The following is a 72,089-nucleotide window of genomic DNA, read 5'->3' as shown; positions in this document are numbered from 1 at the left end:
AATGTATAATTTAGCCTATGTTTGATTTTACATGTATGTTTGTTTGTATGTGCTTGCATATAGATTTGATCTTAAGTCACAAATGCAATTTTATTACATATATACTATGTATGTCAAAAGCTTTAACACATCCACCCGCCACCAATGCATATGTTGAAATATGCAAAAGCTTTTTGACGCAGAATACGTCCACGCGAAGTACAGAAGATAGTTCAGTTAAAAGAGAGAGGAATACTATAGGATACAAATTAAGAGAGAGTGAAAGAAATAGTAAAAAAGATTGAAAAATAAAGTTAAAAATTGAAGAAACACCGTTTTGGGAAAGGAGTGCGCATATTACTTGCAAAATAGCAAGTTGTAGCATTGGTGGGCCTGGCTTTACAACAAAAATTTAAAATCGTTATATCTCCGTACAACCAGTTGGTCATTTGTCTGCCTGGATAACGAACTATGTTTGGTGTTCACACGTACACAATTGTCCGACCACTGCTCCCAAGCGTTGAACAGCCAGAGAACTCTCTTACACGCACTACTCCGTACCCTTTCCCTACTTTACTACTTTGCTTATACCTGCTGTTCCTTAAGAGAAGTCTTTAACTCTCCACTTCTTTCGCTACTCGTATATGACACATGGCTTGTGGCAATTTTGTCTTTCATGGATCTCAACTCCATTTCCGGTGTATTGTCTTTATTTTTAAAAAAAGATTTTGAGTTTTTCGTATTGGCAGTACGATCAACTTCCCGAAAGGCAGGCTCTGCGGTCTTATATTAAATATGGTGGGGAAAACCATACAGCAGTGACCCCTGCTGCCGTAATGCTATCGTTACTTCTCTAGAAGACCCGGTATAGGGAGGCTCCCTTGAAAAATAGCCGAATATATGTCCTGGCTGCAAATCATCCAATTAGCCCGAACCATCTTGCTACTCACATCGATACTAAAGAGCAGCGAATAGAAATGAAACTCGAAATTGATGGTATACGATCCCAAGATCCACCATTTATTTATGTTAACCATCGTTGAAGTAGGCTCGGAGCAGAAAAGAAGGGTTTGGTGTAAAAATACAAAGCGGCAGAGGTTTTACAGCAATGATGCTTTAACAAATCAGAGCTTATAGATTTAGCTAATGGCAAGAAAAAATTGGCTTATCAGAACTTTATTTCAAACAGCTCTAGCTATCTCTGGAAACATTAAGACAAACATGAAATACTACCAGCCGTATGATCAAACCAGAGAAACACTGTTCTGAATTTCTCTATCTATCCACCTGCCTCTCATATGTCTAACCACTCTCCTCTCCTTTCCCCTCTGCATTTTCCATTTAATCTAACTCGGCTCATTAAATTTCCCTATGCCTTCCATTCCTCCGTAAATCTTCCCGCTTTTCCTCTTACTCATCCACCTCTTGCTCCTTTCCAATTCTATCTCTCACCATTACCCGAAAAGTTATCCTTATTCTTTATTTTACTACTTATTCTTACATTTTACTATCATTTTTACTTTTACTCTCACTCTCCATCTTTCTCTTGTTCTTGTTACTTTTCCGACTTCCCGACTTAGAGGAAGAAGCCTCTACCTTTTCTTCCCATTTCCTCTGTTTTTGTACCCAGCTATACTTGTACACAAGTTATTATAACTTCCATTGGATAACGGTTGGTTGTACAGGTATAAAGGAATCGAGATAAATATAGACTTCCATATACCAAAATCATCAGTATCGAAAAAAAATTTTATTGTGCCATGTCCGTCCGTCTATCCGTCCGTCCGTCTGACAGTTAACACGATAACTTGAGTAAATATTGAGATATCTTCACCAAATTTGGCACACGAGCTTACCTGAACCCAGAATAGCTTGGTATTGAAAATGAGGGAAATTGGATGACAACCACGCCCACTTTTTATATATATAACATTTTGGAAACCACTAACAACCTGATTATTTAGTAAATAATACACCTAGAATGTTGAAATTTGACGTATTGAGGCTCTCGATAAAAATTAAAAAAAAAAAATTTTTAATGGGCGTGGCACCGCCCACTTGTGATAAAATATTATTAATCATAAATCAAAAATAGTTAAACCTATCGTAACGAAATTCGGCAGAGAGGTTGCCTTTACTATAAGGAATGCTTTGAAGAAAAATTAACGAATTCGGTTAAGAACCACACCCACTTTTGTATAAGCCATTTTTAAAAGGGTCATGGGCGAATATAAGCTATATCTTTGCAAAAAAGAGCTTTATATCAATGGTATTTCATTTCCCATGTGGACTTATAACTCGAAGAAAAATTAGTTCAGAATAGAACCATATGTATATGTATTATTGCGCAGCCTTGTAACACTATTAAGCACACAAAACAAACAACAACAGCATTTCAAGCGTACAGCTGGGTATGTAATGTTCGGTTTCACCCGAACTAAGGCTTCCTTACTTGTGTCTTCGCTTTCCTTTTATGTTCCCGTTTCCAATCTCTCTCTTTTCTGCACATTACATTCATGACCGTATTATGAGGGCTGTCAAGTTGTAATTCCTATATTACAGAGATCACTTGTCTGGTAGGTTGTTTTCTATGTTTACTTCGTTATCTATACTGAGAGAATTGCTCTATTAATTTATAATGAGTGGTACCATACCCTTTTTCAAAATTACTCTAAATTTGTATATTATTTACGCCATAAAAGCAATGCACTTATCGCGACATATCCTTTTATTCGTTTATGAAATATCCTCATTTTCCATTTTTCGACATTTTCGATATCAGTAAGCAGAATAGATATAAACAAAACTTGTAAGTATAAACCAAAAGTTATGGCAGCGGCGCAGTCCGTAAACGTAACCAAGACCGCTGAACTGATCATTTTTGTTCTTTTTTAACAGCTTTCCCATATTGCAGTCAGTCTAGACCTTTGCTTGCATTAGCACTAAAGGACTACATGGAAATTTGCCAAAATGTATGCTACACGTTTTTCAATACTTAAGCACTTAACTCCTACACTCTCCCACAATCACATTCACTTATTCACAAACATTGCAAAAGAATTTATTGTGTTTGGCTCCTATCTGTGTGTATATGGGTGCAATATATTTGTAAGTATGTAAGTAAGTATGCCACTATATTCATTTGCATAAGGTTTTAAGTCTAAAGCAAATGCAGTAAAACTGTGTAGCCAACCAAAAACAAACAACAAGAAAGTAAGGACGGGAATGTCTTCGGCTTTGCCGAAGACTTCATACCTTTCATGAATGGGGCTGAACAATAATCTTACCCCGTTCGTAATCTCCAAATAATTGGATGTATAAGACAAGAAATATATAGTGAACAGATGTACATACCTAAACGATTTTTAAGATACATATAAAATAAAAAATGGCCAAAGACCCCCTTATCTGAACGATCGGTTTTATTGGATATATATTATACCTCCGACTGAAATGATTTTTACAGGAAATCTTCTATGATATATTAGAATATATATCATCAAGTTTCACGTTTTTATTTTGGAAACTAAGGGAGAAATGGCTAAAAATCTTTCTATCTGAACGATCGGTTGTATGGGATATATACTATATATAGCTCCGATCAAAGTTATTTTGTCAGGATATCTTCTATGATATATTAGAATATATATCACCGAGTTTCATGTTTATACTTTCTAAATTGCGGCAGGAATGACCAAAATCGTCGTATCTTAACGATCGGTTGTATGGGAGATTTTTGGCCAATCTCTCAATTCTATCTGAACGATTGGTTGTATGGGATAGGTATATACTATATACATGTAGCTCCAATCAAAATAATTTTTTCAGGAAATCTTGTAAGATATATTAGAATAAATATCACCAAATTTAATGTTTTTATATTGGAAATTAAGGGAGAAATGGCTAAAAATCTTTCTATCTGAACGATCGGTTGTATGGGATAGGTATATACTATATACATATAGCTCCGATCAAAGTGATTTTTTCATAAAATCTTCGATGATATATTAAAATATATATCACCAAGTTTCATGTTTATACTTTCTAAATTAAGGGAGAAATGGCCAAAAATCTTTCTATCTGAACGATCGGTTGTATGGGATAGGTATATACTATATACATATAGCTCCGATCAAAGTGATTTTTACAGTAAATCTTCTATTATACATTAGAATATATATCATCAAGTTTAACGTTTTTATATTGGAGATTAAGGGAGAAATTGCTAAAAATCTTTCTATCTGAACGATCGGTTGTATGGGATAGGTATATACTATATACATATAGCTCCGATCAAAGTGATTTTTCAGGAAATCTTCTAAGATACATTAGAATAAATACCACCAAGTTTAACGTTTTTATATTGGAGATTAAGGGAGAAATTGCTAAAAATCTTTCTATCTGAACGATCGGTTGTATGGGATAGGTATATACTATATACATATAGCTCCGATCAAAGTGATTTTTTCAGGAAATCTTTTCAGATATATTAGATTAAATATCACCAAGTTTAACGTTTTTATATTGGAGATTAAGGGAGAAATTGCTAAAAATCTTTCTATCTGAACGATCGGTTATATGGGATAGGTATATACTATATACATATAGCTCCGATCAAAGTGATTTTTTCCGAAAATCTTCTATGATATATTAAAATATATATCACCGAGCTTCACATTTATACTTTCTAAATTAAGGGCGAAATGGCCAAAAATCTTTCTATCTGAACGATCGGTTGTATGGGATATATACTATATATAGCTCCGATCAAAGTGATTTTGTCATGATATCTTCTATGATATATTAGAATATATATCACCGAGTTTCACGTTTATACTTTCTAAATTGCCGCAGGAATGACCAAAATCGTCTTATCTAAACGATCGGTTGTATGGGAGATATATGTTATAGTGGTCCGATCCTACCGGATACGACAAATGTCTAATATAATATAAAAATACATCCTTGTGCCAAATTTCATTGAGATATATGAGAGGGACTAGTTTGCGTTCAAACAGGCAGACGGACCGACCGACGGACATTGCTATATCAACTCAGTTCGTCGCCCTGATCAATTCGGTATACTTAATGGTGAGTCTATCTCTATATTTCTCAACGTTACAAACATCGGACCAAAGTTAATATACCATTTCATGTTCATGAAAGGTATAAATATCATTCAAGTAGTTGCGTCTGTGTGTAATTTATGTTAAGCTAAGCACATATTTAATCCCGAAAATTTTTAATAAAAACCTGCTTCACATTTCCTGCCCACTTGAAATTCCTTAACAAATGACTTTTGGCACTAATTAAGAGTAGCAAATAATTTTTGGCATACTCTGCTGGGGAATCAACTTTATGAAGGTACTAATCAGTGCTTATTCATTTATATTTGGCTAGTTTGGTATGGAGGTAAAGGAATGCTGAGATACCTATTGGCTACATGGCCGTTTTGGCTCTTCATGGCAACACCTTCAGTGATATTTCGCACAAAGTGATTGTCATATAATTTATTTATTACATTTAGTTGGATACAGGTACTTTGGTGTAAGTCGTTAGGTATTTTTGCAAATGGTCTCTTTCTAATTAAAGTTCCTTGTATTTGATAACAATAATAAATTCTAAGGTAAAAGTGTGTGTTTTTTGAAGCATAATGAATATAATTGTTTGATTACAACAATTGTATGTGCGAACATTTTTGAGTAAGGGTATTTCGAAGTATACCGACTCCCTTAAAAAAATTTAATTAATGTACGTACAGAAGTTGTGAGTATTTTTACCTTACAATGGGTATTAATTTGCAATTTTTAATAACATTTATTTAAACAATTGCAATTTTAATCCAAAAATAAAAAGATTTTCCTTACTCCCTGTCTTTCAGTTTGTATTGAAAGGAAAGTAAGGGATGGAAAGGGAAAGAAAGTAAAACGAAAAGAAAGTGAAAGAAAAGAAAGGGAAGGAGATGGGAAATAAAAGCAAGGAAGCGAAGGGCATGTAAATAATAAAGGATCGAAAAGTAAAAAAAAGGAAAGGAAAGGAGCGCAAAGGAAATAAAGGGAAAGGAAAGAAAATAAACACAAGGCGCGATATACCTCCCAAGAAACTTCGGCGAAACGGGATGCACATTAGACAGGGCGATTTATGGGGAGGCAAAAAAATCGCCCATTGCTCTGTGAAAATCATATTCTAGGGATCAAAATAAGAAACTTTGCCGAAGGAACCATACCTCTAAAACGGATTCTGATGTCCCCCCCCCCCCCTTTGGGTCGTAGGGGCAAATTTTGAAAAATCCCACTTTGAAATGCCTATGTTTTTTCTTTTTGGAGTTTATTTTTCTCTTTAGAAATTTATTTAGTCAGAACATATGTAAATGAAAAAATAAATTTAACTTAGTAATAGAAAAGAAATTAAAAAACATCATTAGAAATTAGCGTTTTTACAACCCCCTTTTAAAACCAAGGCATCATTGTGACACAATTGCAGATCGTAAAATTGCTTGTGCTGTTTTTTTTAAGCCACCACAAGACACATCAGGTAGAATTGAAATTGCCCCTACCCAAAAGTTCGACCCAAGGGGGGGGGGGGGGGGGGGGGACATCAGAATTCGTTTTAGAGGTATGGTTCCGTCGGCAAAGTTTCTTATGTTGATCCCTAGAATAAGATTTTCACAGAGCAATGAGCGATTTTTAAATCGACCCGCCCTAATGCACATGTTTTACGTCGCCGCCGAACGGCATTCGTAAGACAGATGAGTTCTCACTGGCAAGCTTTTTCGTGGAAAAAATACACTCGGAGTGCTTGCCAAATCACCCTCGAAGGCAGCCCCGCTTAGAAACACTCTTTTCTAATTGAAAAACCTGTTTATAAATTTTTGGTGTTGCTTTGAGCGGGACTTGAACCCACGATCTTTGGTGTGGTAGACGGGGCACGCTACCATCACACCATGGCATGCGAAAGAAGGTTTCGTTAGGTTTAACCGGCCTGTGAATAAAGACCTCACATAGACTGATAAGCAATGTCCAGTCAGTATGCCCATCGTAATGTAGTAGAATTTGCACATGATCTTAGAATGTTGCAGCCCCGCGCTTCTGTCCACGCCTTTCCAGTTTGATGGATCATATGCAACTCCTCTCTTCTTTTGATTTTTCCCGGGCGAAAGCACTTTGTAAATCAATTAAAGGCAATGAAAGAAACCGTACAATTTGGTCTCAGTAGTTCTTTTCCCTTTGCAGTGTTTTCAACTACCAGTTTTAACATTGCAGTTTCCTTCAAAGTGGTAATTCGCAGACCTTTTTAACGTATTCTAAACTGGTTCGATTCTGAAATAGTCGCAGACTTTGATGAATTGATTTGAAAACAGAAAGGCCACACTTCAGCGATGTTGGTACAAGTGAGTTTATCAATTGTCCCTCTTTGCAGCCGATCAGCACCAGTTTTTGGAGGTAGTTAGCAAACTTGTAGTTTGAAGCTGTCACTGTGCATAATCGTCTCCTATTTTCTCTGGTGGGAAGAAAAGGAGGGGAGGGGAAAGATAATAAGTCAAAGCCGAAACCGAACGGCGTGCTATAAATTTGTTATCGAAGTTTTTACGGATTGTTATCGAAGATTTATCAATTTGTAATAGTTGCGCGACGATGCACCGACAAGTTATCAATTTGTTATCGAAATGTTATAAGGTCGATGTACTATCGATTATTTTCCGCCGAGTTATTGGTTTGTTTTCAAACAGACATCGATATATGGATTATTACATGAAATATTATAGATTATTTAGAGAAAGATTTTGGGAAAGCTATGGTTATCCGAGTTTATCCAATATGTTATCTGCGAGCTATCGATTTGATACTCGATTAGTTATCGAAATTGCTATCGGCATTTTTCAAAAATTCTCGATTGTTATGGAGGTGTTATCGGTTTGTTATCGAAAAAGTGTCGACTTTCTATCGGAAAGTTATCGGAGTGTTGCTAGTTTGTCATCGGCGTATCAACGATGAATCATCGGTTTATTGGAAAACTGATACCGATAAAACTTCGATATAAAATCGATGAGCAACAGTTAAGCCGTTGATAACAAGCCAATAAGAAGCCGATGGCTCGGCGATAGTTCGACGACAATAATTCCGTAACGATGATAAGCCGATGTGGTAAAACACTAACACCTCGTACATGACGCGTACTTGGTACCCACGCCTTTTTTGCATTTATAAACCAATATGAAAGCAGATTTGTTAGATTTTGTAACCTCAGTTTGCGTAATATTATACTTTATCAAACAATTTTTTTGTTCTTGAATCTTTTTGAAGCAAGCAATGTTAAACATCGTCGACGATGCGGTAAAAGCTGCCTGCACAACTTTTCACGCAAAACGAGTTTTTGATACTGAGGAAATGGGATACGATTTGTGCACTTGGCTTGGTCTCCGAAATCGTTTGAAATTATTAGCGCCTAAAAATTACGAAAAGCTGCTAACTCCACATATTTTCAATATATTTTAAGATTTCAACGTTTTCATTCGAGTTCGTTTTGTTCGTTCAACTGTAAAATTTTTTGTAATGCAGTAAGCAACTTTTGTCGCGTATGCCATGCACAGTTAAGTTTAAAAATTTGCTTTTACTGCTTAAGGTAAAATTTAAGGTCCAAATTTGAATTTGATTCACTAAGCCAAACTTATACTTTCGATCTACCTTCTGGAATGAAATTTCAAAATTATGGTATATTTTAAATTTGCTCCCTCATCTAAATTAAAATATTTACCAGATGGAAGCAAATTTTAGAAACGAGCAAATGCAAGTAAGTTGGCGGCCACCGTGGTGTGATGGTAGCGTGCTCCGCCTATCACACCGTATGCCCTGGGTTCAACTCCCGGGCAAAGCAACATCAAAATTTTAGAAATAAGGTTTTTCAATTAGAAGAAAATTTTTCTAAGCGGGGTCGCCCCTCGGCAGTGTTTGGCAAGCGCTCCGGGTGTATTTCTGACATGAAAAGCTCTCAGTGAAAACTCATCTGCCTTGCAGATGCCGTTCGGAGTCGGCATAAAACATGTAGGTCCCCTCCGGCCAATTTGTAGGGAAAATCAAGAGGAGCACGACGCAAATTGGAAGAGAAGCTCGGCCTTAGATCTCTTCGGAGATTAACGCGCCTTACATTTTTTTTTTTAAGTGCAAGTAAAGTAGTAGCAGCTCGAAGTAATTTGCAAAATATATATTTTTTTTTCTATTTTTACTTTCAATCCACTCAAATCCATAGTCCAACATACATAAATAACGCGGCTCACGGCAAAAGGAAGCTTACGCATAACTTTCATTTTAATGTTTTAGAAGTTATACTTCCTTAGGCGATTTATGAAAAAATGATGAGAGCGAAATTTTAGAGGTAACATAAAATTAACAGATAGTAACAAAAAATTAACAGGTTGAAAATGCAGCTCGTGTGGGTATTTGCTATGAATTGTACGAGCATACTTACTTTGAGTGGGACTTTCACCACAGCACATTAAGTGTCATATATATATGTCCATGTTGAATTAGTTCGAATGGTGAAAAATCCAGCATTCGCTAGCTTTATTTAAATCCGGGCTCCGGGAGTAGATTTATGGGTATGTATGTATGTATTCCTTATTTCATATCAGCTTGGCATATATACACATTTGTGCATGTTAATGTTGTTAATGTGTAAGAATGCATATATCTCTTGAAAAATGCTCTTTTGTTATAAATTTTAAACGTTTCGTTAAAATACTGAAACAAAATTTCTGTTTTTTTGTATGTTTGTATGTATGTATATATATTAGATTGGTCCTTATACGAGTGCATTTTTCTTTTTTTTTTATTTTTTTTGCAGTCCGCCATCTCAATTGTTTCCCTATCCTGAGAAACTATTTCATTATATTTCAAACTTTTTTTTGAAGAATATTTAGAGGACGCTACCGAGTATTGGCGCATAGCTCTTTTACTGTACTACTACTTTTCTTTATACTTTTCTAGTCAATTTCAACGATTTTTTTGTCGTTTTATCCTGTTTTTTCCTGTTTTATCATTTTATTATAACAATTATTTTTCTAAAAGTTTGACCTTCAATAGCGACTTTATTTTAAGTAAATATACATGTATGCTAATATTTGTATGCAGCTTATGGACTGTGAAACCACTCTGCCGATTTTATTAAAATTTGCAGGATAGCTTCGCAGCAGTCAGGAGAGTGTTCCTTTTAAGTTTCTTTATGGGAAGTGTACCCGGAAGCGATCGATTCGAACCAATTCAATTCACGATTCGATTTGCCTTAAATTAGGTATATAGCTATCTCCTTTGCCTAGATTATTATATACAAAACCTTTTTTCAGTGAAGTGTACCGACCTATTCAAAAAAATTCTATTCATGGTTTGATTAGCCTGAAATTTGGCACATAAAGGGCTACCTTTATATCAAAAGCCACTGATAACTGAAGTTCCGATTCAGTCATTACCGGAAGATGCTATGGCAGTTGCCATAATTGAAAAATAATAATATTCGATTTGTTCGAAAATTTATGTTACTCTTAACGTAAGAAAATAAATATTTTTGTTTATTTAATTTCTCAAATTTAAGCTCTACTTTATTGACCTTTTCGACTATCTTTTCCAGCCCTTTTATTATTTTATTGTAAATAATTATTTGCATGCAATTGAAAAATATTTTTTAATGATGACAAAGAAGTATAACTTCACACGCGTGAATAATAAGTACACCGACCTGTTTTTATTTTTTATTAAACTGCTTTTGTTTCTATTATTTTTTATAATAAAACATTCACTAAACAGCTTGAAAGAAACTTGCAAAAGAGCAACAAATACAAAAAAGGGGTTGGCGTGCCGGGACTTTTGTGCCTGAATTATAAAATTCACTTTGCAAGAAAGCGTCACCAAGCGGCAATGTAATAGTGTATTAAGTGCATAAAGGAATTGGTATCAACGCATTCAGCTCGCTGTTAATATTGTAAGGAATTCTGGGGATTTTTGATATTTATGCACCTTCTGCTATCGTTCGAATCGCTAAACTGTTGAATACATCACTTCAATATTCAGTATTGCAAACTGGTCTTTACTTAGATTACTTTGGTAGTAGTACGTCACAATTATACTTCACAACCAATAACGTGTCTAAATCAAAACTGATTGATTATTACTCAGCTTGCGCTGCTTTTATGCTCTATGTTGCCTCGTCCGCATATTTCTCCAAAGGTCTAGACGTTTCACCTTCTAGAACTGTTGTATCTCCTGCTTGGTAATTTAGTTATAAACATGTGTATGTATGAGTAAGAACTTCGGCTGATGACTACGTTTGTGTGTGTGAGATATCTCTTAACTTCGAGCTGCTGGTTATATGTGTGCATGTACTTTTCGTCGCCTTCCATGTATATGTGTAAATGATGATTGATGTGTTAAAGTATATAAGCGTAGCTTGTTTTAATGTTTTTTGTTGATCATTTACTAACATCACTACTGATGTATTGATTGTAATGAAGTATATAATACAAATTTTCATAGTAGTTTCTTATCACTCATTTTTACTAGAACGTAAAAAACAAGAAAAATTAAAAATTAGTAAAAATCCATTTTGTGATAAGAAACTACTATGTAGATTTGTATTATATACTTCATTACAGTCAATACAAAAAAAAGTTCCCCCTCCCCCTGGAACCACGCATGTATTAGGTCTATCAATATTGAATTACTACTATAGCTAAAGCATTAAAAACGATAACATGTTGACAAAGTTCGATAATTCATCGATAACTTTTGCTCTCAATATCAAATTCATAACACTTTGAAAACACATGTATAATGCGTCTATAATCCTTCGTAGCAAAGCATATACACCTCGATAAAAAATTCACAGCTTAGTTCCAATCCTTCCTTTCCTATCCCTCCTTTTGTTTTTTCCTTAGATAAAAATGAAATGACTGAATGATTCCAACTCACCATCGTACAAAAAAAAATTTTTCACAAATTTGTTTATCAGGTATATTGGAGCGTTATGTTATACCAACAATCTTCCCACCACAGTGAGTTCGATATACCGAGGTGTCACATTTTACTCACAGAAGATCCATGAGACCATTAAATTTGAGACCTTGATAAAAACCATTTTTCAGGAGTATATTAAGAACTGCAACCTCTCTAATGATGTTGGGCATCCTTAAGTCTGTCAAATAACAAAGACAAATAAAATAATTAAAAAAAAATTGTAAGTTAAACGGTTTTATTGAAAACAATACTTACATGAAATAATAATAATACGAAAAGCCAGAAAATAATTAGTTAGGTCCTAGGTACTAGTCATCACACTCCTTATCAATCTAGGGCGTTGACCAGACAATTAAATAAAAGCGTTGGGCGCGTGAAATTTCTAAAAATGTGAGGCGTAGCATAACCTGATTAAGGTTCAGTTGGTTTTACTTATGACTATCAATAAAAATATGACTCGTCCAACGCTTTTAATTGTCTGATCAACGCCCTAGATTGATAAGGAGTGTGATGACTAGTACCTAGGACCTACCTAATTATTTTCTAGCTTTTCGTATTATTATTATTTCATGTAAGTATTGTTTTCAATAAAACCGTTTAATTTAAATTTTTTTTTTAATTATTTTATTTTCAAGTTTTTAGTCTTTATTTAAATGCCTATTATTTCTCATTCTATTTAGTTCATTTAGTGACTCATTATTACAAGGACTCTTTCCTGACAATTTGTTACAACCTAAGTCCTCAATACATAATCCTTCCAAAGACTTTACTCGACTCTGCGCCACATATGCTTGTTCCTCCTCCAACTCTAAAATATTTTGATGTCACTTCTACTGGACTGTATACAATATTTGTTCCAAATATGAGCCAAATCGGGCATCATAGGTCGCTTTCTATTCATGTATGTATTATGTGTTCCAAATATGGACCACAAATACGATTTTTGTGAATATCTCGATCCTTGCGCCACCTAGCGGCGATTTTTTTTTGATAGGTCGCTTTCTATTCTTGTATGTACTATGTGTTCCAAATATGAGCCAAGTCGGACCACAAATACGATTTTTGTGAATATCTCGATCCTTGCGCCACCTAGCGGCGATTTTTTTTTCATAAGTCGCTTTTTATTGCATGTATTACGTGTTCCAAATATGAGCCAAATCGGACCACAAATGCGAATTTTGCAAATATCTCGATCCATGCACCACCTAGCGGCGATTTTTTTCACAGGTCGATTTCTATTCTTGCATGCATTATGTGTTCCAAATATGAGCCAAATCGGACCACAAATGCGAATTTTGCGAATATCTCGATCCTTGCGCCACCTAGCGGCGATTTTTTTTATACTCAGTTGAGCAGAGCTCACAGAGTATATCGAGATAGATATAGACTTCCATATATCAAAATAATCAGGATCGAAAAAAAATTTGATTGAGCCATGTCCGTCCGTCCGTCCGTCCGTCCGTTAACACGATAACTTGAGTAAATTTTGAGGTATCTTGATGAAATTTGGTATGTAGGTTCCTGAGCACTCATCTCAATTTGCTATTTAAAATGAACGATATCGGACTATAACCACACCCACTTTTTCGATATCGAAAATTTCGGAAAACCGAAAAAGTGCGATAATTCATTACAAAAGACCGATAAAGCGACGAAACTTGGTAGATGAGTTGAACTTATGACGCAAAATAGAAAATTAGTAAAATTTTGGACAATGGGCGTGGCACCGCCCACTTTTAAAAGAAAGTAATTTAAAATTTTGCAAGCTGTAATTTGGCAGTCGTTGAAGATATCATGATGAAATTTGGCAGGAACGTTACTCTTATTACTATATGTACGCCTAATAAAAATTAGCAAAATCGGAGAAGGACCACGCCCACTTTTAAAAAAAAAAATTTTTTAAAAGTAAAATTTTAACAAAAAATTTAATATCTTTACAGTATATAAGTAAATTATGTCAAGATTCAACTCCAGTAATGATATGGTGCAACAAAATACAAAAATAAAATAAAATTTTAAAATGGGCGTGGCTCCGCCCTTTTTCATTTAATTTGTCTAGGATACTTTTAACGCCATAAGTCGAACAAAAATTAACCAATCCTTTTGAAATTTGGTAGGGGCATAGATTTTATGGCGTTAACTGTTTTCTGTGAAAATGGGCGAAATCGGTTGATGCCACGCCCAGTTTTTATACACAGTCGTCCGTCTGTTCTTCCGCATGGCCGTTAACACGATAACTTGAGCAAAAATCGATATATCTTTACTAAACTCAGTTCACGTACTTATCTGAACTCACTTTATCTTGGTATGAAAAATGAACGAAATACGACTATGACCACGCCCACTTTTTTCATATCGAAAATTACGAAAAATGAAAAAAATGCCATAATTCTATAACAAATACGAAAAAAGGGATGAAATATGGTAAGGTAATTGGATTGTTTTATTGACGCGAAATATAACTTTAGAAAAAACTTTATAAAATGGTTGTGACACCTACCATATTAAGTAGAAGAAAATGAAAAAGTTCTGCAGGGCGAAATAAAATACCCTTAAAATCTTGGCAGGTATTACATATATAAATAAATTAGCGGTATCCAACAGATGATGTTCTGGGTCACCCTGGTCCACATTTTGGTCGATATCTGGAAAACGCCGTCACATATACAACTACCACCACTCCCTTTTAAAACTCTCATTAATACCTTTAATTTGATACCCATATCGTACAAACAAAGTCTAGAGTCACCCCTGGTCCGGAAAGGCCAACTCCCTCTTAAAATACTCATTAACTTCTTTCGTTTGATACCCATATTGCACAAACGAATTCTAGGGTCACCCCTGGTCCACCTTTATGGCGATATCTCCAAACGGCGTCCACCTATGGAACTAAGGATTACTCCCTTTTAAAATACTCATTAACACCTTTCATTTGATACCCATATCGTACAAACCCATTCTAGAGTCACACCTGGTCCATCTTTATGGCGATATCTCGAAAAGGCGTCCACCCATAGAACTAAGGCCCACTCCCTCTTAAAATACTCATTAACTCCTTTCGTTTGATACCCATATTGCACAAACGAATCCTAGAGTCACCCCTGGTCCACCTTTATGGCGATATCTCGAAAAGGGGTCCACCTATAGAACTAAGCCCCATGCCCTTTTAAAATAATCATTAACACCTTTCATTTGATACCCATATCATACAAACAAATTCTAAAGTCACCCCTGGTCCACCTTTATGGCGATATCTCGAAAAGCCGAACACCTATAAAACGAAGGCCCACTCCCTTTTAAAAATACTCATTAACACCTTTCATTTGATACCCATATCGTACAAACAAAGTCTAGAGTCACCCTGGTCCACCTTTATTGTGATACCTCGAAAATGCGTCCACCTATAGAACTAAGGCCCACTCCCTCTTAAAATACTCATTAACTCCTTTCGTTTGATACCCATATTGCACAAACGAATTCTAGAGTCACCCCTGGTCCACCTTTATGGCGATATCTCGAAAAGGGGTCCACCTATAGAACTAAGCCCCATGCCCTTTTAAAATAATCATTAACACCTTTCATTTGATACCCATATCATACAAACAAATTCTAAAGTCACCCCTGGTCCACCTTTATGGCGATATCTCGAAAAGCCGAACACCTATAAAACGAAGGCCCACTCCCTTTTAAAAATACTCATTAACACCTTTCATTTGATACCCATATCGTACAAACAAAGTCTAGAGTCACCCTGGTCCACCTTTATTGTGATACCTCGAAAATGCGTCCACCTATAGAACTAAGGCCCACTCCCTCTTAAAATACTCATTAACTCCTTTCGTTTGATACCCATATTGCACAAACGAATTCTAGGGTCACCCCTGGTCCACCTTTATGGCGATATCTCGAAACGGCGTCCACCTATGGAACTAAGGATTACTCCCTTTTAAAATGCTCATTAACGCCTTTCATTTGATACCCATATCGTACAAACGCATTCTAGAGTCACCCCTGGTCCATCTTTACGGCGATATCTCGAAAAGGCGTCCATCTAAAGAACTTAGGTCCACGCCCTTTTAAAATACTCATTAATACCTTTCATTTGATACCCATATCGTACAAACGCATTCTAGATTCAACCCTGATCCACCTTTATGGCTATATCCCTAAATGGCGTCCACCTATAGAACTATGGCCCACTCCCTCATAAAATACTCTTTAATGCCTTTCATTTGATACACATGTCATACAAACACATTCCAGGGTTTCCCTCGGTTCATTTTCCTACATGGTTATTTTCCCTTATGTTGTCACCATAGCTCTCAACTGAGTATGTAATGTTCGGTTACACCCGAACTTAACCTTCCTTACTTGTTTTTCTTATTATTGCATTGTCATCGGGTTCTGAACTATATTCCAAATTTCAAGCTTGTAGCTTATCGGGAAGTTACTTAAATTTCAATTACAAGATTCGTTCACAACGGCCGTGCGGCCGTGCATGCGGCCTGCCTGTCAACTCAAGCTAAATAAAACCGTTTAAAAATTGTAACACGACAAAGTTCTGTTGGACTCGTAGATATGCGCGAGCGCTTTCTATTGGCAATGTGTAATACACCCTAACGGAATAATCATGCCAACATAATACCAGAAAAGTAGAAATTTACGAATTCTGACCAGCTACCTAAATCAAAGAGACTTGCTAATCAAGAAAAGTCACACTATAGAAGACATTGAAAACCATAATTTCTATCGCTACAGGTTACTCCAAACATAGAAGCATGTTTTCTTCAATCCCATCTAAAAATACTGACAGAGAATTATCTGCTTGAGCGGAAGGTGCCGTTGCTGTTTAGTTTCCCATTCATAGTTCTTATATCTTTTTTGTTTAATTTTAACGTATAGAGGACGGTGAAAAATTGATTCCTATGCAAATCTTTTCACAATAACTGAAACGGTCTAGAGATATTTCCATAGATGAGCTATTCTTCAAAATTGAAAGTTAAAATCCAAGAAGATGCAGACTTGAATAATACCTTACCCGAAAAATCTTACCAATTTTTAAGAGCAATATTCAGGAGTGGCCTTGCTTAGTTGAGCCGAGGTCGGCCTATCCACAGTATCAAAGAAGGCAAAGGCCGCCATCGAAGCATTGGGGGAGCTTTCGAGAATGTAGTACGCGCAAATTCTGGAGAGGTGTGGAAGTAAAGTATAGAGGAATCATAGCAAGTCGGTAGCTATAAAAGTAGCAAGCAAGCGATATCAAATAATAAATTTTAGAGCTTAGAATTACTCGAACTTGTTCGAGAAGAGATTTCTCGCGAGTCTCGTCTTCTAGCGAGATTCTCGAATCTCGAATTACTCGTAATACTCACGAGCTTCTCGACTTTCAACTCTCGCAAGATTCTCGAATCTCGAAACACACGTAATACTCGCGAGCTTCTCGACATGCAATTTAATCGATTCATTCGATTTATATAGGGCTTACGATTTCTTTTGGAGCACAAGCGAAAATTTCCACAAAACCACAACTAAAAAACACCGAAATGTATAGAGTACTGCCAATGCAGCGACTGAATAGAAAGTCGAGAAGCTCACGAGTATTACGAGTATTTCGAGATTCGAGAATCTCGCGAGAATTGAAAGTCGAGAAGCTCGCGAGTATTACGAGTATTTCGAGATTCGAGAATCTCGCGAGAAGCCGTGTTCTCGATGTCTCGTTAAAAAAATAAAATATGAACAACCAATATGTGAACAAACTTATATGTATAGTAAATATGTTTTGAGTTGAATGTCATTGAAAAGCAATATAATCAAAAAAAAAAAAATCACAAGTAAAAAAAACCAAGTGTATAAGTACTGTCCATACATTAAGTTTATGTCGAGAAGCTCGCGAGAGTTACGAGTACTTCTAAACACGAGAATCTCGCAAGAAGTCGAGTTCTCTACTTCTCGGGCCTCGAAAATCTCGCTTGTGTTCAAGAAGAAATCGTAAGCTCTAATTAATTTGATGGTAATACAATGCACTCTACTGTAATACTGAAGCATGGTTTTCAGTGCGAGTTAATATCCAGTTAAAGTTGACTAGAGTTTAACACTGCCACTACAACCACTTAAACTCAGCTGAGCAGTGGCAAGGTTAAGCTCTAGTCAAGTTTCACTGGAGTTTAAACTCGCACTGAAAAGCCGGGCATAAGTACTGTTAGTTTTGAGTAAAGCATATAGTATTTGTTGCCTTTATTTGACAAATTAGTGACACGAACCGGTAGCAATGCATCGAAAAATCATTAAATTCATCAAATTTAAAATATTTAGAATACACTTTAGAATACACAATTAAAATTAACTTTATATTTTGTAGTAGGTTGGTATTTTTTCTTTTATTCTCTAAATAGTTAACAGCTATTTGCTATTTGCGGTTAGTAACCGCTTAAACACTTAAGAACTGCCATTAATACATCAACAAACTTCGGCCAATTTTTTATTTTTATTTTATTTTTTTTTTTTCAATTCTGTTTCAGTTTTGCGACTTCTTCTTCATTCTCGAAAAAATGCATATAAATTCTATACATCACAAATACGAATAACACTAAACTACCCACTGCAGCACCAATCAATACTGCCCACGTATCCAAGCTAAAATACTGTATAAAATTTAAATCTTGTGCAGCTACGCGTAGATGCGCAGCTCCCTCATGACGCAGCACATATTCCGTCCAATATATTGCCGTATCCAAAGGTTTCAGCGGACGATCATGATAACGTCGTGATATTTGTTGTATTTTTTGTGTATATTTCGGATTATTCAATACTTCAACAATAGCATTGCGTAACTCATCATAAGTGAACGTTTTATAATTCACGCCTACACCAATACCCGCGCGCTTAATACGCTCTATATTTAGAAATTGATCGAAGAAGACTGGCATACCCACCACTGGCTTAGCATGATGTATAGCCTCGGTTGTGCTGAGTAGCCCTGCATGTGTAATGAAAAGTTTCACATTCGGATGCGCTAAAACATCAGGTTGTGGAAACCATTTGTCAATATAAACATTTTTCGGTTTATCTGGCAATTCTGTAGCCTCAAATTTCCAAAGTATATTATACGGTAGCGATGCAAACACACGCATAATAATTGCAATTTTTTCTTTTGAAAAATTTTTACTTTTCACATTTGAACCCAGTGAGAAATATATTGCACCCTCTTTGACATTTTTTATGAAACTCTCCATATCGGCAGGTAATTTATGTGGTTTATGATTAATATGCATACCGGCCACTTCGATGGCATTTGGCACATAAGGACGCGGAAAACTAATTGAGAAATGTTGATTTAAGAGTACTAATGAGAAGTTTTTATGCACAGCGTATATATCAGCGGTGCCATTTGGGAAATACTCTTTATAGATTTCCTGCTGTTTCGGCAGATAGTAGAGATGCATATGAATTTGATGTAGCAAATAATGCCATAAGTTTGTTAAACGTTGCCAAAAATTCATGCGATCACTAAATTGACCCAATGGCAATGGTATATAAGAAATTGGCGAGGTATTGCCCACTAACTCATCAATTGTTGGATCTGTACCCCAAGTTGATATGCCAATGATTGGCGCATTATAGTGATGTGCCAACGTATAAATAGCATTCAATTGTGTTGTCTCCACAATAATGAGATCGAACTTTTCATTTGATTGCAACAACTCTTGTACGCCTGGATTTTTGAGCACCGTTAATGTACCATGAGTGAAAAAATCGTAATAAGCATTTAATTCTTGCCATTTATTATGCTCCTGTGATACCAAATCCACTATAGCTTCTGCTTAAAAGAGAGAGAGCGTAATAGTTAAGCCCAGTATAATTACATTCCGCTCATGGCTCAACTATATGTTTGGCTAACCTCATCAGCTGATTTTATTTTTTTGATTTAATTGCAGTAGGGATTGTCAAAAAGAGATGGCAAACTCAAAATGTAACCAACACATTGACAATATTTTCTTACAACACACAAACATTTCAAAGTTTTATGTTTTTATTCCATTTCATTCGCCTAACACCGACACGCAGATTTTGACAGTCTGAACAAAAGGTATGTTGTTGCTGTAGAGATGAGCCAGCCGTATAGTTGAACCATGATTCCACTACATGATTCGAGCACAAACCTTCGTAACCATTTAGCACTTCTTCCATTGAAATATCACAAAAATTCGGCAGCGGTTTTTTCTGTGGAAAAGCTGAAACTGATGTGACTTCATGTCCACGCGCTGCTAGCTCTTTCAAGTAAGCTTGCACACAAATATACTGAGAGGGGCCTGGGAATGGGAAAATTGATAAAATTTTGGCACTTTGCACTGACAAGAATGGGCTGGAACTCAAAATAATCGACAGCAGAAGTTTGATGATCATTCGAAGTTTCATTTTGTGTATTGATAAGTGAGCGGCGAAGGGTGGACTAAAATTTATAGAAAAAAGATTATAAATATAAATGCACGTGTTTGAGAAGGAGAGGAACATGGAGGTTAAGAGGAAAAGGATAAACTGTCCTAACGCAGCACGCATCCAGTAGCACTTTATCTACTGTGAAACCTTACGGTTATCACATTACTATTGAAGATAGAAAAGACTCGGTTGACCAATTTTTATTCACGGCACTGACTTCGCTTTATCGGCAACCGATACACAACTTTAGACTAAAGACAAGCTACTACAGACAGCATAAATCTTCCTAGAAGACTGATATCATGAAAAAACGGCTTGAAAGAAAATCTTGCGAGGACTAAAATAATTTTTTTCACTAAACCCTACAATCTGCCCCCCGAAATATAACAAAGTAAGGTCCGAAGCTTTGGAAAAACTTCGGTCAGGCCGGACCATACATCTTTATTGGGTTCGCGGTCATAAAGGGATAGAAGGTAACGAAGAGGCCTATGAGTTGGGCAAACGAGGGTGCAATACTCGCTGAGTCGACGATAACAGTCCCGATCCGTTTGGGAGAAATCAAAAGGAGACAGGTGTTGAATTTGATCCATCAAGCAGGTAAGGCGTGGACAAAGGCGCGGGGCTGCAAAATTTCTAAGATCATGTGCAAAGCCTGCGATATTAGACTCACAAAGTGGCTGATATCTCAGAAGACATAATACTTAAGGCTCACGATGGGCATACTGACTGGGCACTGCCTTCTGGCGACACATGCAAATAAGTTAGGCCTCTTTAGTAACAGCAAGTTTTGCAAATGTGAGCTGCATGAAGAAACGGTTGAGCACGTTCTGTGATTAGGTCCTGCGCTCGCCGGATCAAGTCTCCAGCTATTAGGGGTGGCAGTGTTGCCAGATCTCGAGGCAGCAATTAAGCTGGGTCCTAGAAAACTGCTAGTATTTGCCAAGGGGACGGAGTTATTCTATAACATATGTCCTGGCACCTGATTGGGGTTCTTCTGTTTGGTCGCCAAATACTATGGACACATTCAGTCTATGTGAGGTCGTTATTAACGGGCCAGTTCAACCTAACCTAAGGTCCGAACTCTTACCAGAGGTTAAATACCGCGCAATTATTTTAGGCAGTAAATTCAACTGGAACTAGCATATCGAGGACAGATCCAGTAAGGCCACAACTGCCTTACGGGGCAAAACGTGGGGCTTAAATCACCACATTATGCATTTCTTGTACACCGCAGTCGTCATACTTATCTTATACTATGGCATTACGATTTGGTGGCCGGCAATCGTAAGAAACAGCACAACCAGCAGGATGACAAGAGTGCAGCCGTCAGCCGCAATGCTTATATCAGAGGCACTAAGCTTCACGCCCACAAAAGTTTTAGACGTAATGCTCAACCTCCTCCACAGTTGAATTCTTCAAGTCAGGAGCCCTTCCTCAAAAGGTGCTAGTTGGCAGTCCCTAAAAGAACTAGCCTCTCTTTGCACCTCCGTTGTGGTGTGGGTGCACGGTCATTGTCAGATTCTCCACACTTCAAAACTAAATCAGTTGGACGACGTAATATCGTGTAGGCTGCTGTACGAGCAAAGCTGCTTCTTTACTCTCCATAGCGCTAATATCGCCAATCATGATTTGAATGTTATGCATTCACTCGTGCATTAACCAAACTTTCAGCGGTATTTTTCCTTAGAAGGATACCCCTAAAATTATTGCCATGATCGTCGTTAGAACAGAGAGTTCTCAGAAGAGGCATTGCTATTCGTTCCTTCTTTGGATCATATTTGCATTGCAGATCTCAAAGTTAGTTCACAACCCTGTCACGGAACTTATAAATAATCCCAATTCCCCCTTTTGACTGCGCGCTACATACATTACTGAGCTTTTAAGATGAGCATGCATCTCTACACTTGAGTCTCTTTCAGTCGCGAGTGCTGAGATTGCTCTTGTTGTCCAGGGTGCAAAGCGGGAATGAAGGTTTCGATGTTGAGTACGGTCGTGTGTCAGGCACTGATAGCCTAATGGTACAATAACACTCTTTTGCGTTTATAAAAGTCAGATTTGCCTAAGGCTCCATACTTTTTTTACTTAAATTGTCGCAAACACCACTTTCCAAATATGTACAGCTGCGACCACAATATTAGCAGTAAAAATTATTAAATAATTTTGCATTTATTTTGTTCTTTTATTGATTTTATTTTTTTACGAAGAATTTTCAATGAGGTATGGAATTGAAAATATGCAACACCATTTCAAAAACGTTTTTTAAGAAATTTCAAAAATTCGAGGAGTTTTTAAAAATCTGCAAGCAAATTACCAATTTATTATTCAGAGTTAACAGAAATTTTAAAAGATTGTGCAACTCAATGAATTTTGTTACTTAAAATATGCAAACCAATTTCAAAAACATTTGCGGATACAAATTTCAAGTTCGAAAATTTTTTTATAATTCCCATGCAGGGTTTTTTTTTAGAATTTTCAGAATAGTTTTGGGTATGAAGTGTGTAACTCAAAATAGGTAAATCAATGTCAAAAACGTTTCCGTAATATCGAAAATTTGAGAAGTTTTAAAAATATGCATGCAAATCTGAGTGTTTTATTTTAAGTTTTCATAATTTTCTCAATGAACTGTGAAACTTAAAATATGCAAACCAATTTCAAACACGTTTTTAGGAAAAATATGAAAATTCGAGAGGTTTTTAAACATATACATATATGAAAATTTTGAATTTTTGATTTCGAATTTTCAGAATTTTTTGCGGTAAGTTCTGTAGCACGATTAAATTGATTTCCGAAAAGTACAACTTATTCGTCTCTGAAAAGTCCAAGACGAATCTATACAAGGTGGTAGCAAAGCGAATCAGTTCTCTGTGAAGAAGCTCTAGTCAAAAGAAAATTTTAATTGATTTCGATTAATTGACATATTAACTTACAAGGCGCTGTATGGAAAATAATCAAGAAGAAGCAAACAGCTGTTGGGATAACAACACCTGGTATTGTATGCGCCTTGGAAAAGTCTCATTGATTTTTGAAATTTTAGTTCTACAGGGTGTTTTAGATTTCTTAAAATACAAAGTATGTGAAAGAAAAACTAAAACACGCTTCGAGAAAAAGGTTTTAAAAAGTTTATGTGAATTTGGACAGAATTACAACCTGTAATTTATTGCACTAAAAATGATTGGGCTACAGAATTACATACTGAAAAAAATTATTTTAAAAATTCTTAACAAAATATCGATATTTGCATGCGTAATTTTAAAAACTTTCCATATTTTCTAATTTATTCAAAAAAAAGTTTGGAAATCTGTTTCCACATTTTAATTTGCACAATTCATTGCAACTCTGCCTTAAGTAAAAAATAAATAAATAACAAGTAAGGAAGGCTAAGTTCGGGTGTAACCGAACATTACATACTCAGCTGGGAGCTTTGGGGACAAAATAAGGGAAAATAACCATTTAGCAAAATGAACCTAGGGTAACCCTGGAATGTGGTTGTATGACATGGGTTTCAAATGGAAGGTATTAAAAAGTATTTTAAAAGGGAGTGGGCCATAGTTCTATAGGTGGACGCCATTTCGGGATATCGCCATAAAGGTGGACCAGGGGTGACTCTAGAATGTGTTTGTACGATATGGGTATCAAATGAAAGGTGTTAATGAGTATTTTAAAATGGAGTAGGCCTTAGTTCTATAGGTGGACGCCTTTTCGAGATATCGCCATAAAGGTGGACCAAGGGTGACTGGAATGCGTTTGTACGATGTGGGTATCAGATTAAAGGTATTAATGGGGGTTTTAAGAGGGAGTGACCCTTAGTTTTATATGTGAAGGCGTTTTCGAGATATCGACCAAAATGTGGGCCAGGGTGGCCCAGAACATCATCTGTCGGGTACCGCTTATTTATTTATATATGTAATACCCCGAACAGTATTCCTGCCAAGATTCCAAGGGCCTTTGATTTCGCCCTGCAGAACTTTTTCATTTTCTTCTACTTAATATGGTAGGTTTCACACCCATTTTACAAAATTTTTTCTAATGTTATATTTTGCGCCAATAAACCAATCCAATTACCATGTTTCATCTCTTTTTTCATATATTGTATAGAATTATGGCATTTTTTCATTTTTCGTAATTTTCGATATCGAAAAAGTGGGCGTGGTCATAGTCGGATTTCGGCCATTTAGTTTAGTTTTAGTTTAGTAAAGATGTATCGACTTTTGCCCAAGTTATCATGTTAACGGCCGAGCGGAAGGACAGACGGGCCACTGTGTATAAAGACTGGGCGTGGCTTCAACCGATTTCGCACATTTTCACAGAAAAGAGTTATCGTCATAAAATTTATGCCCCTACCCAATTTCAAAAGGATTGGTAAACTTTTGTTCGATTTATGGCATTTAAAGTATTCTAGACGAATTAAATGAAAAAGGGCGGAGCCACGCCCATTTTGAAATTGTCTCTTATTTTTTTATTTCGTTGCACTACATCATTACTGGAGTTGAATGTTGACATAATTTACTTATATACTGTAAAGATATTAATTTTTTTTGTTGACTTTAAAAATTTTTCGTTTTTTAAAGTGTGCGTGGTTGTCATCCGATTTTGGCAATTTTTATTTAGCACACATTAGTTATAGGAGTAACGTTCGTGCCAAATTTCATCATGATATCTTCAACGGCTGCCAAGTTACAGCTTGCAAAACTTTTAAATTACCTTCTTTTAAAAGTGGGCGGTGCCCAAAATTTTACTAAATTTCAATTTTCCGTCACAAGATCAACGCACCTACCAAGTTTCATCGCTTTATCCATCTTTGGTAATGAATTATCGCATTTTTTCTGTTTTTCGAAATTTTCGATATTGAAAAAGTGGGCGTGGTTGTAGTCCGATTTGGTTCATTTTAAATAGCAATCTGAGATGAGCACCCAGGAACCTACATATCAAATTTCATCAAGATACCTCAAAATTTACTCAAGTTATCGTGTTTACGGACGGACGGACATGGCTAAATGAATTTCTTTTTTTCGCCCAGATCATTTTCATATATAGAAGTATATATCTATCTCGATTAGTTTATGCCGTTACGGATTACCGTTATGCGAACAAAGTTAATATACTCTGTGAGCTCTGCTCAGCTGAGTATGAAAAGGGAAAAAAATTTTAAATTTGTTAAAATTATTGACTGCTACAAAAACGCCACTTTCGAAAATATACACAAGGGAAATATACCGACTTCGGTTTTACGCTCAGATCATCAATAAGAAAAGTTTCACAGTAGTGATCCATTAATATCGTTTAAAAACTCATTCTTACAAATATTTTTATTAAAACTTTACACAAGTTTTCGATATCACATTCTTCAACAGCGCACGTATTTCTTGGTTCTACATAAAAATATAAATTTTCCGCAAAATTTTCTATTTTTTTTTTTGATGCACGCACTTCGACATCCAACGATCATGTCTCCATAACTTATCTGCAAGATATAAATTTCCAATGCCCTATATATAGACTAAGTAATTTGTACCAATTGTAAAACTTTCGCTTATTAACTATTATTGTTGTAATATTGCAAAATTACTCCTAACTATTTACATACATGCATATCAATTGAAAGCTCATAATACGACGTTTATATCAATTAAAAATTAGATGAGGTTTTTAAAAAACATTTCTATCATGCAATATTTTCTATAAATAAGCTTTAACTTATTTACTTAACCGTTTTTGTTTTCATGTGGTACATACATATATTTGAAATATACTAACACAAATAATCATATTGACTCAAATTTAAGCTCACATTGCATGTCACATTTGTCCTGAAAAAAAAAAAAATTTTTTTCAAACAACGTCACTTTATAAAAAATGTTGTTAATATTAACCTTACGTTGCGCACCCTGCGTCTATTGCATTATTAATACTATAAAACATACAGAACTTAAAAAAAAACACAAGAAAGGACGGCACTGTCTTCGCATGTACCGAAGATTTCATACCATTCATGAATTGAGCTGAGCAATAATCTTATCTCATTCGTAATATACAATATAATGAACAGATGTATGTATGTACATACTTAAACGACATTTCGATAATTATAAAATAAACTAGTTTGCGTTCAAATGGACAGACAGGTGAAATTCGAAGTTTCTAGATGTTAAAATGGTGTAAAAATTGCGAAAAGTGTCTTATCTGAACAATCCGTTGTAGGGGACATATGCTATATGTATATATGACCGATCTCATCCATTTTTTCAGACAACAACATATGCAATATACGAAAGCATATGGTGAAGTTTAAAAGCTTCAATCTGATAAATTGAGGAAGATATGTCAAAAATACTATCTTCTGAAAAATGGGGGTTATATGCTGTAATGGTCCAATCCGGCCGGCTCCGACAAATGTCTTATCGGACACTTAAATATATCCGCTCACAAAATTTTTTTATGATATATCAAAAATTGAGGGACTGGTTTGCATTCAATCATCTTTCTGAACCAAGGCGTGGCCTGGCATTAAGCTGATGGGATAACACCATCTTGTACTGAAGGGAGGGACGTGACCTATTTGTTTTATGCCGACTCCTAACGGCAACCGCCACGCAGATGAGTTTTCCCTGGTAGCTTTTCATGTGGCAGAAATACACTTGGAGTGCTTGCCAAACACTGCCGAGAGGCGACCTGGCTTAGAACAATTTTCTTTTAATTGTTGCTTTGCCCGGGGCGTGAACCCAAGATCTTCGGTGTGGTAAGCGGAGCACGCTACCATCACACCACGGCTGTCGCGTTGTTTTATGTTTGTGTATTGTGAGAAACATGCTACGCAAGTTTCAATGCAACGATCCTAGACCATTTGCACTAAGTCCTGAATTCCCTTATTGTTAAAAGAATGATCTGATATATATGTCTTCAACTTATGGAAAAAACAACAACTGGTTCGATGTCTTTACTTTTAACTAATAGGTAAATTTATATTTTTATTGCTTTTTGAATGTTTTCTGCCGGCTATTTTAACTGAAATCACGGGTTAATTGATGAAACACATGTTCTTGTTGTCATCAGGGTCTGTTTTATTAACACGCTTTTATTAGCTTGGCCTGTATGTAACGGAATCGTTGAGCTTAATTTTCACCGGTTTCTAGAAGTCTGATTAATTTGAAACTTTGCATACGTATCAGGGACCGATGACAATGCATTAATGTGGTGGTGTGGTGACATAAGGTCAACGGCCATAAGGTCAGTTGGCCTTATTACCACTTTGAATGGCCATACGTTTGATTGAAACTTTGCAAACGTATCAAGGCTCAATGACAATGCATTAGTGTGATGGTGTGGTGACACAAGGTCAACGGCCATAAGATCAATTGGCCATATTACCACTTCTAATGGCCATAAGTTTGATTGAAACTTTGCACACGTATCAAGGCTCGATGACAATGCATTTATTTGATGGTGTGGTGATATGAGGTCAAGGGCCGTAAGGTCAATTGGACTTATTATCACCTTGAATGGCCATAATTTTGACTGAAACTTTACACACGAATCAAGGCTCGATGACAATGCATTAATGTGATGGTATGGTGACATAAGGTCAACAGCTATAAGGTCAATTGGCGTTATTACCACTTTGAAAGGCCATAAGTTTGATTGAAACTTTGCACACGTATCAAGGCTCGATGACAATGCATTAATGTGATGGTGCGGTGACATAAGGTCAAAGGCCATAAGGTCAATTGGCCTTATTACCACTTTGAATGGCCATAACTTTGATTGAAACTTTGCACATGTATTAAGGCTCCACTGTTGTTTCGGGATCCTGCCATCTTCGCTGATCTCATCTATAATGCCAATGATCTGCCGACCCTTGGTAATTTCGGCGAAAGACCGCGTCCAGCCTCCCTGCGTCTTGGCCCTTTGCGGTGCCGAGGGGTTGTATTCATCCATGGACCGCTAGCGTTTCGAGGTTTCATCACTTTCGATTAAAACTTTTAAAATTACTTGAACTAAAAAATTAAAAATAAATAATAGTTTAAAAAAACTAAACAAAACACGCTTTTATAGTTAACCGAACTAAAAAATAGAAAATATTTTTCAATTAAAAAGAGTTTATATAACAGTAGTAGAAGATCAAATAATTATTTATAGTTAATCTCCTCAACGCTTTTTACTCTGAATTAAATTATTCTGTTAATAACTTAAATTTTATTATAATTTTATTTTGAGGAGATTAACTATAAATGATTATTTGACCTTCTACTACTGTTATATAAACTCTTTTTAATTGAAAATTATTTTCTATTTTTTAGTTCGGTTAGCTATAAAAGCGTGCTTTTTTAGTTTTTTAAACTATTATTTATATAAAATTTAATTAAGACATAATAGTCATTAAGACATTAGATTCTATGTTTTTAATGTATTCTTCTAATCAAATAAATACATGCATTTAATTACAATAAATGGCCGAAAATCTAAAAACACAAAACAACTTAGAACACGTAATTTAAATGCCAAGCATATTAAGCTGAATCTGTAAAAACTACATACTTAAACCAAAAACGTACGCTTACTTAAAGTCTTTCCAAAACATCGTCTCAATTTACCAACAAATACTGCTAAAACCATTTTTAAAAATATTAAAACTACAACAGTAATAAATAACACAACAAATGGCGGAATACCAAATAGGACAGTCATAGTATCAACACAATTTCTTTGCCAGAAATTTAAACGATATGCTATTACACGTAAATGTGGCGCACCCTTATGTCGCAATACATACTCAGTCCAATAGATCGCTGTATCCAGAGCACTCATTGGACGATCCTGATAACATGCCGACACTTCTTGAGCATTTTTCGAATATTTTGGATCGTGCAGCATCTCAAGTATAACACCACGTAGTTCCGCTCTTGTAAAATGGCTAAAGTTCACAATCAAACCTAAGCCTTTAGCTTTAGCGCGTGCTGCATTTAAATGTTGATCATGATATAAGGGCATAGCCACGATGGGTTTGGCAAAATGCACAGCCTCCATATAACTATTCGTACCGCGCTGTGTTATAATGAGTTTCACTTTGGGATGTGCAAGAAGATCTTGTTGAGGAAACTCTTTGCTTGTGTAGACATTTTTGGGTTTACCTGGTAAATCAGGTTTCTCGTATTTCCAAAGCACATTTACAGGTAGCATAGCAAATACAGCCATAAAATCATGCAGTTTAGCTCTGGGTAGAAATGCGCTCTTCATATATGAACCAAGTGAAAAGTATATGGAGCCGTTTACGGAGGAGTTAAGAAATTTTTCTATATCTACGGGTAGTTAATTTAATTTATACGTAAAATAATTTGGCAAGAGTATCGTATTCGTTGTTATTCATTAAGTTCTGCGTTGTTTCAAAAGTTTCCAAATTTGATGAAATCATTAGCACATACGCCGAATACAAGGCCTTGTATATTTCTTCAATGTAACACCAACCGTCATGATAAAAATTTTCATGTTCCAATACGATATCACGAAAATTTGTAATGCGCGTTTTTTGCTGATATGCCGTTACGGAAGTCACCTCATGTCCGCGCTCCGCTAACTTTTGCAAAAAAGGTTCTACACACAAATATTGTGAAGGGCTATGAAAAGGAAATATCGATAGTATTTTCGCGCATTGCCAGCAGTTCAAGGTAAATGCATAAGCTAAATATATTTTTAAAGCGTTTTTAAAAAAAATGCATTCTATAACTTATGAAATCTAGATTGAGGTATATAAACTACAACACTGCCAACAACAATAATCCGAATTTTACTGTAACATCAAGATGTACACATGAATTAAATTGTGAATTCTTTTGTTAAATAATATATAATTGAGTCTTATTCATTTATGACAAACTTTAGGCCCGCCATTTTGCGTTTGAACATAGGTTTGTACATTGAAAGAAATGGTGCTAGTAAAATGAACAAATCGGTTCTGTTGTTCTTGACTTAACGGAGATTCCATGAAATTTATCGAATTATAGTTAATTCGACCGAGTTCTTTGTCAAGCGAACAAATTTGTTTAGTCATCTCCACATAAGAGAAATTGTCGCTTTTAAAATTCTGTAAAATTGACGGATTCCTAATCAATGTAACTGATTTTTTTGTTAACACAACTGATCTCACTGGTAATTTCAACAGCGATCAACAGTCAATACATAATGCGCTCTCCACTTTGTACTTATGTATGCTGTGTACTATATGTATGCACATATTTACGTATGTATATGGCGGCCGCCGTGGTGTGATGGTAGCGTGCTCCGCCTATCACCCCGAAGACCCTGGGTTCACACCCCGTGCAAAGCAACATAAAAATTTTAGAAATAAAGTTTTTCAATTAGAAGAAAATTTTCCTAAGCGGGGTCGCCCCCGGCACTGTTCGGCAAGCACTCCGAGTGTATTTCTGCCATGAAAAGATCTCAGTGAAAACTCATCTGCCTTGCAAATGCCGCAACATAGGTACTTTCGTAGAAAACTGTCGCAACAACTTTTTTTGTTCATTTGACTACTAAAACGGTCAATTACGAATCAATGATTTATGCGCAGTTGATTCAACATCTTGTTGCGATGGATAAAATTTGACAGAAATTTCGTTTGAATTAACCCGTATCGGTTCATTTTACCAGTCTTTTTCTTTGAGTGTATCAATTAAGTTTGCAACTCGAGACTTGTATGTAAATCTAAATTCCCACATAGACAGACGTTCTCATAGGATAAACAAGAGATTTTATAAAGAGATATGTAATCTAGCTGACTTACAAGGCTTTGGTAGATACGGGGTACTTAAGCAGATGTTGACTGTGCCTGTTATTTACTATTTCAGTTCGCAGCGAGTGTTATATCTGCTTCTTCATTTATACATCTAAAAAAAAACATATCTCTGACCCCATTAACATTTGTATCACAGATACACAAGTGTAATCAGCAAAAAACTGAAGAAAATATTTGCTAAAAAGATCTTCTTTAAATTGAGGAAAATTTCAAGGCAATAAGATCAGGGCTGTTCAAAAGTTTTAATATTGAAGTGCATGTACCAAATTATGTGTACACTGAAACTTTTTAAATTTAACAAAAAAAAAATTATTTTAAAATAACCTTTCCCCGTGGCCCCGTGGCCCCGTGCGCAAGGACAAAATAAAATATATGGGGTACTCACATTAGCCTGCTTATCAAGTTATCTGTTTAAATATTATTTCTGTCGAATGTGTTTTATTTTTGTAATAGATAAAAAAAAAGAACTAAATAGGCTGATAACCTGGTAGAGTCCCAAATGATGCCGAAATAGTTCCGAAAAAGTTCCGAAGAAGTTCCGAAATGACCCTGACAAGCTCCTGGACGGATCCCTAACACAATCCCGAAAATATCCCAGAAGGATTCCTAAATGGTCCCGACATTGTCCAGAAAAAGTCCCGAAATTACCCCGATGGGATCCAGGACGGATACGGAAATGATCTCGGAAGTGTCACCAAATGATCCCGAAATAGTCCCGGTATGACCCCGATGGGATCCCGTACGGATCTCTAAAACCAATTTTTGGACAGAACAAAGTCTGCGGGGTACTCTAGTTTTTGTATTCAACTTTTTATTAATTTGAGGGAAAACTTTTATTTTTTATACAATTCTCTACATTTTTGAGAAAATAATTCCTTAAACCAAGGAAAAAATAGTTTTCATCTTTAATAAATATAATTGTCAGATTAAGGGAATGATTTCTGTCGCGAAATCTATATATATAAAATTCAAATTATGTATGTATGTATGTATATATGTAGGTATTGATCGAGTTGCGTCCTAAACGGATTTACCGATCACAGCCAAATTTGCACAACCCACTAGAAACCTTCCAAGGATGGTCATAGGCTAAAAATAATATCGATATATAAAAGGGGCGTGGCACCTCCCTTGCAAAATGAATATTTGGTACTACATAACTCTGAAGGTATTCATGCTGGAGCATTGAAATTGAGTAAGGAGTTATATGAGGTCAATCCCTAACAACCCCAATAAAATGTGCGGTAGGGGGGAAGGAGGCGTGGCACCTCCCATATAAATGGAATTTATCATACTGCATATCTCTGGATGTAGTAATAGTAGGATAATGAAAATTGGTAAGGAGCTATATGAGGTTAAGTCCTAACACCTCCAGTAAAATGTGGAATTGGGGAAAAGGGGGCGTGGCACCTCCCCTACAAATTGGATTTTCCAGAACTATGGCTGCCGTACAAACTTAGGTTATTATAGCAGCTAATGTTTGACTACAGTGTTGTTTGGCTGTTATTCCTTTTGGATGTTTAGTAATCTTCCGCCGTTAAAATTTTTTTTAAATTCAGTCTATCCACATCTTCTATCTATACATACATAAAGTTAAAATTATGAATGTTTGTCTGTAGCTATAAATGGGGTGCACCCTGAACGGATCGGCCGATCACAACTAAATTTGAATCACCCACTAGAAATCTTCCAAAGATGGTCATAGACTAAAGATAACTTCAGTATAAACAAGTAAGGACGGGACTGAATCGGGCTGAACAATAATCTTATCTCATTCGTAATCTCCAAATAATGCGCTGTATAAGATAAGAAATATATAGTGAAAAGATGTACATACCTAAACGATTTTAAGATAAATATAAAAAAATGGCAAAAAACCCCCTTATCTGAACGATCGGTTGTATGGGATATATATTATATATAGCTCCGATCGAAATGATTTTTTCATGAAATCTTCTATGATATATTAGAATAAATATCACCAAGTTTAACGTTTTTATATTGGAAATTAAGGGAGAAATTGCCAAAAATCTTTCTATCTGGACGATCGGTTGTATGGGATATATACTATATATAGCTCCGATAAAAGTGATTTTCTTAGAAAATCTTCTATGATATATTAAAATATATATCACCGAGTTTCACTTTTATACTTTCTAAATTGCGGCAGTAGTGACCAAAATCGTCTTATCTGAACGATTGGTTGTATGTGAGATATATGTTATAGTGGTCCGATCCTACCGGATCCGACAAATGTCTAATATAATATAAAAATACACCCTTGTGCCAAATTTCATTGAGATATCTCAAAATTTGAGGGACTAGTTTGCGTTCAAACAGACAGAGGGACGGACGGACGTACGGACGGACAGACGGATATGGCTATATCAACTCAGTTCGTCGCCCTGATCAATTCGGTATACTTAATGCTGATTCTATCTTCTATATTTCTCAACGTTACAAACATCGGACCAAAGTTAATATACCATTTCATGTTCATGAAAGGTATAAAAAGGGGGCACCTACCATACAAATGGAATGTTTGATACAGCCTAACTCTGGAGGTATTCATGCAAGAACCTTGAAATCCAGTAAAGAGTTAAATTGGATCAATCCCTAACACCACTAAGAAAATAAGGGGTGAGTAATAAGGGGCGTGGCACCTCCCATACAAATGGAATAATGAAAATTGGTAAGGAGCTATATGACGTTAAGTCTTAACAGCACCAGTAATATATGGAATTGAAAAAAAACACAAATGGGACTTTCAGAACTGTGACTGCCTTAAAAACTTAGGTTATTTCAACACGTAAAGTTTGATTGCAGAGTTGGGTTTGGCTGTTATTCCTTTAGTATTATTTTATGTTATCTTTAGGGTCGGTAGGAACCGGAAAAAAACATTTCTGTTTAATTTGATATTAATTGATGTATAATCAAAAGATAAATCACTATGGCAGTTGCTTTCTCAGATACCGCGCATAACCTTTGTGTGGTGGACGTACAACTCCGCATTTAAATGACCACTGTCTGCAAACATCTGATACATCGATTTGCAACATAAGCAAACGGTCAGGCGTAAGTGAGGGTGTGCGATGTGTGCACCATGACTCATAAACTGTCGCTGCAAGTTTTAGACGAACCCTTAAGAATTTTAGGTGTAATGATCATCCCAAAGGTGGTGCTTTCCTGTTACTTGCTCGAACAGCATGCTTTTTCGTCCATAGACAGCTTTACGTACAACAATTTACTCTATTTAGAAATATGAGAGGGCATTTTGGCGGAAACACTTCAGCAGCAGCTTTTGCTAATAACTTCTTGAAATTAATTATGGCAAAATTCCTATTTCTTTACTAACAGATTTAATTTCTTTTCTTGCAAGTTTTTGAGAAATTATGACATCACCTGAAGCTTTAATAGCTAATGTTCCTTCCAAATATTGAATCTATCTTTACAAATTATAAATGGCTTTGAGAAAATGCATTTTATGCACCTTAAAATGAGGATGTTAATATCACTAGAACCAAGACAACTTATCGCTCTATTAACACAGTCGTTGAACCAAGATAACTTATCGCTCTATTAAAAGTCGTGGAAGAGTCCCAAGCTGTGCATATCCGATTGAGTTTACTAGCTCTTTTGAGCCATCAGAGACCATCATCACAAAATTTTACGAATGTCATTGAAGCAATTCCCTTTATCGGAAAATTTCGAAAACAAAAAAGTTTAAAACCAAGGATTCCATTGAAACCGATACATTTGTCTTTTCAATTTTAAATGCCTCAAATGTCCTATCCCTATCAATGAAGCTCAAGGACGTTCATTGGCTGCGAATCAAGGGGTTGATGAGCGTAATACAAACCTTTATAGCTTCAGAGCTTCCGCACCCCAATTGTCAACCTCACCTACGCGTGGGGAAGTCTGTAACAAATGTGAATATATCATACAACAACAGTCATTAGCTGTAGCAGAAGTCAATCTTACCAACTCATGTTTTACCCATGGCCAGTTACGCGTAGCCATCATATTTTTATAGAAACGTGGGGTAAAAACCCACGGACATAAGCTAGTATCATATATAATATCATTTATTCTTTTCTTAAGAGCTATTTTCTTCGTTTTTAGGATTTTTTTCAAGTTATACTTCTTAGAGCGCGCTACGAAATGATGAGGATGAAACTTTCATATGTCACAAAAAATGATCAGGGTGAGAATGCAGTTCGTGTAGTTGTTGGCTGTGAACTTTACGAGCATTGAGTGGGAACATACACTTTCGTTAAAAACTTTAAACGTTTCATTAAAATTCTTGGTATGTTTTTATGTCTCTTTGTATGTACATGTGCATATGCTAATGTTTATTCACTAAGAAAATTTAATATATGTATCTATAGATAAGAAGATATGTTCCGTCGCCTGGTTAAATGATTGTTGTATGTGAAAATTGGGCCAAATTGAGCTAATAATGCAGTTATACTAATCTTACCAAGATCTTTCTAATGCATTTATCAGGTTTTTAATACCTCCTTTGGTTTCCGAGATATTCGGCAAAATTTTGTCGTATATGCCAGGTCACAAGCGCTTTAGTAGCATTTTGCGTTTAATTTTAAAACTTCCGCACATGCGACAATTTTTGTTAGAAATTGAATGAATATAATTCTTAATAAAAAATTGTTGTATGTGCGAAATCAGCTAACATGTGCAACAAAGTTTGAATCTTGCTTAATAAAAATATGTCGTATGTATTATTGAAAATGCATTGAGCGTACTTAATAGTGTTATTGTTAATCGCGATATCGAGGCGTGCGGATGAATTTCCTGCACCTTATGTGCCACAAGAAATTTACGAGTAAGTATTTCGTTTGAAATTAATAGTACCAATTAATTTTAAAAAAATCAATCTAGTCTGGAAAACAAAATTCTTGGATCTTGCGATGGGACTGACTTTTCTTCAGATGATTTAGAATATGATCCGAGTTATGTTCCAGAAAATAAATCCTCGTTAAAAAATTACTACGAAACGGCATATAGTGCACTTCTTTCTTCGCCCGAAAAAATGGAAGTGTGTTACGTAAGTTGCCATTGGATTATAGCAGCGGTTGTAAGTAATTTTGCGTTTAATTTTAGTTCCCGTTCTAAAGTTCTTACTTTCAAATTTCCAATTAAATACTTTCAGCTAATTCCGCATTCCTTTGCCTCGAAAAAGAAAACGAAACACTGAATTTTTAAAGCAAAATTTACGAAAGAGCATCACGACCGTGGATTGCCATTTGTTAACAGTAAAGGATTGGAAAGGACAGGAAGAGCCATTTTTTCCGAATGCGCTAAATCGTGCTTTTACACGTGTACACCTAAAATATCCTCAGATGAAAGGAAGAGTATTCATTCCCGTTTCTGGAGCTTAAACTCATCACAGAGGCAAATATTTTATGGTAATTTTGTAAAGAAGACATCAGTTAAGCGCAGAGGAGCAAACTCCAAGAATCAGGATGAACCAAGACAAAAAGTCGATTTCATTTTAATTTTAAATCAAACAACAAAACCGTGAAAGTGTGCAAAAAGTATTTCTTAAATTCTCTAGGAATTTCTGATCGAGTTATTTATTATTTTTTTGTGAAGCATTATGAAGTTGATACTGTAGAGTCGCAATTGAAACTTAAAAATTGTGGAAAAATACCTACAGAGGAAAGTCGAATTATAAAAAAAAAAAAATAAATGTAAGGCGCGATAACCTCCGAAGAGATCTAAGGCCGAGCTTCTCTTCCAATTTGCGTCGTGCTCCTCTTGATTTTTCCCTACAAATTGGCCGGACGGGACCTACATGTTTTATGCCGACTCCGAACGGCATCTGCAAGGCAGATGAGTTTTCACTGAGAGCTTTTCATGGCAGAAATACAATCGGAGCGCTTGCCAGACACTGCCGAGGGGCGACCCCGCTTAGAAAAATTTTCTTCTAATTGAAAAATCTTATTTCTAAAATTTTGTTGTTGCTTTTTCCGGGAGTTGAACCCAGAGCATACGGTGTGATAGGCGGAGCACGCTACCATCACACCACGGTGGAAAGTCGAATTATAGAGGTGAAAAATCACATTTCAAGCTTCCCGACGGTCTACTCCCATAACTGCAGATCAAATACTTTAAGAAAATATTGGAAAGCCCATTTGAGGTTACAACAAATTTATGACTTTTATAAAATCTCTATCAGTAACACAGTTAGTATAGATGTCTATAGAAAAGTATTTAATACCAGCTTTAATTTATCTTTCTACGCACCAAGAAAGAATATTTGTGATAAGTGTAACATTTTTAAAGTCAATGCGCGTAAAGTATCTGAAGCCGAGATTCAACTACATCAAAATCATTTGGACAAAAAAACATTTGCCAAAGCGGAATCCGATACCGATCTTCAAAATATTGATAATAATTCCCCAGTTTTAATATATGATTTAGAAAATGTATTTACCCTTCCGAAAATGTTTGCGTCTAGTTTTTATTATAAACGTATACTGTCCGTATACAATCTTACTGGCACCCTTGTTATTACCGGTCACGCAAAAGTTACATACTGTACTTTGCGGAACGTAACTTTGAGCGGACGCAGTGGAAATGATATTGCCAGTGCCTTAATTAAAGTATTAAAAAACTATAGTAACTATATCTAAGAAAACACAAAACTAGATACTCAAATATATTGAGTATGTGGAGACAAGAACATAAGCTTGTTCCTAAAAAAGCACTTGATTTAGATAAAATTAAGGACTTAAAAAGCTGCATTCCATTTTTGGAAAAAGAAGAAGACGAATGTTTTTATAGAACCATATTAAAAATGTAATTAAAATGCGATCTCATCTATATGTACCTACTTTATATTATTTTTAACGTTAATTTGTTAAGTTTTTTTTTTTTTGTACTGAAGCTAAATTGAATTCCTTTGTTTGCTCGAATTGGATAAATTATTTTTTTATGTTTACTTTAATGTTGTTGTTTAAGTATAAAATATATTTTGATTTTAAATAAAGCTGAATAAAGAGTTTTCATTCACGTAATTTTTACAAATGCTGGCAGTAATTTGTCGCATGTGCATGGAACGACCACAACCATATTGTGAAATGTAACATACGATAAAATGTGACTAAACAAAACTTGCAATAAATGTTTCATTGCTTGTGTAAAATTGGTTTCTGTCTTAAATTTTGGTATTTCCTTAAGCTAGAAACAACATATACAATTTTCAAGAAAATCTACGGTACCGTTTTCGAGAAAACGCGTTTTAAACTTCAATCGGATTTTCACAAAAGTCGTCGAATGTAACATACAACAATCATTTAACCAGGCGAAGGTTTGTATGTAGCTTATGGAATCCGAAGCCACTCCGCCGGTTTGATTCAAATTTTGCAGTGTTTTTTCATTTATTTATATTTGTTTTTTCAGTGCAGGTCAATGAAATAATTTTTTAATGTACATATATTTTACTGAACTTTTTTAATTTTATAAATAATTACAAACTAGCTAACAAACCTAAAAAAATACCTCAACTAAATCAAAGCAGATTTTATTCCCTTTTTTGCTTAGTTTTGTTCTCCTTAGCTGTGCCTGGCACTTTAGCAAAAAGTACGCGTTTAACGGTTTTACAAATTGCAACAATAACAAATATCATAACCAGCAATGGTATACCAAATAACACAGCCATCGTATCCACACTATTTCTTTGCCAAAAATTCAATTTACGCGCTTTGACACGTAAGTGAGGCGCACCCTTATGCCGTAAAACGTACTCAGTCCAATAGATTGCTGTATCCAGAGCGCTCATTGGACGATCATGATAACGCGCCGATAACTGCCGAGCATTTTCAGAATATTTTGGATTATTCAGCACTTCAAGAATTGCACTACGCAATTCGTCTCTGGTAAAATTTTTAAAATTCACAACCAAACCTAGTCCCTTAGCTTGAGCGCTCGCAGCATTTAAACGTTGATCATAGAGTATGGGCATTGCCACGATTGGTTTAGCATGATGTACCGTCTCTATGTAACTGTGCATGCCACTATGTGTTATGAAGAGTTTTACTTTGGGATGCGCAAGAACATCTGGTTGCGGAAACCATTTGTTTATAAAGATATTTTTTGGTTTACCAGGTAAATCAGGTTTCTCAAATTTCCATAGCACATTTACAGGTAGCGTAGCAAATACAGCCATTAAATCTTCCAATTTCGATTTAGGCAGAGATGCGCTCTTTACATTTGAACCAAGTGAAAAGTATATAGCACCATTAGCTGAGTCATTTATAAAATTTTCCATATCTATGGGTAATTGATTCAATTTATGATTAATATGCATACCAGCCACTTCGATTGCATTTAGTACGTAGGGGCGCGACCAACTGAGCGAGTGATGTTGATTTAGCAACAATAGGGAAAAGTCGCGTCGCACGTCACTTAAGCTTAATGTGGGTTTGGGAAAATATTTCTCATAGAGGCGTTGATGCTGCGGAATAATCACTAAATGATTATATAACAATTCGAATGTAGAAATATATAAATTATCTAAACGTTGCCAAAAATTCATATCATCCATATTTGTACCGCTGGGTGCTGGCACATATGCTATTGGCGAAATGTTATCCACCAATTGATCGATAACTACATCTGTGCCAAATGTTGCAACACCAATCATGGGTGCTTTGAAATGATGACCCAATGCATAAATTGAGTCTATAAATAGCACCTCAATAATCACAAGATCAAACTGTTCCTTATTCAATAAATGGTGAAATTCTTTGCTTTTCATTATTGACTCGGTGCCCATCAATACGTACTCCTCGATAGATCGCAACACACTTAATCTACTGCCAGACATATCGTCCATCGCTGTAACAACAAATTCTAAATATGGAATCATAATTTTAGTGCTTTGTAAATATTAATTTATTTAATTACTAACCATCATGATGCTCATTTTCGTTTTTCAGCACAATATCCCGAAAATTTTTCAGTGGCGTCTTTTGTGGAAATGTCGTTACCGATGTGACTTCATGGCCGCGCTCTGCTAACTTTTTTAAAAGTGGTTCCACACACAAATACTCGGAAGGTCCCGTAAAAGGAAAAACCGATAGTATTTTTGCACATTCCAAGCAATTCAAAGCAAATGCGAGTATTACAAATATATAAACGGTGTTTTCAAAAATATGCATCCTTTAAAAATAATAACTTTGTTTACTGCCTTAGCACTACTATTCTGCTATGATGAATTATCCAAGTTCAACTGTGTTCGCTAGTTATTTAAATCTTACTTTTTATTAAAATTAAATTAAATTAAAAAATTTTACATTTCCGTAAATAATATTTACATATATTTATTTTATCTGAGTCAAATTTTGGGCCCAAGCGCCTGGCACTCCTACAGTGGCGTAGTGAGAGGGGGAAAGGGCGGCATCTTGCACCTGGCGCCAAATGGTCCGCAAAGCAGACCTTCCTGGATAATTTATATTTTTATTATAACTGATTTCTGGAAAAAATTTTCTATACTAAAAAATTCATGCATATATCCGGAACACTTGCAAAAAGTTGTGGAATAATTGGGAGCATACATATTTTTTTCTCACTTTCAACGTTACGATGGGAATTATTAAAACATGCTTTAACAAAAACTGTCACACGTGAATCTGAAACTCGATGGAGCGCCAGAATACAAGCGGTTAGCGTTATCGTCGATGGGATAGAGAATGTAGTAGAAAACTTAGAACAATTAGCAGAGGACACTAACACCACAAGTGACACCAGAAGCGAAGTTGCAGTTCTGTTGCAAAATATACTAAATTTTAGTTTCATAACTTAGATCATTTCTGGTATGAAATCTTAAGTAGGATTGATCGTGTGCAGCTCGGATTACAAGATCCGGGGATGAATTTCAGAGAAGCGTATCATGATCTTAAATTCTTAGCGACTAAATTATAGGAAATTCGAGACACTCTCTGTCAAGAAGCAATAGAAAAAGTGCAGTCTCCTTAAGAAAATGGAATATTGATATAGTAAAACGTGTAAGAAGGCGCCGCAAAATGCCCAGAGAATCGGCTAGAGTCTTTCCGCAGAATGTGAAATTTCTCGCGTTATGAAAAGTGTTCTCGGTCGTCTCGAACAAGAAATACGTACAAGCTTTACACAACTAAATGACCTTAATTTTAGATTTGAATTTCTCTTGGACGTTGGAAATTTGTTAAACAAGGATAATAACGACTTAGAAAGAAATTGAATGAAAATGAAAAAGAATTATGTGGCTGCAAAATATTACTTCGCAGTAGAATAGAAATTTAATCTATAACTCCCTTAGAATTGCATACCTTTATAATCTTGTATGGAGTGACACTTCCAATACTCTTCACTGTCTCATTATCAATTGCTAGTTGTGAACTTTCACTAAACTGATTTTGACATATTTAAGATCAACGACGGGGCAAGGTCGCCTAAGTGACCTAACATTATTAAGCGTGGAAAAGGATAAATTTGAAATGATAAATTTTGATGATATCGTTGATATATTTGCTTCCTCAAAGTCAAGCAAACTTTGCACATAGATATTAGTTTTACTAATGTATTATAATCATATTATTATCAAATATGTATTTGAATCTACTTATAGATGATATCTTCAGCCCACGATAAAAAGATAGGAAAGTAAACCCGTTATCTTTTGATTTTCAAAAAAAAAATTTTAAAGATACAAACAAAATTTTTAGCATATTTGGGCTTTACAAATACCCGATAAAAAATAAATTAGATTGAAAATTTGGTAGGTTTTTTTTAGTTTGGGTTTATAGTTTGCTTTATTTTTTTTTTTTTTAAGTTGTACGATCGTAATTTACTCTTACCAGCATCCAGCTTGCTTCCATCATTCGAGATGTTGCAGGCCTTCGCAGCTGGATGACTCACCTAGTCCAACTTGGGGATATTAATTTGTGGAGGTTGAATTCTTCCGACACCTTTTTCCCCTACCTTGGTGTTAAATGGGACATCCCGATTTTGTTTTGATGACATGCAGACAGCAGCGCACATATACATTTCCTGTTTATCAGCGAGAGAACTAGGCGGCATATTCTTTTCCCCGTCCATCCATGTATAGTTCTTACTTTTGTTGTACAAGTCCTTCGCCTGTGTTAATAGTCGAGAACACTGAAGAAACTTTAAATAAAATCCTCTAACGGAGGTCCAAAGAATCGCGCAGTTTCAATATGGTTTTACCAAAAAGAAGTTGCTTTACATATTTTTGTTCCACATTACAGACGAATAGATGATTTGTGCTATACACCAGGCTGGAACCATACATAGAAATCGAAGTTGGGGCAGAGTAACGCGCATATCCTTCGGAAGTTTTGGGATGCCTCGGTGCTCAGACGTCTTAAGAGGATATTCTGTGGCAGTTCTTAGTGGGAAATTTGGTAGCCCTGCAATTTTCTCCGTTGCAGTGATTTGAGGATTTTGATGCCTCTTGGTGCATTGTAGGGAATTTCGGATGCACTTGTATTGAAACAGAAACTGTGAGCGAACGTCACAACCAAAAGTTGTTGGGGTTCCACAGTAGTAACGTTATGCCAAAGAAGTGGCTGTCCAGTTGTTGTGTTATGTGCAAGGTCCACGTCGTGAACAATATGGCCGTATGTTCATTAAATCAGTGCCAAGTCCTGTGATGTGAAAAATTTTCGCCCCGGCCGCAAGAAAACCTCGCTACGCCACTACATTCATATACAATTTTGTGTAGTGTGAGGCGTCAACTCACAGACTAAAGCACTCATATTCAGCTTGCAAAATGTACAGCGAAACTCAGTCTTTATTAATAGTCTTACATTGTAGTGAGCGATAATGGCATGGAGATAGCAATATAAGTACACTCACATGTTCCCAACTAGCACTACACTATGCATATGTACTAGTCTATTTGGCACCTAATACACAGACCGGCGAGATTTTGCGTTTAGGCAGCTCAGAAACATTTTTGACCCAGCTTTCTGCGTAGAATTTGAATCTGAGCGCAGAATTGTCCAATCACATCAGGGATTCAAGATATTTGAGGATATGTACCCGAAAAATTGCTATTTTGAGGATCTTTGAAGTTAGAAAAATGGTGTCCAAAAATGTTTGTAATTTTTTTACTTTCCACTTTTAGCTGTATTTGTAGAGAAATACTAGTACTAGAAGACCAAGCAATTAAAAAGAAGTCGCCAACATTTTTATCAATCATTTTTCTAACCTCAAACATCGCCAAAATAGCCATTTTTTGAGCTAGAATTCGGATCTTACACACAAATTTTGGCGGGCATCACTCTCATCTACCCAACAACAATAAACATTATTTTTTCAACATCTATGCTATTTTATAAGCTGTGCTTCTGACATGTTCTTAAAAACTGAAAATTTGTCCCCCTCGATTTTATTTCGTTCTTCAAAAATTGTTTTCTGTTTCTTTTCAGTTTTAGTTTCTTTCAGTCTAGGTTTTAACAGTGATTCAATTTTGGTAATTTTTAATTCCTCTAAATTAGTTTAAGTTCTAAATCAGTTTATGATTTGTTTTCGTTGTTCGAAAAAGGTCAAGTTTCGTTTCCTTTACGTTTCATGTGCGGTTTCGGTTTAGTTTTGGTTTCGTTCCAGTTGTTTTTTTTTTTTTTTTTTGACATCGCTTTTTGTTTCGTTCTTTAAATAAAGTTTTGAGTTTTTATCAGTTTTCGTTTCAGTTTCGGTTATGGTTCCGTTCTTCAAAATAAGTTTTGGTTACGTCTTGATTGGGTTTGGGTTTTTTTATTGTTTCGGTCTCAATTTTGGTTTCGTTTCAGTTTCGGTTTTGGTTTCGTTCTTCAAAATAAGTTTTGCTTTCGTCTTGATTGGGTTTGGGATTTTTATTGTTTCAGTTTCAATTTTGGTTTCGTTCTTCGAAATTTGTTTCTTGTTTCTTTCAGTTTCGTTCTTCAAAGTATTTGGTAATTTTTAATTCCTCTAAAGTAGTTCCTCTAAATAAGTTTCGAGCTTTTTTTCAGTTTCGGTTTCGTTTTATTTTCGGTTTTGCTTTCGTTCTTTTCTAAAAAAAAAGGTCCACTTTCGTATCGTTTACCTTTCTGGTTCGATTTCGGTTTAGTTTTAGTTAGTTTTGGTTTCGTTTCAGCTTTTTTCTCGTTTGAACCTCGCTCTTGGTCTCGTTCTTTAAAATAAGTTTCGAGTTTTTATCAGTTTCAGTTTTGGTTTAGCTCTTCAAATTAAGTTTTGTTTTCGTCTTTATTAGATTTGGGGTTTTATATTTACCGTTTCAGTCTCAATTTCGTTTTCGTTCCTCGAAATTTATTTCTAATTCATTCAGTTTCGTTCTTCAGAGTTGGTTTCGTTTTTTTTTTTCAGCTTAGATTTTGGTTTTGGGTTCGTTCTTCAAAACCAGTTTCTAGTTTCTTTCAGTTCCGTTCTTCAAAGTTGTTTGGAGTTTTCCAGTGTTCAGGTTTCGGTTTCGTTTTCATTCATCGGAATTAGTCTTAAATTCTTTTCTGTTCTGTTTTCTAAAATTTGAAATGTTTCGTTTTTGGTTATTTTTAAGAAAACCTTAGTTGTTAGTGCCTAGTAAAATTTATTTTATAAATAAACTGTATATGTGACCCGGCCTATGAAAAGGTGGCTTATGACTCAAAAAAGAAATTGGGAGACACAGGTGTTAAAGATAAACAATGCATTTCTTCAGTTTCTTAGTAGTTTTTCTTTTGCATTATGAACAGTCATGCCCAAAAGGCAACCAAAAAAAGGCAAAAGAGCATAAGTGAGCTAAGTTCATGTGTGTATATAAAGAGCGATGTTTTTTTCAATGCAAAGCACAAACCAGTTTCTGACCGAAAAAAAAATCGTGTGAGTGCTCAGATTTAAAAGCAATGCTGAACGAGTAGGACGTGTGTCGCTTGTGAATAATGTCTGTAGAAGAATTTAGCGAGGTTTTTCAAACATATTTCTGTGAAATGGAAGAGAATGATGATGATTCTTTCGATGATGTTGATATCTTTTACGAGGACGAACTACAAGCATTGTTTCAAGATGAAGGTCAAATGGAAGTGGATGAAAATATCATCTCCAGAACACTTCTATGCAAGTTAGGACTTTCTAGTTTTCACCCCGTGAAAGAGCGTCTGAAAAACTATCGAAACCAGAAAAGAAGTGGAACATTTTTTTATGAGTCATAAGCCACCTTTTCATAGGCCGGGTCACATATTATAATAACTAATTCTTCAAAGAAAGTTTCAGTTCCGTTTCAGTTTCCGTTTTGAATATGCAAAGTGACTCGTTTTGAACTCATTTTTCACAACAAATTTCTCTTAAGCATCACTTCAGTTATGAGAGTTACTTTAATAGAGAGTTGTATTCAACATTACATTAAGTGTCTAAGTGGATCTTGAATTTTACATTATAAATAAATTAATTAATTAAAAGTGGATAACCTACGAAGATATTTGCGGCCGAGCTTCTCTTTCAATTCGTCGTGCTCCATATTACTTTTACTATAAATTGCCGGCATCTGCGAGGCAGATGAGTTTTGACTGAGAAGATTTTCATGGCAGAAATACACTCGGAGTGTTTTCCTAAATCACTGCCGAAGGGCGACCACCCTTTGGAAAAACATTTTTCTAATTGAAAAAAAAACTTGTTTATAAATTGTTGATGTTGCTTTGTCCGGGAATTAAGCCCAGGGTCTTCGGTGTAGTAGGTGGAGCATGCTGACGAATGAAGAATTTTTTATGTTTATTTTATATTTATTTATTTAAGACATCTATAAAATATGCATTTTCATACAGACTAAGGAGAATAAAAACATTAAATTACAAATTAATTAACGATCCTATTTAATAACAATTTAAAATTATTTTTGGTAGAGAGAAGTCAACGTCATGTGCACTTGAGTACAAATTCTTTTAAGGCTCTTAGAAGAGGAGAATTAAAGCCGTACATTGTTCTAACTCGATCAATAAAAAAGATGTCATTACTCCTCAAGCTTCGGGCTGGGATATGGAATGAAATGCATTCTAGCAAGGCAGGGGAATCAATAGCTCCACGAACTATGTCATAAACAAAAGAAAGTGACAGAATTATTCTTCAATGAACTCAATCGAACGAAGAGCGAATCGTATAAGGGATTTTTGAATTCATTGAATCCTATTTATATGACATTCATAAAAAGGTCTCCAGATAAAGACAGCATATTCTAACTTTGGACGTACAAAACTTCTATACAATAATTTCAGTGTATAAGTGTCCTTGAACTCTGAGCACAAACGGCGAATAAATGCAAGCATACAGTAAGATATGCAATTATGTAATTTATATGACCAAGAAATAAGAAGTTTAAGCCAAAGACAACACCGAGATTCGAAATTTCTCTAAGGGAGCAAAGTTGTGAAATCTTGAAAGTTTCGAACAAATCAACTAAAGCCGAAATTGTAAATAAAAAAACGCTTATCCTCGCTTAGATAAAGCTTAGGAGACCCATCTAGCGACAGTGGTTATATAACTAGCTACAGCACAGGGTTTACGGAAAAGCGGAGACACAAACCTCTGTTGTATGTCTCTGTATAACCTATAGCTGAATCAGCTGCGATGGCTTGTGGTTACGCACCATTTTAAGAGGTGATACATAGAATTAGTGTAGGGGTGAAACATAGCAGCATATTTGAGTTACATCTGTATATAATGCGTATTGAAATTTAGTAGTACTAATTTTATGCGCAGCAATTTCAGAGGTGTATTTAAAGTTTGACACTTAGCAGTCCACATAAAGTTTAAGCGTAAACGTCTGTAGATGTAAAAAAACATAGCTATTATAAAACAAAGCATGGAAACAAGCTCAACAAAAACTCATCACTGATATGACGTACAGAACCTCGCGAATTGAATGCTGGGTTAATCGTAATGATAACTCGTTTGATTATAGAAGAATAAAAAGATTATCTTCAAGTGTGCTTTAAATACAAAAGTGCATCTGTTGACAGACCAGAATTGTATGTAAAATATTTAAATTTATTATTCACATTTATATTGATATACAAAGTAAGTAGGAATGACTGTATGTAACGGTTGAAATCTTAACAGTAGTAGGTTATCAAGAAAAAAACAGTTACTTTGAAATAAAAATGCTTCCAAAACTGTAAATTGTTATCTTTATAAAATGCTTTTGAATTGTATACATCATCTTTTGTCTTATTTTGTAAATAAATTTATATCTGGTACATGTAGCTTTTATTTGGATAGGCCTATATAACCCCCGAAGGTTTTTGGGAGTGTTATCGAGTCCTTTGCCAGATATAGATACGGTAGGTTGCGGTAATAAGCACCATATACGGCCACCGTGGTGTGATGGCAGCGTGTTCCGCCTACCACACCATATGCCCTGGGTTCACACCCCGGGCAAAGTAACATCAAAATTTAAGAAATAAGATTTTTCAATTAGAAGAAAATTTTTCTAAGCGGGGTCGCCCCTCGGCAGTGTTTGGCAAGCGCTCCGGGTATATTTCTGCCATGAAAACCTCGATGTGAAAACTCATCTGCATTGCAGATGCCGTCCGGGGTCGGCATAAAACATATAGGTCCCGTCCGGCCAATTTGTAGGGAAAATCAAGAGGAGCATGACGCAAATTGGAGAGAAGCTCGGCCTTAGATCTTTTCGGAGGTTATCGCGATTTACATTTAATTTTTTTTTTATATACCGGGAACGATTTATTATGATCACATTGAACCTTCTAGGCCATCCCTACTCCACCCCCTAAATTCGTGAGGAGCTTGAGACCGCCAGAGCATCGGCTGCCAAACAAACAGGATTCGCCACGGATATGCGAAGTTGAAAAATCGGTTGGAGAAGCAATAAATTGCGCTGGTAACCCTTTGAAAGGATTGCGCTACACAACCTCTCTTATGACAGGCATACCTGCCGCAGGTAGGTATATTTTAAGCCCCAACCCACCTAACCGATAGTTGTGGGTGTGAAAAATGCTTTGCGGGCTTGGCCGTTTCGTTTTCTGATGACGTTGATAAGTCGAGAGTATCCTATTGCTTTAAGTACACTAACAGAAATGAAGCTGGTTAAAACAAAAAATCAGGGTTGTTGTTCTTGAATTAACAGTTTTTCAATTATATTGTTCACAATATAAGTATTTAAAATAGCTGTGCCACTTCTAATAGCTGGAGTCTTAGCCTTGTGAGCGCACAGCACGTGTACAATCGTTTCCTCCTCCAACCCGCACTTCCTACATCTGCCTTCACTAACTCGGCCTAATTTAAAAGCATGTGACCGCAGAAGGCAGTTTACAGTCTGAATACTCATAATCAGTCTACGGTGCACTCTTTTCAATGATTAGAGTAATATTGTTAGTCTAATGTCATGTGCAGCTCTGACCTTCTTTGAATCTCACCCAATCTGATCGGAACGTCTAACTTACCAATATTCTACAGACCTTATACTTTGAACATAGTTAATGCTCCTACTAGGCTGTAATATTCAGCCCTATTACGGTTGTCAACGTCAACCATCACTTCGTATCGTCGGCGACATCACGTCGTATCAACATTAATGTCACGTCAATGCATAATTGGCATTTACTAAGGCAATGTATTGATGTCGACGTGATATCGATAAAAATACGACGATCCCTATATTTTTGACAGTTGTTTATTTACAATTTGTATTGAGTTAATTTTTTGTTTAATGGACAATTTGTGGATCTAAATAATTGCTGAAATCTATTAGTGCACAATTAAGCATTCCGGGCAAAATACACACAAGTAATTTGTTTGAATATTGTAGATGATTGCATTTCTCTTTAGTACACCATTAGCGACTCTTCTACCTCCCAGAGCGTGGTGCACTAATGGAAAACTTAATCGAATTCGGGAGGGGTATCAAAATACCCGTATTGACCTCGGTATTAATAATCCGAAGGCGGAAATAAAAAATCTTTGAATATTCACAAAACACCTTTTAATGAACCACTTGAAAGCTTGCAACTAAATAAAATATAGGGATCGTCGTATTTTTATCGATATCACGTCGACATCAATACATTGCCATAGTAAATACCAATTATGCATTGACGTGACATTGATGTTGATACGACGTGATGTCGGTGACGATACGAAGTGAAGGTTGACGTTGACAACCGTAATGGGGGTGATTACCACAATTCTATTAAACTGACTGTTGCTGGTTATTTTGCCTATTATCTGAACTTGAATAAAAAAAATGTATAAATAAAGAGCATAAAAAAAGCTTATTTTTTGAATTTTTAATAGCTGAATTCGGTATTGCCGCGCTTGTCGTCACCAAAAACTGTGTTGACAAATTTTGTGCCGCGTCACGTCAACATAACTTCAACATTGTTTTAGCCAATACCAAAAAAGCGTCCAACACCTGTCAATAGTTATCGACGTTGACAACGCCGATACCAATTCATGAGCGTCGACACGAATTTCCTCACTATTGACAACCGTAATAGGGATGATTAAAAAAAATTTAGATACTTAAAAAATCTGTTTGACTAATTTGTATCTTGTGATCGATTTTTAAATAAATTTTCTTTGAGCCAGAAATTTGAAACCTTACACTCAGTTCTGGGCACCGTGACAATTCAACAAAAACAAATAAAATTTCCGATAGAGGGCGCATGTTTATAGCCCCAGGGTCATTGTTCTGTATCGAGAAGAAAGAATTTCTTTCGCATTTGAAAAAAAAAGTGTATTTATTTTCATGGCATCGCAATCGTATTTCCAGAAAATACGAAGTTGAAGGCGCTCACAAAAATCGCAATAATTTTTTAAAGCGATGAAAATAAAAAAAGATTTTCATACACATAAACAAATAGTTTCACTTATTTATAAATAAACTGATTAGATTAGACATTCAATTTGAAGTCCTTAAAATTAAATTAAAATCATAGTATATATTTGAATAGAAATTGCTGTAAGAGTATGAGCATAATACTTAACTCTTAAAACTAAAATAGACTAATTAAAATCATATAAACTGCTTTCCTAAATTTGCCGCAGTCTATCAGTCTGAGCTAAAAATACTTGGAACAAATTTTTTTTGCAATCATACAGTACACCAAATATTGCAAACACCTTAGACTTTAATTGAGTATTTCATTGCTAACACGTTTTCCTTAAAATTATTATTACATAATCTTCAATGATTTGTATGTATCTGATTTCAATCACTTATGTCTCGGCTACAGTCATTGATCGTACAATCAATCACACAAAAGAAATAATTTTGACATGTAGTGTATTTCATTTTCAAACCAACAGAAGTGCAGATGATGTATTCAAGTTCCCACCGATCGCATGTTTGATGATTGTAATCATAAAATTTGATTGCGTCTCTAAATTAATTGCAATCAGGCTTATAGAAAACGAAGTTCTTTATATCCAGTAAAGTGTATATTGTAATTACTTCAAACACAAAAAGGCAATAAAATTTGTTTTCAATATTTGGTTGTAAACTTATTGCGATTGTAAACTTTTTAATTACAAAAATTGCAATCAAATTTGATTGCAATCAATCAAGCAGGGCAATCGTTGATTTTAAATCAAAATGATTTAAAATTTTTACAGCTGTGTCACGAACAGAACAGAAGAGAGTTTACTATATTCAAACAGGGGTTGCGCTCATACAGACTTTTATCTTTACTTATTTTCTAAAAATGTTATTAGTCAGACAACACTATTGCTTCAAAATAGTTTACCCTGTATTGGATCGCTTTAAAAGGAGAAACTAGTGCTATTGCTGCCCTCGAAATGCTTAGCACTGACACTTCTAACATTTTGATATTTTACGAAATGGCGATTGCCCAGGTAAGGTTAGGTTGAACTGGCCGGTCCATATCCACGGAAACTCAAATAGACTGAATGAGTCCAATACTACGGCCCAAAAGTTTTCTTAGCGACTAAACTCAAAAACCCTATCAAAAACTATTGCCTATTCTTTTGTAGCTCGGTTGCAACAGAACGCGGCTATTTTTTATAACAGTAATGCCAATAGCACATTACTCTTTCTTACACTTATTTTTACCAACTATTACACTACCTTTCGTTCTACTAAATAATAATGATATAAGCAATTTATAAATTCCAACAATAATAAATATCATAATCAGCAGTGGAATACCAAATAAAACAATCATCGTATCAACGCTGTTTCTTTGAAAGAAATTTAACTGACGCGCTGTTACACGTAAATGTGGTGCGCCCTTATATTTCAATATGTACTCGGTCCAAAAGATCGCTGTGTCAAGCGCACTCATTGGACGATCATGATAAACGGCCGAAATCTCTTGCGCCTTCGCAGTATACATGGGATTATTTAACAACTCAAGAATAGCGCTATGCAACTCTTGCTTGGTCAACTTACTAAAGTCCACAACTAGACCTAAACCCTTACCCTTAGCACGCGCTGCATTCGAATGCTGATCGAAGAATACGGGCATGACCACGATTGGTTTACCATAATGTACTGCCTCAATATAGCTATGCATACCACCATGAGTTATAAACAACTTCACTTTAGGATGTGCTAGAATATCGGTTTGTGGAAACCATTTGCTTATAAAAACATTCTGCGGTTTACCAGGTAATTTAGGATTTTCATATTTCCACAGCACATTAACAGGTAGCGAAGCAAACACAGCCATAATAACATCCAATCTAGCTCTAGGCAATAATACTATGTTCAAACAGAAAAATAAATTGAGGCTATTTCGATTTAAATTGAGTGGTGTTCATACAACTCTATTTAGCTTACACAATAGTAATTTGATAGCTGGTTGGCTCATCTCTACAGTAACAACATATCTTTGTTGAGACTGTCAAAATGTGCGTGTTGGTATTAGGTGAATGGAATGGAATGAAAACATAAAACTTTGAAATTTTTGTGTGTTGTAAGAAAATGTGTTCAATGTTTTGGTTTCATTTTGATTTTGCCATCTTCTTTTGACAATCCCTACTCCTGTGCAATGAAAGACATAAAATCAGCTGATGAAATGAGCCAACCATATAGTTCAGCCATGCGTAACTGACGTTTAAATATACTCAATAAACACACTTTACAATGTTGTATTTGAAGTTTGAAACAATTTATTACGCAATTTTTTTTAAATTGGCAATTTATTATTACAATTTATTATATGACAAATTGCGTAATAAATTGCCCAAACAGTATAAATTGCCAATTTGGTGTGTGTTTGAACCTAGTATAAGGCGCTTTTCACATTTGAACCCAGCGAGAAGTATATAGCGCCATTGGGTGAGCCATTAATAAACGCTTCCATGTCTGTGGGTAATTTTTTGGGTTTGTGTTCGATATGCATGCCTGCGACTTCGATAACGTTCGGCATATAAGGACGCGGCCAACTGAGTGAGTAATGTTGATTTAACAGCACAAGAGAAAAATTTCTACGAATTTCGCTGAGTGTAAGAGTGGCATTTGGAAAGTAAGTTTCATATAATTGTTGATGTGCAGGTATAATCACTAAATGTTGATATATTAACTCCATTGTAGAATCATATAAATTATGTAGACGTTGCCAGAAAGTCATGCTATCCAAATATTTGCTGCTAGGTGTTGGAAGATATGCTATAGGTGATATATTATCTGCTAATTGATCGATAACGATATTTGTACCAAATGTTGAAATACCAATGATGGGCGCCTTAAAATGTTGACCCAATGGATAAAGTGCATCTTGATTGAGTACTTCGATAATGATAAGATCGAAATGTTCATGTGTTCTTAGAAGTTGTTGAAACTCTGCACTTTTCAACGCTAGCGTAGCACCCAATAAAGAGTACTCCAATACTTCATGCAACTCACTTAATTTATTTTTGGACATTTTTTCAATTGTTTGCAGCACAATTTCTACAATAAAGAAATATTAAAATATTAATTATTTTATGCAATAATAAATACAAAATCTCTTATTTACCATCATGATTCGCTGCATCGCTTTTTAGTACAACATCACGAAAATTTTTAATTGGCGTCTTTTGGGGAAATGCTGATACGGAAGTGATTTGATGCCCACGCGCCGCTAGCATGTGTAAATACGGCTGTACACATAAATATTGTGAGGGTCCTGTGAAAGGAAAGACCGATAATATTTTCGCACATTCTAAGTTATCCAAATTGAAAAGCAGATTTATAAGTATCACAGTCAGAAATGCAGGAATATGCATTTTGTTATATTAATATAGTAAAAATAGCCAGTATCTCTGCTTACTTAAGCTTATAAGGTATTGCTATGTCAAACTCAGAGCTATAATTTTATATGTAATGTTGTAGATAATTTGCTTGATAATTAATTGGCATCGTGCACATTTTTTTGTTCACATGTATGCACATTAGACTGTGTCGATTTATTAACCGATATCGCGCCATCGATTTTTCGATAGGATTTGGGCTCAGGAAAAAAAGTTCCTCTACGCATCATTTTTTTGACTTTTTTCGAGTTTGCTTTTTAAGGTTTTTTTCATGACCTACTAAAAAAATTTTTATTTGATTGTAAAAATAAGAAATTGTATTAATATAAGAAATATTTCATGTATAACCTGTCCGACCGAAAAATGTCCGCTAAAAACGTTGGCGATAACAGTTCTTTGAAATACATAATAAATATTTCTTATTTTTTTTTTTCAAAAACTGTTATCGCCAACGTTTTTAGCGGATATTTTTGGGTCGGAAAGGGTATACATGAAAATTTTACAATTCAAATGAAATTTTTTTTATTAAGTCATGAAAAAAACCATAAAAATCAAACTCGAAAAAAAGTAAAAAAAAATGAAATTTCGCAGGCTCGAAAATTATTTTTTTGGGTATGTGTAGTGGAATTTTTTTTTCCTGAGCCCAAATCCTATCGAAAAATCGATGGCACGATATCGGTTAATAAATCGACCCAGTGCAGTGTACTCTCTCTTAAACGAACACCTAAGAGACTGCCAAATTTGTCCGCTTATGAGAGGTGTCCGCTTATGAGAAAAGTATTATTGATGCATGTTTAAACAGTTTTATTTCCAAAACAAGAATATTAATACATACCAATAAGACTGAGATAGGAGGTTCATAAAGCTTTGTTCATAAATTAAAGAATAAAGTTTTGTGTACAAAATATTCAAAATAATTGCACGGAAAGTTAAGCTGTGACGTTTTTTGAACCTTTCCAGCCAGCCGGATGATGCACTAAAATCGTCGTAATTGACTCTCACTGCAATTTCTTTAGCTTTGCTCCTTATAAGTGTACCTGACAGAGGAATGCTCTTATCTCGAGCCTTCACAAACCATTCGTAGCGTGATTTATCAATATTAAGGCTCTTGGGCTTCAGCAGACTCCTTTTTCTCTCCGTGTTGACGTCAGTGTCCCACAAACTTAAAATTTGATCTTTGTTTTTGATAGTGCTAGCAGCTTGCGTTTTGCTGATCTTACATTTATTTGCCAACTCTCGTACAATTAGTTTTTCTTTCTTATGAATTTCAATGACATTAAATTTGTCTTTAATACTCAACACTACTTCATTTTTATGTTTTTTACTGTATTGAAAACAGGTTCTTCGTATTTAGGGGATTCCCCCCTACATCCATGCACGTATTAGTGAATAAGCAACAGCTGTACGAATATGGTAAAGAGTAAATGAAAAAAAAGTGTTGTAAGCTGTCCGGTTTTGGGAAATTAAAAAGCCCTTTGTGGTAAAAAGCAAGTGTCCGCGTCCTGTTATGGGAGGGTTGTCCGCTCAAAAGGGAAAAACTTAACAAATGCTTCAGGATTTTTTTTGGTACAGAAAAAAATATCCATTTATGAGAGGTGTCCGCTTAAGAGAGGTGTCCGTTAGGAGAGAGTACACAGTATAATGTGCATACATGTGAACAAAAAATGTGGACGATGCCAATTAATTATCTACGGCATTGCATATAAAATTATAGTTCCGAGTTTGAGATAACAATTTTTGACTTATAACCATAAAACCATAGCCAGATAAAACAGCTGATCGAACCTACCTTATGGAAATCAATGTAGTCGATTAATGGTGCTAACGCCATAACCATATCAACCAATTGGTTTTTGGTTTCTCGCCATATCCACAACCTAAAACTATTTGAGTTGGTTTTGGATTTTATTAATTGTTTTGAATACGTTGTGATTAAGAGACTTATTTTTAGTGGAATATGTTTGTAATTTTTTGCGTTTTCTTAATTTTCATGAAATTTTTTACGATTTTTAGGTTAAGGCACCATTAATCGATCACTTTGGAGATGGTAATGGATATGGGTATGGTTACGACTATGGCGTTAGTGTTAAGGAAGTTTAATTAGCCCTTAAGTAAGCAGAGGTACTGGCTATTTATACTATCAGACCAATTCTAAATATTCTCGCGGAATTTTGTTCTCGCGGATTTTTTTATTCCCGCGGAAAAATTCCTCCAATTCTGTTCTCCTAGGGAGAACAATAATTGGGGAATAGGAATTTCGAATTTTCGAAGTCAGCTGTTTTGTCAATTGAAATTTCGTTGCACATTTCTTTTTTTTTTTTTTAATATTGAAAAGTTTAATTATTGTTGCAAATTTGTTGGAAATTAAGCAATAAAATATAAATAATGCACAGTATTTATTGCATTTCATGTGGTATTCACTGAAATGAGTAATGAATTGGTGCCACAGCAACATCAACAGCGGAACATAAGAAGAAGACGGTCGCATAACACATATCTGCCGGAGTTGCCTGCTTTCATTCAGCAAAGCAATTTTCTGGCGGCCAAGTTAGTTGAATTCGTCCTTCGTCATATGCCAAAATCTATATAAGCCTTATTAAAAAATCCTTGCGCAATTTCTGGATGGCTGCATCAAATATGTATACCAAGAGCTCTACCGTTGCTTATGATATACTTTTCGACATAAAATAAAGAATATTGTGGTTGTAGTTGTTGCTGTATTAACAGTGAGAATATTGTGGGAGAATGTAAATACATATTTTAGCACAAATTTATACAAATAAGTGTTCTTTCTTAAAATAACCAATTTCCTTTAACTATTTTGATGCATTCCCTTTAATTTAACCAAGTAAAAAAACTCCTATGAAATGGCAGAGAAATCTCCCTCTCCCTCACATTCATAATACCTACTTTTCTCCCATAACCGGTTTCCGCTTTTTCGAACATTGTTCAGAATAGGAGGAAAGGGAGAAGTGAAAAAACTCTCAAGGAATTTTTATTTAGAATACGAGGAATGGGAGAAGGGAAAAAAACTCGCACGGAATTCTCGTTTAGAATTGGGCTGTATATTAATATAACAAAAATGCATATTCCTGTATTTCTGACTGTGATACTTAAATCTGCTTTTCAATTTGGATAACTTAGAATGTGCGAGAATATTGTCGGTATTTCCTTTCACCGGACCCTAAGAATATTTAAGTGCACAGCCGTATTTACAGATGCTAGCGGCGCGTGGGCATGAAATCACTTCCGTATCAGCATTTCCCCAAAATACGCCAATTAAAAATGTTCGTGATGTTGTACTAAAAAGCGATGCATTTTTTTTTTTTTTTTAAACTGTTTTTTTTTTTTTTTTTTAAAACTGTTATCGGCAAAGTTTTTAGCGGACATTTTTGGGTCGGGCAGGGTATACATGAAAATTTTACAATCAAATGAAAATTTTTTTAGAAGGTCATGAAAAAAAAACAACTTATGCAAATATGTAGTCCAAATTCTCAAAAATTTAAATACATCGTCCAAATATAATGTCAAAGATTCGTCCGCATTCAAAGATAAGATTAAAGGCACATATATTTATGATGATGAAAGTGTAGTGTCGTTTGATGTGGTCTCCTTGTTCCCTAGCATCCCTGTGGATGTGGCCATTGAAATCATATCTTCAAGATGGAATGACATAAAAGAACACACATCACTGACAAAGGAAATATTTCTTAACATGGTTAAATTCTGCATCAAGGATAACCGTTACTTCAAATACAATAACAAGATTTACGAGCAACGTACAGGAATGCCCATGGGTTCTCCAGCTTCCCCAGTACTAGCTGACATCGTTATGGAAGAGTTGCTTATGAAGTTTGAAACAGACGCGAAGAACAATCCCCGATTGTTGACAAAATATGTTGATGACATTTTTGCGGTTGTAAAAACTAAAGAAGTAGAAAGCATGTTAAAATTGCTAAATGGATACCACAGCACTATCAAATTTACAGTAGAGGTGGAGAAAGATGGAGAGCTACCCTATCTTGACACTTTGGTAATAAATAAAAACAATAGATTGTGGATTGATTGGTATATGAAACCAACCTCATCGGGTAGATTAATTAACTACAATTCTAAACATGAAAACAAAATTATTAGAAACACCGCGAAGAATTTTATAAGTAGAGTTCTCACGATTAGTGAGAAAATATTTCACAAAAAGAATATTGCCATAATAAAGAAGACGTTAGAACAGAACGAATTCCCCAGAGAATTGATTAATAAACTTATTCACATCTTTTACGCAGGAGCCAAAAATGAAAACTTATGTGAAAAAGGCAATAAAATATATAAGCCAGTATCGTATATTCCCGGATTGGCAGAAAGAATGAAAAGTTCGAACCTATTTGACAGAGAAAAATACACAATAGCATTCACATACAACAATTCACTCCGACAAGTATTTAACAATATGAAGGACCCAATTCCAAAGTTGGAGAAATCTAATTTAGTATATGAAATTCCATGTAACGGCGACGGGTCCCACGTATGCGGAAAGGTATATGTGGGGACAACAAAACAAAAACTGAAGACAAGGGTTTCCGGTCACAGGTCCAATATCAAGCTAAGAAACAATTCGTCGGACAACAAGACTGCCTTGTCATCTCATTGTGCTGACACTGGACATTACCCCGATTTCGAAAATGTTAGGATTCTCGATAAAGAAAAATACTACAATAAACGATATATTTTAGAGATGCTCCATATTATGAACACCCCTAATAGAATGAATTACAAGTCCGACGTAGACCAATGTGCCTACGCATATCGGAATTTAGTTTCAAAGCAGCAACAACACACAGGGCAAATCACAAAAGGTTCATCGAGAGCGCCACAGCCCAGCAAATATCCCGCTGCGAACGAGATTGGGGACAACAACTAATGAAGGGGGGGGGGGGGGGGGGGGGGGGGGGGGGGGGGGAGGATATCATGCACATTTTGCTTTGTTGCATTTTGTCTTGTTTTTCTTAAAAATGCTTTGTCTATGATTGTTGTTGTGTAATTTTGTTTACTTATACGGTTCCTTAAGATTTGTTTATACTTGCTGTACTCTAATTGTTTACTTTCCTTTTTCCACCTTCTTCCTATTATTTTGTTAGAACACCTGATTAGTCGATCAGGCATTTACATGCAAGTAAGTCGATCTAGTGTTATAAATGTATATATGTATGTGATATAAATTATATATTTCTGTTTATTTTCTTTTCATGTTGTGTTTTTAAAAAAGTCTTGAAAATGACTTCAGATTGAAGTCGAAATATCGACCAAATAAATGTGTGAATACTAACACAGTGTTTTATTTAAAGCAAGGTATCGAGCTCACAAAACCCTACATTTTTTGAAAAAAAAAAACCTTAAAAACCAAAGTCGAAAAAAAATCAAAAAAAAATTAAATTTTGCAGGCTCGAAAATTATTTTTTTGGGTATTCGTAGTGAAACTTTTTGCTGAGCCCAAATCCTATCGAAAAATCGATGGCGCGGCATCGGTTAACTTTCATCTATACAAATGGACCCACTCTAATGCACATACCTACATACAATTACTTTGTGTAAATGCATGAAAATGAGGTTTGTATCAAATCTTTTGTGCACTTCTGTATAACCCTGCAATCAATACCCAAGCTATTTATTTAGCAAGCATTTTAGTTTAGCTACTAGTTCGTTAATAACAGAGGTGAACCGGAACGGAGTGGGGGATTTTCAGTCGCTTGCAGCGCCAAATTAAGAACTCTTGAATTAATTTGAATTGAATAGGTTTTTTTTCGTGACGGTAAATACTTTTAAAATTATTATTTTTTTTTTTAAGTTTAATCTTTTCGTAAAAAAATATTTTCTTCCTAAAAAAAAAGTATTCTTTTTGCACGCTTATATAAGCTTCCCTTGTACGTATGCTTGTTTGTAACTCTCTAGGCTAAGCGCGCAAAGGAGAGTTAGACACATATAACGGCAATTATTGAAGACTCGCTGCAGTGGTTAAATAACTCGCTACAAAACGAGTTGTGCTTAATAGCGGAGACATGAACTTCTGTGCTACGGTGCTATAAATATCAAACATCTAAGGTTTTAGATACTAAAATGGCACCATATTTTCCTTCTTTTATTTTTTTATACTCAGCGTGCTTTGCACACAGAGTATATTAGTTTTGATTGGATAACGGTTGGTTGTACAGGTATAAAGGAATCGCGATAGACATAGACTTCCATATATCGAAATCAGCAGTATCGAAAAAAAATTGATTGAGCCATGTCCGTCCGCCCGTCCGTCTGTCCGTTAACACGATAACTTGAGTAAACATTGAGATATCTTCACCAAATTTGGTACACGAGCTTATCTGGACCCAGAATAGATTCGTATTGAAAATGAGCGAAATCGGATGATAACCATGCCCCCTTTTTCGATATCGAAAATTTCGAAGAACCGGGAAAGTGCGATAATTCATTACCAAAGACGGATAAAGCGATGAAACTTGGTAGGTGGGTTGGCCTTATGACGCAGAATAGAAAACTAGTAAAATTTTGGACAATGGGCGTGGCACCGCCCACTTTTAAAAGAAAGTAATTTACAAGTTTTGCAAGCTGTAATTTGGCAGTCGTTGAAGATATCATGATGAAATTTGGCATTAACGTTACTCATATTACTATATGTGTTCTCTTGGCGAGCACGCCCACTTAAAAAAAAAATTTTTTTTAATTCACAAAAAATTTAATATCTTTACAGTATATAAGTAAATTATGTCAACATTCAACTCCAGTAATGATATGGTGTAACAAAATAAAAAAATAAAAGAAAATTTCGAAATGGGCGTGGCTCCGCCCTTTTTCATTTAATGTATCTAGAGTACTTTTAATGCCATAAGTCGAACAAAAATTTACCAGTTCTTGTGAAATTTGGTAGGGGCAGAGATTTTATGACAATAACTGTTTCTGTGAAAATGAGCGAAATCGGTGAAAGTCACGCCCAGGTTTTATACACAGTCGGCCGTCTGTCCTTCCGCTCGGCGGTTAACACGATAACTTGAGCAAAAATTGATATATCTTTACTAAACTTAGTTCACGTACTTATCTGAACTCGCTTTATCTTGATATAAAAAATGGCCGAAATCCGACTATGACCACGCCCACTTTTGCGATATCGAAAATTACGAAAAATTTAAAAAAAATGCCATAATTCTATACCAATATGAGAAAAAGGATGAAACATGGTAATTGGATTGGTTTGTAGACACAAAATATAACTTTAGAAAAAACTTTGTAAATTGGGTGTGACACCTATCATATTAAGTAGAAGAAAATTAAAACGTTCTTCAGGGCGAAATCAAACGCACTTGGAAACTTGGCTTTATACTGCTCGTGGTATTACATACATAAATAAAAAGCCCTTGGGATCTTGGCAGAGAACCCTGTTCATGGTATTACGTACATAAATAAATTAGCGATACCCGACAGATGACGTTCTCCGTCACTCAGGTCCACATTTTGGTCGATATCTCGAAAATGCCTTCAGATATACAACTAAGGGCCACTCCCTTTTAAAATACTCTTTAATACCTTCCATTTGATACCCATGTCTTACAAACACATTCCAGGGTTACCCTAGGTTCATTTCACTTATTTTGTCTCCAAAGCTCTCAGCTGAGTATTTAATGTTCGGTTACACCCGGACATAGCCTTCCTTATTTGTTTTAAAGTATATTTATATTATTTATGTTTATATACAGAGTAGCTCAACCCCTATACACATACAGCACTTTTGTTTTTATTTTGCCCTGAAGAATAGGCACAAATACAAATTGTCAATTTGAGTATTAAAAAAAAATTTCATAGCCCTCACATATAAATTCGATTCATATGAAAGTCCCTGAATTTCATATGAAAGTGCACAGAAAAAGTACTTCCATATGAAGCCAAGTCACTTCGGTATGATATTCAAATTTACACTAACCAATTGATGCCAAAAAATTTAGTTAATATGTTTGTAAAATATTGTAGCATTGAGAAGAATTTATTTATTAATTAAGGGGACCATCAAAATTCTTTAAACATTTAAAATACATTTTTTTTTCCATTTCAAAAAGTTTCAGTGTACATAAAATTTTGCGTATGTTCTGTGATTTGCACTTCAATATAAAAATTTTTGAACAGCCCTATTTATATATCAATGAATATGTATTAAACCGGGTTGGTACCCATACAAAAAACAAAAAACAGTTGTGAAAGTCTGATCCTAAATCTCAGAAACCTGTAAGCGGTTTTTAGAATCTTCGGTTAACCTTAACTCGTAGTTTATTTGGCAGAAATCGTGCGGTGATCTGTCAAATAATTTGCCACTTAGAGTTATCTCTAAAAAGTGAAGACTTGGGACTTATAAAGGCTGGACTTACGGGATACGGTCTTCTGGCGTCACATGCTTAAACACAAAATAAGCCTAGTAAGAAATAGCGTGCTGCAGTAAGAAACCGTTGAGCACGTTCTGTGTTCGTGTCCTGCGCTCGCGTGGTAAAAGCTCCAGCTACTAGGGGCTGCATAGTTGTCAGATATTGTGGCAGCAATTAATAATGGCGGCCACCGTAGTGTGATGGTAGCGTGCTCCGCCTCCCACACCGTATGCCCTGGGTTCGCACCCCGGGCAAAGCAACATAGAAATAAGTTTTTTCAATTAGAAAAAAATTTGTCTATGCGGGGTCGCCCCTCGGCAGTGTTTGGCAAGCGCTGCTGGTGTATTTCTGCCACGAAAAGATCTCAGTGAAAACTCATCTGCCTTGCAGATGCGGTTCGGAGTCGGCATAAAACATGTAGGTCCAGTCCGGCCAATTTGTGGGGAAAATCTAGAGGAGCTCGACACAAATTGGAAGAGAAGCTCGGCCTTAGATCTCTTCGGAGGTTATGGCGTCTTACATTTATTTTATTTTAATTAATAATGGCCCTAGAAAACTTCTAGTATTTACCAAGAGGACATGGCAGCTAAGCTGTTTTTTCCTTTGTTCAAACAAATTCACTATAGACACATTTATTCTATATGAGGTCTCTGTTGACTGATCAGTTCAAACTTACCTAACTTAGCGTTAACTGAATATGATCAAATTGACAGGCAATATCCACAGAGATCAATCCTGTGTGGTTTTTAGGATTCGTCTGGGATCCCGTCAGGGTCATATCGGGACTATTTCGGTATAATTCTGGGACCCTTCCGGTATCATTTCTGGGTAGTTTTCGGGATCCGTCCGGCATCCCGTCGGGGTAGCTGCGGGGCTTTTCTGGACTAAGTCAGGGACATTTTTGGACTTTTACGGGATCAGTCCGGCATGCCGTCGGGATTATTTCGGAACCTTTTCGGGATCATTTTGGGACCCTTCCGGGATAATTTCTGAATAATTTTCGGTATACGTCCGGTATCCCGTCGCAGTTATTTCGGGAGTTTTTCGGGACTATTCCGTGATCGTTTTGGGATCCTTCCGGTACCATTTCTGGATGACTTTCGGAATCCCGTGAGGTTTATTTCGGGACTTTTTCGGGATCATTTCTATTTGGGGACCATTACTATGGTCCACCACTGTTTAATCTGCAATTTTCCTTGGCCTCCCATTAGAGGATATTCTTCGGCACTCGCGGTAACTTTTCTCTCGAATACTCCCGGAGCCGCTTCATTGGTGTTGTCAGGGTCCATGCTTCTGCACCATATAGCAGTTCAGGTACGATAATTGACTTGTAGAGCATGCTTTCCGTTTGGCGATGGAGGACTTGGCATTTCGATTGCCTACCTAGTCCAATGTAAGCTTTTATGGTAATGTTTGTTCCCGAATAAACGAAGTTTTTTACTATTTTGAAATTTTGTCTGCCAACAGTGGCGTGGTTGCCAAGGCGCAATTATGCTGACTCTTTCGTGCTTCGTACATAACTGACTAGAAGTCGATAAAGCAGTGTTCGGACAAAACTTTAAGTAAAATTTTGAGTTCATTTTTTATCATTTGATTGTTACTTCGTTGTCACAAAAGATAGCAAACGCAATTGACGTCCGCTACTTGTTCTAATGGGATTGGTAAATCTCCGATTATTTTAAGGTGCACAAACCTATCTTCCATCTTAAAGCAACAAAATTCATAAGCCAACTACTATGCAAATTAGATTTATATTGTAAACCGAGTAAAGGTAAAAGAAGTATTTATTCATTAAATAAAACTCATTACTGGATGAGCCTGTTTACAATGTCAGCCAGCAGATAGATAGACTGGTTCCAGCTACATAAAACATGCAGCAGCAACTTCTTTCTGAGTTTTAAAAACGACACGTGTTTGTTAAAAAAAATTAGATTTCAATCAAATTTTCATTACTTATAATTAAATTTGACCTTTTTTTGCAAATTGTGTCACCCTTTAAACTAGGCGCTGTTAATCAAAGCAGCTGAATGAATTACAAAAACAATAAGGCACTAATGACTGACGGTAAATGTAGCACTGAATCGCGTACTTATTATTATTCTTAACCTTTTTTATAGACAAAATAATAATACTTATTAAGTTACAAAAGAAGAATGTAAAACATCAAAGTGAAAGTTGCAAATTGTCGACCGAAAGCCGAAGCCCTACATTCGATGAGCTTAAAAGGAGAAAGTAACCAATAAAACCGCAACAAATGTTGAATTATGTGTTTGTAGTTATTGTTTGTATTTTTCCAATTGCTGCTTCATTAAAATTTAATAGATTATTTTTTTGTTATTTAGCCGGTCTTTGCTGAAATTTCCTTGTTTCGAATTTTCTCATTTTTAATGCTATGCAGTTTATTGAATGGAAATTGCTGAACTGACACAAATCAAGCGAGGGGTTGGTCAGCTTTAAGCTGACCACATATGTAAGGGATAAGGAATTGAGAATAAGCAAAAAGCAAAGAAGATGAACGTGAAAATAGCAACCGAAGTGTGCAAGCAAAAATAAATAAAAGTTCAGTAAAATACCGGAAAAATCCAAACTAATTTCGCGAATTGTTAAGCATACGTTGCTGTTCGTTTCTCACCATAACATCGGCATAGGTTAATTAGAGTTAAGGGCCCATTACTGATACTTAGCATAGACTTGACTTGACTTGAGAACTGTCACTTACAGTTCTGTTAAATGAACATTGCATGTTACTGATTACTCAAAACTTAGCAACACTTAACTTGATTTAGAAGTCTGTTGAATTTTGATTTTCTATGTAAGTTCTAAGTGAGGTTTACATTTTTAAATGCCATTTGTTTGTTTCCATTTCATTTTGACATTTTTTCATACAAATTAACATTTATTGATTAATATGCCAGATTGTATGCGCTAAGTGGAGTATAATCGTGGCTAAGTTGCCAAGTTTACGCCAAGTCAAGTCAATTCTAGGTATCAGTAATGGGCCCTTTAGTGCCACAATCGAAAAGAAATGGAAGGTTGGCGCAAGGATGCTCAAGTGGTGGATGTGTACACCGATAATTGCAATGTTATGGAAAGGAAAGGGTTGTTCTTCTCCTTCTTTTATCAATAAAGGTACTGCCCGAAGGTTTTTGGGGAATATTATCGATGTTGATGGTACTTTGCCCGTCATAGATACGGGGAATATTATCGATGTTGATGGTACTTTGCCCGTCATAGTTACGATATGTTCCAGTAACAACCACCATTAAAATACTTGCGTGACCGGGAATGATTTAATTGATCCTGTTGAACCTTCTTGGTCATTCCACCACTACCCCCTAGTTCCGTGAAGAACTTGGATCGCCAAAGCTGCGCCTCTCAAATATGTGTATGATACATTCAAATTTGTAACGGGTTCCAATTTGGTAGGATAAGCTGTAAAGCTAAAAAAAAGCTTTGTATTGCGCGTAGAAACCTCTTGCATCCCTGCTGTGTACTTCAAGAACATAAGAGATCCCATAAGATTCCATATCACTGTAGTGTTTTTCAGATGGAAGTGATAGCCCTGACTAAAGCAATATAAACACTCGAGGAAAACATCTTAAACTGGAGCTGCCTACACTTTTAGTACATTGACAGTCAAGCAGCAATTGAGACAATAATCTCGCATAGCACAACATTGAAAAGTGCGTTAGATTGCAAGCAATTCGTAGAAAAAAACGGGATGGAAAGATATATATATCTTTATTGGGCTCCCAGACGAATGGAAATAGATGGAAATATAAAGGGCGCAGTTTTCGAAGCTTCTACAATAGAGGCGGCACTCTATGATATTATGCAAGATTAAAATAAGCAAGAGTTGCACATGATTGAGGGAGTAAAGGCGTTAAACCAAGCGCAAAGTGTCGAAGACCATGGCAAAGTCTTATAACCTAAGACTAACAAAGCTACTCTTGTCACTAAAAAGAGAGAACTGTAGGCTTATGATGAGTATTCTGACAGATCTCGTCGGTGATAACAGGTGTAGGAGGAGCGGTTTGGAGGAGAAAACTATCTAACACATACTGTGCTCAATTCCTGCGCTCGCAATTTTAAGACTGCAGCTATAAGGAGTGACACAGCTATCAGTTCTAGAAACAGCAAATAGCATAGATCGTAAAAGCTTCTTTTATTTGCCAAGACTAAGGAGATATTTTATAATATAGGTCCTGGTTTTTTTGATACAGTTTATCAGTTTGGTCATTGAGCAAACTTCTAGGAACAGTACAGACATATTCAGTCTAAGCGACGTCCGACGGGCGTGCCAATTCAACCTCATCTTTCTCAGACACCATACAGTTTGTAGAAGTCTATATTCACTTGACATTATAGCGCTGTCCACACAGAGGAAAATTGTTCCTTTTGAAGTTTGACTATGTCCGCGCTATGATTTACTTACTTATTAAATTGGCTTCGGCTCAAGTCGATAAGTCCTCTCCTTCCATATTTTGGTACTTTTGGCTCGACACATTTTCTTTCATTCGCATAGCGCTGAACCACCTACGGTCGAAGGCTGTGAAGATTTTATTCAGCTCGACACTAAATATATGAATCTATAATTGCATTGTTGTTGTTGTCATTATAATGATAAGACACATGTCGACAGTCTTGGGGAGTGTGATCGATGTTTATGATACATCGTCGAATATAAATTCGGTACGCTCCGCAACTAGATCAACTAGCACGTGAAAGATTTAATATTGCCACTTCGAACATTATAGGCACTATTTCTCATAAGTGAGTGAAGTGGTTACCAGCTGGCGTCTTCGAGAGTCAAAGTGGTCAACGCTCCTTTTTACGGGCGTGGCTGGTACTCTATCTCTCTCAGTGGAGAACTTTTTAAGTCCTTGCATAGCAAATTTCTCGGCGACATTACCTATGATAATCCGCTCTTTATCTCTCTCTCTCTCTCTCTCTCTCTCCCTCTTTCTCCCCCTCTCTCTCTCTCCCTCTTTCTCTCTCTTTACCTCAGCCCCTTGGCGAAACCACTCTCATAACTGAAAGCTCTGTTCGTTTGATTCTGCCATCGATGTTGAAGGCGTGCTAGAAATGTTACAATACCTCGTGGATTTCATACTTTGCTTGACTTTATCATCCCTTTACCACCAATTAAAATAGATTTGTTGCATTTTAGCATCCACTAATTCGTGTATTATTAGACTCATCTGCAGTACAGCCGGGGCCGAAATATATCCGGAACGAAATTTGAGTACTAGCTGCGGAGCCAAATCATGGCCGAAACGGAAACCATGCCAAAGTCGTAACGAATATAAATCAAAAATCTGGGACGAAAGTGAATACGGAATTTAAATCGGCATCAGTATCGAAGCCGGGCAATTGAAGTGAAACCCAACCTAAGCGAAAACAGAAACCGGAACCGAAACCGAAACCAACTACAAAACTTACTTAGAAGTTCTCACCGAAACTGATACAACAACCGGCATAATAGTCAAAAGGGCAACCAAAACCTAACAACCCTAATCAAAGTAAAAATCTACAAAACTTCTGCTTTGCAGACTCACGCCAACTATTTTCTTTTATATCAAATTTCTTGTTTGTCATCAGGTTTTCTATTAACATCAGCCCTTCAGTTTTGAGCTGAAACAGCCTCAGCTGTGCAACTAATTCTTTGTTTTAACGGTAACAAGAATAAGTCAAATTATTTTCACGAGCCGCCTACGTGAAATCCCAAAAGCAGCTGCCTAATTTACAAAATGAAATGCCTTTTTATATTCAATATAGAAATACTTTTGCCTCAAATTCCAAGCCTGATTAATTTGCGGTTCCGTGAAAAAAATGCATTAAATTGGCTAAGGAATTTTGCTTAGCAAATGTGAGATTTTATTATTTATCTTTTTGTTGTTTACGAACAAATACATAAAAAGTGATCAGGGCGCTGCCGTATTGGGAGATGAAATAGCAAAGTTACGTTAACCTTTTAATTATGCAAAAGTCTTGAACCGAGGGATTCATATATGCATGAGGGGCATTCTATGCCGACTGGCCCTAAAATTTTGAATCAGCGATTTAGCTTAAGTTTAGGTAGTTTGTTATACCCTTCAAAAAAGGTTTCTGAGATTTTTATTTTCATTCAAATTTTTTTTTTTTTTTGGAGTTTTCAGAAAAAAGTAAAAATTATTTATAATTTTTTTTTTTAAGTTAAAAAAGTTTATCACAAATAGTCGAGAATACTTCTCCCGCCAGAGGGAATTGTAAGTTTAAACTTATAATCCACTTTTTCTTAAAATTAAAAACAAAATATTGGTTTTTTTTCCAAAACTTAGGACCATCAATTTAAAATTTATATTTTGAGTTTTTCACTTTAACATTTAATTCATCAAAATGGCAAATTCAAGAAACTATTGAAATCGTGAAATCAATTCCTTATATATGCATGTATTTTTTTATATGGAAGTGTGTGGGCGTCTTAGATTTCTTGCTGCAAGTTTTTTAATTAAAAAAATAATAAAATTTGTGATAAATTTTTTTCAGTGTTTCACAAAATTTCGCAATTGATTTAAAAAATTACCGAGGTCTATGCTTTTTCAAATTTTTTGTACAAAAAATTGAGGACACATTCTCCAAATTAATGTTTTAAATTTTTTCAATTTCGAAGTCAAATCAAACAATCGAATTTCTGTGATCATTCAGAAAATATAAAATAATTATACTATAAATAATTATATATATAATAAAATTTGAAAAAGTTGAACATTATATCCAAATTTAAGAAAAAATTAAAATTAATTAAGAACAAAAGTTTAGAAATACCCAAAAATTCCAAAAATATTAAATCAATTGACAAAAAAAAAGAATATAATACACTATTCCATAACCAGATTAAAAAATTTCGTTTTAAGGAGTAATGTATCTCAGATTTTTTATTATAAAAGCAATCTTCAAATCCAAAATTTATTTATTTATTTTTTTAATTTTAAATCAACAAAAAACTCAAGTCTCTCTCATCTCGAATACATTCCAAGTTAATAAAATAGAAAATGTTCAAAATAAAAAAGTGCTGAAATATTTAATATGAGAAAAAAAGTTTTAAATAACTTGAAAGTTCAAAAAAAAGTTATATCTCATAATTAGTATTATAAGACAAATTTTAAAAATTTCACGATCCTTTATGCTTCAAAATATTAAAAATATATAAACAATTTAAAATCCATATTTTTTTTCATTTTGAAATGAAAAAAAAAATTCAAAATCAAAATATTAAGAACAGCAATTTGTTAAAAAACCAACACAGTTTAATAATTTTTCCCGCGTTATTAAGATAAAATTTATTCAAAAATTCAAAAAAAAAATTGTTTTTAAATTTGAATAAGGTTAAGGTTCAAAAACAAATTAAACCCTATCATTATCCGATACGTGGAAGGTTTTCAGATTCGGAAGTAGTGTTTTCAGAATTAAAAAAAGAGCCCAATCAATTAAATATATTGAACAGCGCTTTATTTAAAAAAAAAATACGCTATTTTAAATTTTTTTCGAGCGATTGAAATAAAATGTATTCAAAGAAAAGTTACGAGATTTTCAAATATTTTTTTAAAATTTAAACAGTTTAAAAATTCAAAAAAAAAAAAAAAATAGGAACAAATTATTATCTATAACGGTACTAAATCGAAGGCTTTAACTTTTGAAAGAATAGTTTATCAGAATTAAAAAAAAGTGAAGTTGCACAAAGTAAAATTTAAAAACAGATTTATCATATTATGAAAATACAAATTTTTGCAAAATAAAACTAGTTTCTAAAGTTTTTAAATTGGACAAAGTTTAAAATTTTTCATATTTTTAATAAAAAAAAATTATCGAAGGGTACAAACAATCTTGAAATCGATCTTTAAAAATTAGTTTTGACTTTAAAGTGAAAAAAAACAATGAAATTTCTCTTTCATGAGTGTTATTTCGAAAAAGTTATTAAAAAAGATAATCAATAACAATTTTTGTTATTTCTAAAGTTTTTCTTTCTTCTATTTCAATTTTAAAATTTTTTCATTTAAGGAAAAATTTATCATAACAATATCAATTATAAAATAATTATTGCGGTAAGCATATACACGTGCATAATTTGCTACACTCATTATATAAAATAATAACGATCCTCTATGGTCCATCCTTAAGTCAAGTCAATTTTGTTTAGTATACAAAATTAATATATCCACTGTCTTGAATTACATTATGGACTATGCACTGATTGTTTTGTACATACAAGTATATTGGAGGATGTAACGGTATATCGTGAGCGCTTATCTAGGCATATGGGTACATACCCACCTACAAATTATTGTGTCTATAAGTGTTTCCGATGAATACCTGTGGAGTGCGTATTGTTTTATGAGAACACGATATGATCAAACAATATGTATGAGTAATACTATTTAGGTTGATGGTTCATATCTTCACTACCAACTGGAGCGATCCTCTAAGTTGTCATTCATCATAATGATTAGTTGTCTAACCAAAGGTTGTTATATCCCAGATAAATTTATTAACATATGTCCATGTACATTAGATTAAAACTTCTTTTTATTTCATTATGATTACGTCTAGGATATTTTCTATAAAATCTTAAGTTTTGCATAGTGAGCCATATTTTTAGTATTAACAACGGAAATTACAGAAAAGTGAGGCTTCGTCTCAATCTAATGTACATGCTCAATGGTACAGTTAGAAAATGTAAATTTTAGTAATTTCATGCTATTTTTTATTAATTTTATATATATGTGTTTTGTAAACATAAAAATTGCAAAAGCTGATGTTTTAAAAGGAAGTAGTGATGTTATGAAATGTGTATCTAATTAATAATTATTTGCATCAATTAAAAATTGTTTCATTAAATTAACATTGCCAAAAATAACGATATTTGGATGGAAATCAAAACCTAAAAGAAAGTAATATAAGAGGTATTTATGTATATTCATTATCTAAAAGTTGTTTTAGTCATTGTAACAAATTTGCATTTGCTTTCAATAAAGTTAAAGTTTCGAATGAAACGTCCGACAAAGACTGATGCCTTGGAGCATTTATAATTCGTGCAAAGAAAATAGTCGCACAACAGGAGCAGAAGAAGTTAAAGGCGTGTTAAAGAGTTTAGCAGTTTCTTTCAAAGCACTTCGTGTTTTCCAAATGTCCATGCCTTTTTGATTACTTTTGATTATTTTTGAGTTTTTTCAATAATCGGAAAAAATCATTTTTTTTTTTTTTTTTTTTTTTTAATCAATTAGTAATTGCTTTTTACGGAAAACAATTGAAATAATCATTGGCCATTAAAATAAGCATCTAATTAATTGATTGCTAATGCTAATTCAAATTTAACAGGTCTGAGTACGATCTATTGTTTAAGGTGCAGTGCACCTTTAATTATAATCAACATTCACTTTTACTCACCATAGTTAACGTCTGGCACTGTAATTGAACTTTCTGCTATGTTTGTAGCTAAGATAACTTTCCGAAAACCGCCGGGTGGATTAGTAAATACCTTGTTTTGTTCATGCGTTGAGATCATTGAATGCAAACGTATGGGAAACAACTTTACATTATTACTGTAGAGAGTATATTAATATTATTTTTCATTGTTTTCTTCTATGAAATACTTCATTTATATAGGACATACTCTTCCGATTCACTAAACAATTGTAATTTGGTACACATTTGATCAATTTCATTTATGCCTGGTAAAAAGATAAGTACGGAAGTTTGTTGTGTTGGAATGTTTTCTATTGACACAGCAGCTTCTTGGTTTTCTATATTATCTATGACTATAACCAATTTCAATGCAATATTATACATTTCCTTCGAAATTCCAGGATCCGATATATCCACATCGATGTTCTAAAATGCAAAACAACGAATGAAATTTAAAAAAAATTAGATTCCATTATCCATACTGTGCTATTAATGCGCCCCAAATCTGATAAATAAAATTCGCGCACTTGGAAGAGCCGACGTGAGTCGACACGTAGCACTGGTGCTGGATTGCGACGAATAGTAAAGTAATCGGAGAACTAAACACAGAATTAAAAAAAAAAAACATATTAATATTTTTGATAAAGACACTCAATGAGTGCGTTTTTAGTTTAACTCTCCAGCATTTATGGTAGCTGACATAAGTATAACTTTAACATCACGTGAATTTGTGCATAGCCGTTTTCTGATAACAATCAAAAGAAAATCCATTTCGTGATCACGTTC

At 35.2% G+C, this 72,089-nt stretch overlaps 4 protein-coding genes and 1 long non-coding RNA gene across 7 annotated transcripts; 1 reads left to right on the top strand and 4 right to left on the bottom strand.

Annotated features, from left to right (window-relative positions):
• Positions 1–18,369: 18,369 nt before the first annotated feature.
• On the bottom strand, positions 18,370–25,850 carry LOC137238940 (UDP-glucosyltransferase 2-like). 3 transcript variants are annotated; one of them, XM_067763961.1, is made up of 3 exons: positions 25,716–25,850; positions 20,141–20,430; positions 18,370–19,800 (listed from the first exon to the last, which is right to left on the bottom strand). In XM_067763961.1, the coding sequence occupies exons 2-3, from the start codon at positions 20,394–20,396 to the stop codon at positions 18,485–18,487; spliced, it is 1,572 nt and encodes a 523-aa protein (XP_067620062.1). In that variant the 5' UTR covers positions 20,397–20,430; positions 25,716–25,850; the 3' UTR covers positions 18,370–18,484. The 3 variants fall into 3 exon arrangements, with proteins under 3 accessions (XP_067620062.1, XP_067620064.1, XP_067620063.1); XM_067763963.1 differs by having other exon boundaries at positions 18,370–19,797; XM_067763962.1 differs by having other exon boundaries at positions 25,632–25,841.
• A 3,099-nt stretch (positions 25,851–28,949) lies between these two features.
• On the bottom strand, positions 28,950–29,774 carry LOC137236381 (UDP-glycosyltransferase UGT5-like; the record flags this gene model as incomplete). The annotated part of the gene is given in 1 exon segment (XM_067758914.1): positions 28,950–29,774. A coding segment is annotated over 1 exon segment (825 nt), but the record flags the coding sequence as incomplete, so codon positions are not given.
• A 6,204-nt stretch (positions 29,775–35,978) lies between these two features.
• LOC137250689 (uncharacterized) lies at positions 35,979–36,884 on the top strand. The gene is made up of 3 exons (XR_010953046.1): positions 35,979–36,043; positions 36,100–36,295; positions 36,371–36,884. It is a non-coding gene; the product is annotated as an uncharacterized lncRNA (long non-coding RNA).
• Positions 36,885–38,592: 1,708 nt separating this feature from the next.
• Positions 38,593–40,465, bottom strand: LOC137250686 (UDP-glycosyltransferase UGT5-like). The gene is made up of 2 exons (XM_067783903.1): positions 40,136–40,465; positions 38,593–40,077 (listed from the first exon to the last, which is right to left on the bottom strand). Exons 1-2 carry the CDS (start codon positions 40,383–40,385, stop codon positions 38,747–38,749), a joined length of 1,581 nt encoding a protein of 526 aa, XP_067640004.1. The 5' UTR covers positions 40,386–40,465; the 3' UTR covers positions 38,593–38,746.
• An 8,997-nt stretch (positions 40,466–49,462) lies between these two features.
• On the bottom strand, positions 49,463–53,436 carry LOC137238939 (UDP-glycosyltransferase UGT5-like). The gene is made up of 3 exons (XM_067763960.1): positions 53,172–53,436; positions 52,447–53,104; positions 49,463–51,912 (listed from the first exon to the last, which is right to left on the bottom strand). Exons 1-3 carry the CDS (start codon positions 53,419–53,421, stop codon positions 51,237–51,239), a joined length of 1,584 nt encoding a protein of 527 aa, XP_067620061.1. The 5' UTR covers positions 53,422–53,436; the 3' UTR covers positions 49,463–51,236.
• Between the last annotated feature and the right edge of the window lie 18,653 nt (positions 53,437–72,089).

This window comes from Eurosta solidaginis, chromosome 1 (assembly GCF_040869045.1).
Source record: "Eurosta solidaginis isolate ZX-2024a chromosome 1, ASM4086904v1, whole genome shotgun sequence".
Lineage (NCBI taxonomy): Eukaryota > Metazoa > Arthropoda > Insecta > Diptera > Tephritidae > Eurosta > Eurosta solidaginis.
This window is presented reverse-complemented; position numbering and strand designations above follow the sequence as displayed.

Bases quoted from the DNA above. Each gene is read 5' to 3' on its own strand.
- LOC137250686 (XM_067783903.1), bottom strand. From the start codon at position 40,385: ATGCATATTTTTGAAAACACCGTTTATATATTTGTAATACTCGCATTT. The intron at 40,078-40,135 runs GTTAGTAATTAA...TTCCATATTTAG, and splicing joins CGAAAATGAGCATCATGATG to AATTTGTTGTTACAGCGATG.
- LOC137238940 (XM_067763961.1), bottom strand. From the start codon at position 20,396: ATGAAACTTCGAATGATCATCAAACTTCTGCTGTCGATTATTTTGAGT. The intron at 19,801-20,140 runs GTTTGTGCTCGA...CTCTCTTTTAAG, and splicing joins AGTGCTAAATGGTTACGAAG to CAGAAGCTATAGTGGATTTG.
- LOC137238939 (XM_067763960.1), bottom strand. From the start codon at position 53,421: ATGCATATTCCTGCATTTCTGACTGTGATACTTATAAATCTGCTTTTC. The intron at 53,105-53,171 runs GTAAATAAGAGA...TCTTTATTGTAG, and splicing joins CGATGCAGCGAATCATGATG to AAATTGTGCTGCAAACAATT. The intron at 51,913-52,446 runs CTTATACTAGGT...TTTGAACATAGT, and splicing joins GGTTCAAATGTGAAAAGCGC to ATTATTGCCTAGAGCTAGAT.